Here is a 72,089-nt window from a genome sequence, read left to right on the forward strand (position 1 = left end):
TTGTGCTGGTGAAAAGCTTCAAATCACACATGGGCAAACCTCGTTACACAATCAGCATTTGGCAATGTTTGACTGAGAGCTTTTAAACATTTTTCTTTTTCAAACATTATAAAACAGGTCCCATGTAACGTGTAAATAAGAGTAAAAAATTAACCTTAGCTTCCTAATACATAAAGAACATGAAAAACACTTAAAACAAAGCAAACTTTTAAGTATCTAAAGAAAAATAGAAGTAAAAGTACGAAAAAGTCTAAGTATGAAAAAAGCCAACTTTTAAGTATCTAAAGAAAAATAGAAGTAGAAGTAAGAAAAAGGCTAATTATGTATTTTCTAAGTCTACGACAAATTATTACTTGCAAAATCATAGAACTGTTTAAACCTTTAAGTTTGAGAAAGAAAAGATAAACATAAGAAAGAAAAAGAGTGTTTACGGAATAAATTAAAACGTTTAATTTATATAAAAAAGAAATTTAATTTGGTAGTAAATTAAAAGTGAAATCAAACAATGAAATAATCTTTGATTATTACGAAAACTTATTTGTTCTTAAGTAAAACAAAACATTCGCGTATAAAATAAATCGATTAAAAGATAGTAATGTGCCAGCTTAGTGTCGAAACAACAAACAGTCCAACTCCGGCAAGGTCGGGGTAGATAAGCGCCAACAATCCTCGGGCGCATTTGACGAATCCACAAACAAGGCGAAGGAAAATAGAACTTAACATTTATCGCCAACAAATGGAATCATCACAAACAACATGGGGCCGGTGTACACCCATTGTTCGACCTGAACTTCCCCAACCCCGCTAGGGTCCGAGCACGAGTAAACGAAATACGTGTAAGCTATTTGCTGACGAGAGAGATGAAAAACAGCAACAGAAAACTCCACTCCACGATCCTTTTACGAGAGATGGCAGGCATTTCAGGTGTCGCCAGCGGGAAATCACCTTTTTTTCGGGAATGGTTTCGCTGGAGGAAGGTTGTGTTGAAAGCAGCGGAGGGAAAAGAAAAAACACAAATCAAACACTAACCAACGCTATATGGCACACCGTCAGGTGCTAGCTTTCAGTGTCCGTCGGCGAGATGGAGAGAGAGAATGATAGGAAACAGAATGGACTGAACTGCCCGAAGGGAAAATCCCGCTGGATTGTTCGTAATTGATGATCTATCGATTAGTTTTCGACCGAATGGACACCCTCCCACCCCCTGGTCCGGTAAATAGACGCCAAAACGTTACGAAATCCGGCCCGGAGGAAATGGAACTGACGCTCGGGAAACGAGTGGCATGATTTATTTTTATCGTTCGTCCAAACTGGTCACACCGGAAGCAAACGAGCTTCTAGCGGGGCCGAGAACGATCACGTTCTCTTTCCCATACCCATAAGGAACTTTTTTTGTGGGGGTGGAGCGTAAAGCTAGAAGCTAGATAACGGCGTGGGAGGGCTTAAAAGTTACAAAAAACAGTCATCACACTTGTCTCACTTCTGTCACGATAGGAAACGCGAACGAAATAATCCAGATTACCGTTGCGTTTAATCTTGCACGAACGGTTTCGGTGAGTAATGGCTTTGTTTTACGATTTTCCCGAGCACTGTGCAGCTATAAAAATAGCAGTTCACACTTACATCTATTGAACAGGTGATTCGATTCAACGACTTTAGTATAAAGATTTATTTTACGTAGCGTTAAAAGTTCTCAAAATTCAAAGTAAAAAAAAATTTACTTCTGGTGAAATGCAGGTCTTCAGTGCTATTACAATTGCATACATGCAGGCGCATACAAAAAGAGTTCAGGAGACAAATAAAGCTCACTTTCTCTACGGTACATCAAAAGTTAATCTTATAAAAAAGGTATGAAATGTGGCAACAACTAAAAATAATCAGTAAAAGAATCCGGATTCTCTTAAAATTGGTTGACAGGAATGATTATGATTGATCTATACGAATTTTTATGCAAAGCTCCTCATCGCATATTCCAATGTGAATTGAATTCCTCGACTCAACACTGCATTATCGTCGTTTGGAAAGTGTCACAGAATGTGACACAAATCGTTTGCTTGTAGAAAAACGCACGCGCAAAACGGAAAAAACAAAGCGGTTCCACGAGTTTCTCTAACGGTTTCGAATCCTTTTGCAACGATCGAAGCCGAAAGACAAACAACCTTTCAACACGGTTCATCCACCGACCGGGTTGGCAAGTGTCGCGCAATAAAGGATCCTCATCGTACCATTTTCGTCCCTCAAACTGTCACTTTCCCTTCCGCCGCTTCCGCCGAAGTGCTTAATTTAATCCATAATATTACCATTTCATTTTGCGGTCCGCGAAGCGATGGTACTTCGGCAAAGTGCACGCGGGGGGGTGGGAGGCAGGGAAGAAAACCCTAAACCTCCCGGCAACAGTTGTGAACCTTTGTCCTCAACCGCAACTTCATTCGACGATTGCTGAGATTACTGTGATTTGATTCGGTGCAATTTTCACGCGAAGAATGGTTGGTTTCGAATTCGAAGAAACCCGAAGATGGAGGGTAGAGAGCGAACGAAAGGGAATCGACGCGCAATCAAGACATGCTTTGTGATGAAACAAATCTGAAGATGCAGTAAAAAACGAGAGAGAAAAAAAGATAACATCCTACCAACTTCCGCGCCATCAGCAATCAGAGAACGAAAACAATGGTGGAGATAAGGCAAAAAAGATGCTCATCGTTCAACAGCCAACATCTACACTCGGTCGATGATTGATGCATCCCATCAAGTGCGAACGATCGGGGCGTATTCTGGAAGGACTTCTGACAGCTAGCAATCTTCCATTCCCTCCAGCTGCGGGCCATATGGTGCCGCTCTTTAGTGAATTTTCCTACCCGACAACTTTACATCGTCGCTGCCATCGGTCGGTGAGTAATCGCTCGACGCTATCGCGATGAAGTCGATTGATGATCGATGCAACAGCCGGGTGCGAATGGGAAGGAAACGATTTTTCACAACGTCCCAAACGGGAAGCCACGTGGCGGAGGTGCCAATGTCAACTTCCGGTCGGCCATTTACGTCCGCTGACTTCCGTTCACGCTGAACGATAATTGAATGGAGCGCCAGCCTGACAAGGGCCACCATTAGCGTTGTCGGGGTTTTTTGCCGGTGTCATCGGTGCTTGTGTGAGGCCGACCGATCGCTTCCGGTTGGGGTTGTTCAATTTGGACACCGTAGAAAGCCACGGGAGAGTGAAATTTATTCAGGCTGACCTTCGTGCACAAGAGTGAGAATGGTTTTTTAGCATGAACATATAGCAGCAAATAAAGTTGACTTACATTTAGTTTAAGAACAAATTGCTTTAAATCACTGCGATGCTTGCGGAAGAAAGATTCGATATTATTAATATCACTAATGGTAAAAATAAATGATTCCAACTTTTATCGATTAGCAACTTTCAATTACTTTAATTGCATCGAACTAAAATTATCTTAACGCTGTTTATTCCCCTATGGCATGGATTTTTTTTGAAGTAGCTTACTTTCCTAATTTCGTTTCTATTCAACTCAAAAACAATATAATATAATCGGAATCGGAAACAATTGATGAATTGCTGAACTGCGAAACCAAAAGCAGAGCAAAGTATGATAAATGAGTCACAAAGAGATTTTTACCGTAACATTCAAAACTAATTCGTCTGATAAAATGTATTTCAGAATACGATTGCATATAATGCATTTCTTATGTAGTTTCCAACACTTACAATCAGTGTTGGGTCGTGTGTTACTGTGCTACCCAACACACACAGTACAGTAAAGTGTGGCACCACACACGACACAGAAAAAATTGTGGTACCACAGTAATGTTTCATACCATTAAACCAATAAATTGTATGAACCGTTCTTTGGTTCCTTGATATACCAATTCCATAGCCACCATAGCGTAGGAAAGAAGTGTATAAACCAGTCTTTGGAATTGTAACATCATTATCATATAAACTTTACTCTATTATTTGTATAAAAAAAACTGCCACCATACGAAAAAAAGCTACAATTGAAGCGAAATAGAAACCAAGAAAAGCAATTTCCCTACTCTATTCAAATATAACGCATATACTTGAAACAAAACCGCCACAAAGCTCACATTAAAAAAACAGAGTTTTGTATTGATTTTATTGATTTCTTACAAGGAACACAAATTTGAACACTGGCTCTAATTGCTTATGGATTATACATGAAAGTGTTGAATGCAAGTATAAATGGCTAAAGCCTTTATCGAGCAAGCATAATATCAAGCAAAATGCATGTACTGCAGATACTTTAGCATCCTTTTGTGATTTGTTTTGCGCGCAAAATTACAAAACTCAGCACATACTTGTTAAATTGAACATTATGCACGTACTGACCATTTTGAATCGAGAAGATGTTGCTGAATAAATAGACCAGTTGTATAACTGTATGGCACTTTACTGTGCTACCACAATTCACAGCACAACAAATTGTGTGTGGTACCACAGTACGGCACATCAAAAAGTGTTACTTGATCAAACACTACTTACAATGAGGCAATGATGGCCTAAAATTCATGATACAAATCTGTTAAAATGTGTTAAAATGTCAAAAATCTGAAATAAAACAGCTTTTACTACATCTTTTACTGCCTTATCGTTTGAAGCAGTCAATATTTTTACTAGTAAAGCGTTGTCGAGTAAACCCAGAATCTACTTTTCGATAAAAGATCTTTCTTGAGAGTTCTGATTTTACTTGAGTAAGTTTAGCTTCGAATTCAAATTTGAATATAGTTACTTTCTTTTTATAGTTCTTTTTGTGGGATGTAAACGCACAGTTATTGGTACGTATTGCTGAATCATACTTATCAAATTTCATAACACCAGATGTAGAAGGTTGTGGTTCGTTTCCAATGATTGAATAAAGCGTTTATAAATGACCTAATTAATTGTCGAGGTACAATGATTTAATTTCCAAGGTTCGATGTTTCACGCTGAGCTGAAATAAATGTTTGATCTGATAAACCATTTTGTCTATAAAATCAATGTTCAAATGACGTCGTTTCCATAATTTATAGCTTGTTGTGTTCTGTGGTCCCTCGGCAATACTACGGCTTCACTCTTGGTCAGTGTGTGTTCGAGTTCTGTTTTCAATTCGATTTGTTCAGATTTTATAAATGAATTATCTACTCCACGGTTGGTATTGGTTTGAACAGATTCATTATTTTATGTAAACTGACATCGATTGTCGGCTTCAAGCACCACAATTGAAGCTCATTTTCCATACAGAGGGGGAAAAACCACCAGTGCGACCAACTCAACGAACCGCAGGAACGACTGACCTCCTGAACGCACACCCTTCTGTCAATCCAACTGCGAGGACAATGGACAACTCAACTTCATTTCACTTTGGCATTCCCTTCCCCTCCTCCTCCCCATCCCCCGGCTATCGTTGCATGTCTGCGTCATTATCTTGTTATATCAATCACCATCATCATCATCATCCCACACACTGGGGATGGTCAGAATAAAAAAAGGCTGGTGGTGAGTGACAGACTGGCGAAAAAGGCCGCAACCATATTTGTCAGCAACAAATTTCCACACCAACCTCCCGCCAGGAGAGGGGGGTGGTTGCCCAGAGACCGAATGGGTTTTTGATTAATTGTCATATGGTTAGTCATGTGGAAAAAAAAGACACTGCGAAACTGGGATCACATGTCCAAGCGATGACTCTATTTAATGTGCTTAAAATGGATTACACTCAACAAAAAGAACCCTTCGGCTTCGGGGTTGTCGTGACAAATTGAAGCGGAGGGGGACGCGAACAGAATTTATTGTTAAACAATTTACCTACAATGGGTTTCGTTAGAGTTTTTGGGTTTCTACTGGTGCTTAATATTCGATTGTTTATACCGTTTTAAAAATTATGGTGACACAATTTGTTTATTCTGGCAATTAAACAGGCACCGGAGGAAACATCCTACAGTGTATCGCGTGGTAGAACATTTCCGTCGCCTCCATTCGACAAAGAACTCTATCCGGTCATATAATCCGATCGAAATCAGATCGATAATCTCCGACAAGGTTGTTTTCTCCTCGTGCGTACTTGTTCTCCGATCGGTTTGCAAAAAACTAGACCGACGTTCTGTACCTTTGTCGGTCCTCTCCACTCCATTAGAGCTGCCCTGTAAAAGGCACACAAAAAAAAAACAAGTACCGGACACAACACAACGATGACAATGACCTCGAAAAAGGAGAAGGGATAAACGCAGACGGCCCTCCGGCCACCGATAGGGAAAAGAAATCAATAATCCTTCCCCAAGGTCTTCGGGTTTTCCGGAGAAGGGGGGGGTGAGGTTTTCGGGTGGTACAAGTAACAGTCGGCCTCTCTTCTCTCATCATTTGTTCTCCATTTAATGGAACCACAGACGGCGTACCGGTTCGGTTGAGGTGGTCGCAACTTCATTTGCATGGGGTTGAAACGGGAAACGCAGAAGGAAAATGGAGCAGGCAAATGATGAAACCCCGTCCGAGTGAGACGATGTCCTGGCGAGACGGCCGTCGCTAATGTTTGCAGTTCGTTTCGCAAAAGAGGAATGTTTACATCAACCTCAATGGCAAAGGACGAAAGTCCTTGAAAGTGATGCAAGCCTTGTGACATTGGGTCTGGCCTGTCTTTCCTACGGAATTGAAGACTTTATTTGCCACTTGACAACAGAGAATCGAGGGCGGTTTTTACTTTCCCTAGTTCATATAAATTACCTAGCAGTAGAAGTAAGGACGAAGTTTAAGTAAGGAAGTAAGGAAGTTTAAATAAGTAATATAAAAATAAACATTGTCAAAATTCATTGTTCTGAACAATCGAATACAAATATGCCAAGAAGTAGGAAAACTAAGCTATTCTTTGACAAAGCTTCTCAGCGATGCAATCAAACAACATCCTTAATTCAATGTTTCCAAATTGTGTGCAGGAGTAAATATATTTACTAAACCTATTGCACAAAACCTGGCTAGGCACTGAATGCCCAAAAACTTCCAAAATGGATTATATCCCAGTAATAACATGTTACTTCCACCATTTAAAAGTATTAGCTGAACAGTAAATGAAGTATAAAGAAATATAAACAATATGAAGACTTAGCTTTCATAATAAGCAGTGGTAGGGATTGTGATACTGTTAAAACTAACTGCTATATTGAGCCATTAAATTATTATCTTTTTTATAATCATGCATGATAGATGTAACATTCAATGTTATCGTACGGCAAACATATACAATACCCACTATGCTGTGTGAATATCTCGTTTTATGATCGCACACACCCACAGTTGCTATCCAGAGCGTCCGTAAAATTTAATGGCGTAATGGGAAGGGGAAACCGTTACGGAGCGCGACAATGATATCGTAGCATTAGCAAAACGGAATAATCCAAAACCGAAATGCATGCAGTACCGTGTCCTGTCACCACTAATTGGACGACAAACATTAGCAGCAGAACAAGCACAACTCCCCCCTCCCGCGCCCGGTGGAATGGAAAAGGGGTAAAATAAAGGCCGGAAAAGCACACCGGGATACACTTCCATCCGCGGTAAAAGGCTCATAAATTATGTGCGCGTTTTATCTGGTGAGATAATTTCCTTCGCAAAGCCACATTTTCCGGTGCCGAGGTGCATTAACTTTGAGGGCAGCGGGGTGTGCCACGCTTAAACAATGTGCCAAAAATTGTGCCTGATCAGTCGCCCGCCGAGAGAGAGTCGCTTTTCCGAACGCTGGGTGTTTGCAATCAAATTTAACAAACTCAGCGTGAAACTCACCACATCGCTCGGATAAGAGAAGGTGTGCGTTAGACGTGCTCGGTTCTAGAGCCGGCTATAACAGCGTAACCGGTGAAAGGTGGAACGGTTCCCTAGAAACGAGCACGTAAAGGCAAATGTTCGGCGTTGATGTAATTGGAAAACTAGAGCATAAATCCGGGTGGAAATGTGATACCGAAAGCACAAATCGGACTCGTACGAGCCGGTGCATCAAGTGCACGCAGAGCACGAGTGTTTGCTCGCTGGAGTGCCGATTTTCCATCTCCGGTACAGGGATTGATTTAACAGATGGAGGCGCCTGGTCGTTGGTGAAATATGAAGCACACATCGCCACCTGGCCAACCAACCTGGGAGCTCACTTCCCAGCACTGACTTTCCGAGCAGTACGTGCAGGATGCTTGTCATTAATTGAAATAATCTTCCGTGCCAAATGGATGTGTGCCAACAGTTTAGCTTAATACCTTGTGGCTCGGATGTGTGACATGAGTTATATCGACCTTCTCTTTCTTACCTACGTTGGCACACATTCGACCAAGGTAAAAGGGTACCCTGATTCAATCTATTTGCAAAAACCCTCCCCTGCCCAAGTTTCCTACAGAAATTCAAATGATTTGACCTTCCACTTTAATGCTATGCCATGAAAGCTAAGTGTATGCTAACATAATAAAACCTGCACAGCAACGCTCGGAATGTTTATTTCGCATGCCGAGAAACACGGTATGTATTGGGAAAACATCCCAAAGGGGATTATTACCGAGCTAACATTAGGCGTCCTTCGTTACAAGCGGCACGCGGTTAATTAGTTGGGAACGAGCGTTTCAACCCTACGGTTGTTGCGAAAAATAGTTCCGAAAATTATACATTGCGTTCGGTCGAAGGTGGAATAAAAGACGCTGGAAATAATTAATGTGATGTTTAGCATTCGAATCGTTCGCCATAAAAACATCGCCCCGAAAGCTGAGAAAATATATATTCTCACACTCTCGAACGGAGTTCGGGTGGCGCCGAAATTCGTTGGCGATGCAAATTTATTGCCAATCGGCGGATCGGAGCAGCATTGGTAATAAAAAAAGAAAAGGAAGGAAAAACCCACTCCCGAAGACACCGTCCACCTGGAACCTGGTGGTGTTTGCTTTTCCGCCAATTGAGCTCCGCTTCGGCACACACTTTTTGGGGTTTTTTTGGACGTTCCCTTTGGACGAAATCCTAATCCAAAAAGCAAAAACGAAGATTAAACTAACAAAAAATCACCAAAAGCTACTTCAAAATAAAATCAAGTAAATAAACACCGGACCCGGCCAGATTCTATCCAACGCAATGCGTTCCCTGTTCTTTTAGTCGAGCTGGCCACGATAATGAAATTCAGTTCAGATTCACTTCATGGCTCGTTGCGCCCGTCTTCTTCATCAACATTCGACTTCCAGTGGATTCTCTGGATGTGTTGTTTTGTTGGAGTTTTTCAACTCAAAAACAAACACCCACACACATGGACAAGTTTCGCGGAATCCTTGCACTGATTGGTCCTTCCTTACGCGAAGGACGTTGAGTTGCCTGAATGGTTTCGAGTGTGAGAACGCTGGTTCACTTTGTCGTTGAACCCAAGCCTCATGATTGAAGTAGGTTTATGATGGATAAAAGCTTCTTTATTTTATAAAATTCGGTTTATAAGCTTCAGAAGAGGTGGATAGTTTTGAACCAATGTCTGTTTTAGGAAAATTAATTTTATATTCCAAAATCAGATCATGTTGTTTTATCACTTGATATTGCTTAAGCGTGTTAAATACAAAACTTTTATAAAAATGTTTTGTACTTACTTCGATCTTTCAATCTTTTTCTAAAATTTCAATGTTTTTGCTGACTTCTAAACTGCTTATTTTACTTTACAGCTATCTGTTTATTGAAAAACTTTTTTCTGTAATTCTAAAATTCTAAACAATCAATGCTTGATCCTATTTCAATGGTCGTATTTGTGATTTTAGCAAATTTTAGTAATAAAAAAAGTTATATTCAAAATTTACCTCTTTCCCTCGTACGGCTTTTGCTTTCTAGGCAACTCTTTCCTTTCTTTGAATTGTTTATAAAATTATGAATTGAATGAATATCTTGATAGATTTTGACAATTATCTTACAATTATTTCGTTTTGTTGATAACTTTGGAATATAAATCTGAAGGATAAAATCAGACGAATTTTACTCATTTACAAAAAACAGGGAAAGTTTTCGGCGTTGCAGATTTTAACCATTTTTAAGACCCTAAAGTACAAAGAAAATCTAATAAAGTGCTATGACTAGTGTTTACTACTTTCTTCAAAGCAATAAATAATGAAATAATACACATTTCGACTAGAACAGAAACAAAAACATCTTTCGACTTTAAAATTTATTTCACATGACTTTCCATCGGGCCCACCTTTCCGGACTGGCGCCGCAATGGAGTGTGAACGGAGCCTCCGCTCGTCACACACCTCATTTAGTTTATTTTTCCGTCAACTCTGCCCCATTCCCCCATCCGCCCAAAGTGCGTGCGTTGATTTGTGAACGTGTGTATCGATGACGCACAGGGCGATACACGAGAAATGTATACGCAAGGGTAGTAATTTGCACTTTCTCCTGGCCAACGTTGTCGTGGTCGCCTTGGGTATAGAACGTTGGCACCAGTACACACACACACACACACACACCCACCGACACAGCCACGTACGGTGGGAGGCTCTAAAAAAAACCTTGACGACACGCAACAGAGTACGAGCCCCGAAATGAGCGAGGGATACAAAATCGATATCTCAATAATTTGTGGGGCGCAACCGTTGGAAGCGAGGCAAATAAACCGTACCAACGTATTTTCCAGCCCACACCGGCCCACTCGGGTGCTCGGAAAGGACACAACGCCAACGCACGACGGATGGTGGCGCGCGTTCCATTTTCTCCAGTGTATTCGTCTGCCTCCGACACCGTTTGCCGGTGGAAATGTTTTGCATCGGGAAGAATAAAAGGATGATCGGGAAGGCTCGCCGCAGCGACGGAACATCATCAGTGTGTAGGTACACCTGGGATGTGTTTTTGTTTCCCCCACCTGGAGGACAGAAGGTCCTTCAACGGGAGAAGGACTTCCGGGAAAAGTCTCCCGGGCGATGGAAGAAAAACCCGACCGACTGTGATGCGAACAGGGGGAACTTTTCCATCCCCCCCATTGTTATGGGAACCGGTTTGTCAGTGTATGTAGACGTATGGGGAGCGATTTTTTTCCCGACGTTGGGAAAATGCCGAGACTGTCCGTGTGGTTCTGTGCTGATGGTCTATGGAGTGAAAATGGGGCGATAGATGGGTTCCCTTCCATCATCCGAAGGACCTGAAATGGACGATCGTTGCCTACCGAAGGTGAAGGTGTTAAATATACTCACGAGAGCGTGAAAAAATAGACCCAAGCCGCACGTTCCGAAAAAGAAAAGATTTGTTTTCCAGCTGTAATTGCTCTGTCTAAAAATAAAACCACAAAAACATGTGTATTCAAAGGAAAGAATACATTTAAAATTCCATCGGAATAAATGTTGAAGGTGGTTGGAACCTTTTTATTCATGATTTCCCCCAAGAATCAGAAGTAATTTATTCAAACTAAGATTGGCTACAAAATCGAAAAAGCAAAAAAAAAAAATTGCAAGCCCGGTGATTTTTTCTCATCGAGCGAGAAAGGAAAAACGAGGAAAGAAAAGCCACATCGAATCCAAATTTGCACACGAATCATAAAAATTTCCATGGCCAGCAACATGAATCAAGCTCGGAGCCGCGTTGAAAGATGGCGATTTCGGTGCCAGTTGATTTCATTACCTTTTCTGCGGCCAAGTGTTTGATCATTTCGGTGTGTTTCCCTCCCGTGTTGCCTCCCTTCGTACGTGCCGCGACCTCAAATGAATAGAAGAAACCGAATCCGAGACGTTCCCTTTCTCTCCATCAGTGGACGCAAAAAAAAACGGCAACACATGTTTCCACGTGAAAGTCACGGTGAAGGTCGGTGTGGGTGCTTTTGGGGATGAAATGTTTAATAATGCTAGCCGAAGTCTCGGAGAGAAAAAGGGGCAGAAGAAATGAAACAAAAATGTTCGCCACACCAACGCCCGGGCTCGCACGTGGTTTCCCGGTGGAAATCGATACCGGAGCGGAGCAAAATGGCTCTTTTCTCGCCCTCGGCCAGGTTCCGTCACTCCGGCCGGGGACGTAAACATTAAACTTCGGCGCGCCACCCCGGTACACATGTTTTGCGGTCGACCGATGTACAGGAAGAATAAATAATCAAACGAGTTTCGGAAGAAAAACGGCTGGAAACTGAATCGTTCTGTGTCGATGCTAGTTGGTCGGGGATGTTCTAGTTATGTGGCCGAATGTTAGTTTTAGGAAGAAGCACCAATTCAACATGCATGCCGTATCGAACGCTCAAATGTCGCTTTGTGTTTCCCTTGAACTACCGAAGCTTCACATTGTGTAAAGATAAATGGGTGCCAAATTTGCCTTCAGAAAACCAACAAAAAAATAAAATGGTCGATCTTTCGAAAACATATTATCAAAATATTTGCGTTTTGGTTAGAAACGGTCATTTAGTAAATCTTGGAAACCTAAAAATAAAGATTAGGTAATGGAAAAAGCTGAAAATAAAAAGGTATTTATATTCCACGAAAACATTATGAACACGAATGTGAAACAATATTTAAAGAAATCCTATTTTTTACTTTTATTCCTCCACTTGATAATAAAATTTATTGGAGAAGTTTCAAGCCAATATTACTTCGATTTTTTAATTCTGTTTAATTAACCATCCAACATATTTAAAACTGGATAAAGATGATTTGATAGATAAAGATAAATTGAAATAAATACATTTTATGATTTAAAACTAGACCAATCTATGAAATCTATCAACAAATAATGGGGATGAAAATAAAAAAGTTCACATGTTGACAATTTGGCAAACACATGCTACCAGTTTTTAAAACCTCGACTAGCATGAAAGCGTGAACTTGTATCATAATTTTATTGTTTTATCTACAAACTTGAATCGTTGTTTCTCATACTTCCGGCTGCTTTTGTTGTGTTTTCCTTGGATACTAACTACTTCTGTTTCATTCGGTTTAAACCGTTCCATGATGGTCAGCGGCGTGCAGATGTAATGGAATATGTATCGTTGTCACATAAACAACGGAGCAGCCGAGCGGAAAAGATTGTTTACGCGAGCCAAGCGGACCATGGTTCCTAAAAGAAAAAAGGAAATGTCCAGAGGTGGGGGTGCATTTTTCGCTCGTTACCGGTTTGGAAAATTCGCACAGATCGTTTCGAAAAAAAAAACAATCCACACGAGCGATACATTGCATTAGCCGCCCACGGATCTGGTCGCGCGCTCGTTGTTGGAACATCTGGAGATTATCGTAAAATAATGCACGAGACGTGCGAGTTCAAAGAAAAGCTAAAATAACACGGTAAAGGAAAAGAGACATGGAAATAAAACGGGACACGATTGCGATGATCGAAATTTTGACATCAGGAAAATGTTATTCCGAATCGGGGGCGGATGATTAACCAGCCCACCACCCCCCAAGGCAAACTCCAGCCAGCGTGCGATGGAAAATATGTTTAAATTGGAAAATTATGGTTCAATCGACCACGGGAAGTTCGTTTACTTTCGACCGTGAAAATGTCTACGACGAAAATAATTATTTTCATTCCATCACCCCCTCCCCCCGGGCCGGAAACGATGCGGATCAGATGAAAAATTAATGTTCGTTAACCGTAAGGAAAACATTTCACGCAATTTGAAGTCATCAGCTTCATTTGTCAAAAGGTGTTTATTTCTGGTTCGTAATGTCTTTCGCTCGCATTCCAACGGAAGTGGTGATGTTTTATGTGTACCAAGAATACTAAAAGATTTCCATGTTTTTGTTTGTAGAAGCCATCATTTCTCATTATACATTTGCGAAACTATTCAAGACTTTATTATTTGTTTTTATTTTAGCTCTCGTATTTTATCGTATCGATTCTTTTAATTTTCTTTATTTATTAAACGATAAACCTACGAAAGATTGTGTATTTTTCTTCAAAATTACGATAAACACTTCTTGAATATGAAAAATTCTTCATTTAACACATTACAATGTTATTGAAAATACGAAATTGTGTTACTCTCAAATTGACTTAACGGTTCTGTTGAAAGACATGGTAATAGAATCGGAAAATCTCAGCTTTCCCTCGAATATGGCCCGGTAATTCTTCGCTTTCCTCGCGGATAGAACCTTCAGCTCATGCCACATGATTAATGACGATTTAAATAATTATCCATGAGACAGTAACCATCTTCCCCCAAGGTTCCCACACACTCTCAGCAAATATGACGGTGAATATTCCAGCAGTTTGCTTTTGTACGGGTTCAAGACCCTCATCCACCGTGTGTGCATGGATTCCCGAATCCGGCAAAAGCACGAGCAGCCCCGGAAGCGAGACTCCCATGCTGGCATAATAAATGGAGCTAATGAAAGCGGCGATCCATTTCCAGCGGCAAATGTGACGAGCCCCGGGGAAGCATTCAGGCTTGGACCGTGGCGGGGGAGGAAGCTTGGGGCTCCTGTATTTACCTCATGAGGAAATGAATTCTACCAACCCGAAGGACCGTTTTGGGCTGGGTGGGGAAACTTTATCCTGCGCGTGTTCCGACCTTGCCGCCGATCTATCGTGAAACTAATCTTCTCACCAGGCCGTAACCGAGTATGTGTTCGCCGTCCTTCGCACCTCGTACGTTCGTACCACCCAGTTCCCGTATCAGATTCTACTGTTTGGCTTTGCATACCCCATATGGTTTTGCCCCGTCTCTCTCTCACCCCTTCCACTTTCGTTCGACCCCGTGGAAACTACATCTAGGTTTGCGATTCACTATCAATTTTCCTCGTGTGCCAGTTTTGCGCTCGCCTTTAATCGTACAGCTCGCACTCGCACGCCAATCTTCGGACAAATGACAATTAGAGTGCCGTCGTAGGTCTTCAAATTACAATCCCTTTCCATGGTTCCCTCTTCCGCCACCGCCGTTCGATTGCGATTCTAATCAACCAAACACCAGGCAGCCAATCTGCACCACCATTTTCTTTTTCATTCCTCCCTTTTCCACCAGTAACAAAAACCCGGCCGGTCGTTCGGCGTAATGAAAATCAATTTGCCTGCTGGTAGCTCGAGGAAAAGATTGAAACAGTGTCTTTTAATATGTTTAGCGGGGATTTTCCTTCAACGACGGATTGTTAGTAGTTTCGTCAGGAAATTTTCGTTTCGTCATAAAAATATGTTATGCCCTTTCTGTCTTGTGTAGTTGCATCAAATATGAAGAGTTTAGATATTGAGTGAAATAAACAAAACAGTACAATTGTTACATAAAACAACATAAATTTACATTTTAAAATATTGTTTGACATATAGTTTATAACGTTCGTTGTGCTAACACGTGTGAAAGTAGATCTAAAATGTTATTATAATTTCGTAAAAATCATCTAACGATCCCTAGAGGCATTTTGTGTTAAAAAAGATATGTAACCTTATTTCAGCGACCCCATTGCATTTAGAAACATCAGCCTTTTTCCGCGAATGCCGTTAGAAACATCAACACATTTATTAAACCATTTAAATTCATAATTTCACTTCGACAATATTTAAAACGATTTCTGTTATGTTTTTTTTTGCCGTAAATGCTTGCATAACTTGCATAACTTTGTTGGCATTTTTCTCACGAGTATTCGAAAATCTTCCTTTTTCTATTTCGAAAGGAAATCTTCTAACAATATGGAGCGGAATTGCAATAAAATTAGTACAATCGATTTTACCGACAGAACATACTCAAATTTATTCTTTGTTTCACACAAAATTTAAATATTTTACCATGTCAAAGGCAAGAAATTAATTTCAATGAAAATATGAAACGACTATTGGTAAAAAGTACCCAAGGATTTCCACCAAAGTTTTTCACAAGTTTTGAAGAATGGTGGAAAATACCAAACACCACAAATTAGAGTTCAACCGACGGTGGCAAAGGTCGACCACACCGACGGTGCCGAACCAGCACGTTCTGTGAAGGAAACGCCAGCCAGCCAGCCGATGCGGAAAAGCTTCGCCAATCGTTCGTTTCGTCAATCGTCTAACGGCCTGACGGTGCCTCGTCTTGGTATTGGTACTAACGGGCACTCAAAACAGCAGCAGCAGCAAAACAACCTGTAGAGACGACGACACTGGTTTCCGTAAGCATGGGCGCACCGGAACCGGTTTTCTGTTCATCGCAGGAAAAGCGAAACGGAACCGAGTCTCGTGACTCGTCGGAAAGGGACGTTGGCACGTCGATTGCGATGATAATCACGATAACGATTATGACGGTGATAAGCACAGGAAAAAAAAGGACATGGTGCGTGGGCGATGTCTCTCTGTGTGTGAGTTGGGAAGGCGGTCGATCGGACCGTCGTCGTTACAGCCATGGACAGCCGGACCCTTTTCCTGTACGCTAGCGACATAATGATTGACACTTTTACGGACCTAAGTGACACTTACTGGTAGTATTGTGGGCTGGTTTTCGGGGTGGTGACTCCGGAACGGCCTTCTCTCTCCTCACGGTGTCGGCTGGAACCACACAATCACTGTGTACCACCTTCGCGTCTTCTGGACACCCTCAAGAAGCACTGAACAAACGAACACACTCGCAACGGGATCTAACCCCGAACCCCCTGATGTTGACGAGGATGGGGTACAAAACACTCGACACGGATTTTCCTCACGTCCTGTCCCGGTTTTCCCTGGCAACCTACTTACCGTCGCCGGGCGTTACACCTCCACTTCGGGGGAAAGAAATCACGCTCACGACAAACAAGATGGCGCAGAACAACAAGCCAGTGGTCCCGTCCGAAGCGTTCGGTGTCTGAACTCGTTGTGAAGCAAACCGGTGGCGAAGGCAACGTATAAATACGGACCGAGCGCGTTCGGAGCTTCACATCTGCACCATCGCGCCATCGTGCGCGGTTCGTGCGTGAACAACGAAAGCTACCGAAAGCTCACCGAAAGGACCGGAGCGTTAGTACATAGGCCAGATATGGACACACTGGAAACCGTGTTGTGCTAGTTAGCCGGAGTCTGCGATGCACATCCCTCACATGAACGCCGTGTCGTGCGGTCCGGGCTGCCATCTGTTCGCATCGTACGCTTGTGGTAGTCCTTTTTCCACTCCCCCGTTTTAAATGAACCATCCTTACGAATGGTTACCCCTCTGGGGAAGAACTCGATGTTTTCACGGTCGACGCAATGGCACACGCCAGTCCTCGAGCACACACACTCATCCATCTTCGTGGAGGTTTGGTTTTTTCGTGAACGCGAACATTCGCCCTAGAATAACTTCGGGCGTTCGGGAACCATGCTGGCAACCTCGAATTTCATTCATGATCTGCGAAACCGCAGGCGTGCAAATTGAGCGCATAGGGGGAACGCATAGCAGTTCAGCTAACCGAGGGAAACCTTGAAATGAAAAAATGAATTCAAATTAAAAAATCACAGAAGCACATAATTGAAGAGGCAGGGCGTAATCCAAACGACATTTTTAATAGAGACATTTTATGGGGTCAAAAGTTGATATTTTAATAGCCCTAAGAACGTATTTTAATGTGCTTCCATTTACATTCAATTCAATTCTCTGCGATTGTTTATTGTTCGTTGTTCCGTACAGTTATTTTTGTCTGCAGGCTTAAAACTCCTAAGATAAACTTTTGGGCATAATTTGTCGCCATCGATTTGTCGCCATCGTTTTTGAAATAAACAAATCCCCATTTCAAGTGGCAAAGATACGATTGAAATCCTCCAAAATTCTGCCAAACCGGGTTGAAGGGCTGAATCGCTATCATTTGCATCGGAAAACTCCACCGTAAAACCAACAAGCCATCGTCATCCCTACCGCGGGAATGTTTAGCGTACATCCGGGTGCACAAACTAAGCGCGATTCATGCATAAGGCATGCTCCGTGGGGTGCATGAGAATGGCAACCATCTTCCCGCGTGCCCTTGCCGCCCCCGATTATGATAAATAGCTCCACTGTAAACGACTTGAGCAAACGGCTTATCAAGGCTCGTTGCAAGCATTACCGCATGGGACTACTTCCGCATCCCGTATGCGATGGCGGGGGGGAATGTGTCGAACTCACGCAGCGGAAACCCAGCTCTGTCCACACGAAGGACCGTTTCGACGATTGCATTTCTTATTCATGACCACTTCCGGCCGGGCAGCCGGAGGTGGATGCGAGAGCGCTGCCAAGTGTAAAAGGATTTGTCCTTTGCCAAGCCGCCCGAGAGAGCTGGCAATGAATAGTTGTGGGATCCCCCAGCCACCGTTGTTGGCAACAGCAGCAGCATCCTGGTCCGTTCACGCCAAAGCAGGGAGAAAACTTTTGCTTCTTGGCCAGCCCGAGTGTCCGGGAATGGAACGAACTCGTTCTACCATATTTGGTGGTTTCTAGTTCTAGCTTGTCGGAGAGCGTTATCCCTTTTCTATGGAAAGCATCGCAGAAGGAGAACTTTTCGCATGATTTGTAGGAAAGTGGTTGGCAAAACTGAAATCATTCCTGGCCTCCACAGTGAAGCGACCCAATCTGTACGAGTAAAGCGATGCCAATGTTAAGACGAATATGAGTACGAGCCCCCAACAATGATAGTTTTTCACCCACCATGTAGAACAACAACAATAAAAGTCTAGTATCTATGCGTTCCGTCTATTGAGGTCAAAAGCTGCATAATTGGGTCATGCTAAAATTTAATTTATTCGTAACCGGGCGAGCTAATAATATTCCTTCATCAAGGGCAAGTCGATTTTTTATTTTTAACGCATTACGCAAAATGTCATGTAGCATGTATGCTAGAGTATGAAAAAAATGTAAAAAATTATGTTTCAAGTAAGAACATTTACCTTTTGGGACGTTGAGGAGGGAATGAATTTTCGGATGTAGTGAAATTTGATTTACCGGTGTGAATTTATGCAAAACATATTATCTAGAAGTATTACGTGCTGAAACTAGCATAGTTTATAGCCAGAAGAAAAAATAGTTTCTTTACATATTGTAGAAATTTATCTATTTTAAATAACCGTGTGTTTCAGTTTTATAGTATCACCGAACCTTATCAATTCCACAAATTATGGTCCCCAATATAACGAGAGCCATTCCGCAGTAGATTTCTATGAACGAAAAGAAACATTTTGCTCATTACAATTTAAGAGATAGCTAATGTGCGAAATAATTCAAATAATTAAGCATGTGGTTCAGCATTTTGTTTGATGAATTTAGATACGAAGACTGATATATCTTTGAATACTTACTCCAACCAGATTGCTGTTCCCCCAGCAGCTTTGCCGTGATAGCGGTGAAAACAAACGTGAGCGAATTTGCCATCGGCACGGTAAGTGAAAGTTCAGTCCTCTGCAGTGTTATCACGTACACCACACTGCCCAGTTGATTAAGTATAAGCGGAAGAACGTACTGCAACGAACGGTACATTTACAAACAGTTTACTTTCATTGGACCACATTGGATGTTCTACTCACTTGCCACCGGGAGATGAGAAATTTTATCTCCAACCAAATTTGCCCCAACCTGCTGTTTGCTTTCAGCTCGTTGTATCCAACGCTTCCACGTTTAATGAACGGGTTGGTGGCTCCCCACATTAACGCCACTAATAAAATACTCAACACTGAATAGATATCGATAGCGACCGGGGTGGAATTCATATTGGAAACTGTTTTCTCCGGCGAATCCATTAGCACGGTTGATTCACTTTTCGCGATTCGATGCCGTTCGTCAAATGTAAACAAAAACAAACTGCCTTTTGCTCAAGGTTCTTACGGACACCACAGCCAAGGTTACTGGTACAAAGTGTTATTTCACTTCGAAGTGCATGGTAAGAACAACCTTGGTTTTGAATTGACCGTTACTTTTACGTACAATTAATTTTGTAAATTGTCTTAACCAATCAACTGATAATAAACAAATTTATTGTTTATTTAATAAAAGATATTTCTTTCGATACACAACATTTATCTGTAGCAATTTAGATTCTTAGAATTCTTTATTAGAATATTAGAAGCCGCATCGACAAAATTATAACATTAAAAAGATTACAAATTTCGGTACGATTTCCATGCCGTGTCAGTCGGGAGTGCGCGAAAAACACCGGTAGTTAGACTTGTTTCAGTTTTGTTAAAAATCGGGGCAAAAATGAAATCCAATCAATGCACGTGCAAAGGTCAGTTGGTCCACGTGTTGTTCCAACTATTGGCAACGGTGAAATTGCGCACGAACGTGATCCACTCTGTGCGCGTGGAGTAGATTAATCTAATGTCAATTTAATTGATCGAATTTATTACCTAGTGGAAAACCGACGTGGAGGTCCGTCGATCCCTAATCAGCACCCTCCGTCCATTCCGTTAGTGGTCAAAAAGGCGTTACTACACAGTCTAAGTTGGTTAGAAACGTTCGTCATGTTCGCCCTCTAACGGCGATACTTTAACGTCGAGCCACTTCCGCCAGTGCGCGACGGATAGTGAGCGATCGAGTCCTTCATCCGCCGTGAGCTGGGCAGGGTAGTGGACGCGTACGGCGTGGCAGATCCGCCCGACTCCCGTGCCATGCTCGAGCGTCGCTGCTGGTCCGCGCTCGAACGGCGCGACTGCTCGAACGATGAACTTTTATCCGAATCCGGATCGTCCCGACCGGCGGACGAACGATGCTTGGGTCGGCTCAGTGTCGATTGGCTTCCTCCGGTCGATTGACGGCTTGCCGCACCGGAGCGTGGCAAGGTTGAGATCGGTTTCGCCTGATGCTGATCCTTATGGTAATCGATTTCGTAGCCCTCGCGTATGTTTTTCGGCTTCCAGGGTGCCAGCACCGATATCGACCGGGAAACGGTACGCGTCATCGGCTGCGGTTTCTTCGAGGAGGCGACCGAGTTGTTCAGTGACTCCCGGGAGTATGCCCGGCGTCTGGCGTTCGCTATTTGCGGGTGCGGAATGTCACCAACTGTGATGTAGAAGATATAATAGACAAGTTAGTAATTATTTCATGGAGTACTCCACCATCTCAAAAGTCACCTGTAGTGGCATGCAGAAAAACAACACTGCGTTGACTTTGTTGACTAGATTCACCTTCCGTTCCAGAGCTGTCCAGAATACGATCAATGTCCCTAGCAAAATGGAGAACCACATTAGAACATTTTCTTCATCTTCCATTGCGGACAAACTACCAACTCCTGAACTTGCCATACCTGTTCAAACTGTCCCGCCTTTCGAAGGCTCGCGCTGGCTTCGGCGGTCCCGTCGGTGGCTTCTTGTGCTCGCTCGTGCGGATACGGCTTCCTGGACGTTGCATCGGTGTCTGCGACCGTTCACCGTCTATCAGATCGATGCTGGCTTCCCGCGAGCGTTGCTGGTACGACTTTCTGGCCACACGTTCCGGAGTGTAGTCCCGTGCGGCGGACCGGTAACCCGATGGTGATCCCACTCGGTAGCTGGTGCTGCTTTGCTCTACCGAACGATAGTCTTTGCCCTGGGATTAGATGGAAGATATACAGATTAGGCCACAGATTTGTGTCATTTCCCTCCGGACAACTTACTCGTAGACTCAACTCATCCTCCTCGTCGAGATTGTGCAAAGACGACGAACGGTTTCGAGCAGTTTCGCGCATCTTCGGGGTAGCGTCCAGATCGTATGCACTGCGATATTTCTTTTCCGTTTTCGAGAGATTACTCCTGAGAAATAGGACAACGTTATTAGACTTTAAGAACAACAAGTTCCCATCAACAGTGCCTACTTACCGTGCCGATCTGTATGACGCCGCATTCTGATCACCATACTCCGTATCGGTGTCGCCAAAGAATCGCAAACTCTTCGCCTGCTTCGGTGGCGGCAACGTTTTCGTGTCCGTGGTCAGGTTAGGCTTCGAGCTGGATTTCTTGCGCGACAGACGATCAAACGACTTGAACCACTCGGCACGGGAGGAGGATGAGGCCACCTTCTGGCCTTCCTGTGGTGATGCCCGGGTAGTACCGTTATCAGCCGACAGCTTCGAGCTCTTGAACGAAAGGGATCGCTTAGCTGACGATGGACTCGATTTCGGGGTCGATAGGCGTCGCCTGGTAGCAATGTCCGGGACGCGTCCCGCATCAACACTGTCCGAGCGGAGACTTCCGACACGCGAGTGCTCCCGTTTTTCCTGCGAATCCGTTCCCATGCGGACCAGCTTCTTTCTGGTTGAACTGACAAACTGTTTCACCTGTTTGGAAAAGAAGCATTATAAGAGGTGTTTGTCTTGCATGAATCGAAATGGAAACAAACCTTCGCAAGACCTCCAGATTTTTTTTCTGCCTTCAGTGATGGCTTCAACGTGTCGCGAGTGTAGCTGCGGCTAATTGAAACGTCATCCAACCGTGGATCGTACCGGGATCCATCATCTATGCTTCGTTCACGATAGGCGTGTGCCTTTCTTGGCTTGCGCATGCAGCTATTCGTATGTGTCCGTTCCATCCGCAAGAAGTCTTCACAGGCACGGATATTCTTGGTCAACGTAAACTTGTTGCTGCGGAAGAAGAAGAAGGTATTACTTTTCCTTAACAAGACACCGTTGATGACTTTCCACTTACCCTGATATAAAGTCCTGATTAAACGAGTCCTTGCGAAAATCATTTTCTATCCCCGAGTCACCCTTATCGGTGGTGTAGCGTGTGAATGAGCTCTTCAGCGTTCCCTGTTCCTGTGGGACGTATCGATTGAATCGTTGGACTTCTGTCCGCCCGGTTGAACCCTCCCGATCGTACACCGTCCGGGAGCTCGTAACTGCTTCCACGTTTTCGCCCGGGTACTTGTACCGCTCGACATACTCCTCGGACACCGGTTTACCATCCCGGTTGACCACCGTCTTGGTGACGAACGTTTCGACGTAGCCACGTGAGTTCCTACGTCCTAGCGAGGGCTCCTGCGATGGTTCGCGGAAAGTTGGTGTCGGTGAAAGGGTACTCGGACGCACCGGAGACTCGCGGGAGTGATGATCCAACACGCGATCAACCGAACGTCGCTCGTTCGTAGTCGTACGATACTGACTGGTACGACTACTGGTCTTTGTGTGCCCACCGGATGTGAGCTGGATTGGCACTGGTACACTGCGCTCCGGAGACATGCGATCGAGTAGATCCCGCGAACCTATACGCGATCGGATGCGAGACTCCAGGATCTCGCGCCTTTGGCTCAACTCGTGGAACTCCGGCAGGTGCTCCTTGCCATCGGCCTGGCCACGGTAATGAACGCTGTAGCTCCCGGTGAAGCCCTTTTCGACCGGAGTCGAACGAATGTTCGGTGCAATGACGGGATCGTCGTCGGAATTGGTAAGAAACGACTTTGGAGAAGTGCGTTCGATTCTGGACGACGAGTTCTGGGTCTTCGAATGACTGGAGGACGATTGGACGTACGCGGACGACTTGTAACGCTGGTGCCGCGTGTAATCAATCCCAAGTCCTTCATCTTCATCGCTGTTGGTGAGGTGTCCTCGAAACACCTTTGTCGAGTGCGACGGATGGTCGGCTTCATCCAGACGGTACTTAGGCAACGGTGGACTAGGTCTCTGAGTGGTATCCATAAAACCGGTGGACGTCCGCACCTTACTCTCCGTGCTCGTGTTCCACATGCTGGTTCCTCCGATCTCTTCCTCCTCGGTCGATGGATAGTGATGGTTCCTCACGGTGTGCTTCGAGGTACTTCCCTCGTTCGATACAACCTGCGCGTACACGATCGGATCTCCGGGCCCACGGGTGTACGAAAATCCGCCACTAACAATCTGTGCCGGCGGTGGGGACGTATGCCGTTCGCTGGACAACCGCTTCACAATGTTCTCCACCGTGACGCCCTTCGTGAGGTGTGGCTTCTCGGGCGGGAGCTGCGAGCTGTGCAGCGCTTCCTGGGACTTTGAGGCTGTGTTGTTCGTTCGCAGCAGGGTGATCGTTTCCATAACGCTTGGTTTGGCCGCCGGAGGCTTTGTCGATGATCGCGGTTCCTCCGAAACTGCCCTCCCGCGACGTACGAACGCCGTCAACGGGTCGACCTGCGGTGGGTACTCCAACGGTGTTGCTGCCTCGATGATCGGCGTCAGTGGGTCATACTTCTTCGCCGAGCCGGATCGAAGCTCTCCCAGCTCCTGTGTGGCACGCCTAGGCACTCGTCGTTGCTTCACAAGAGGTCCACTGCCGTTGGTACCTTTGGTCGCGCTACCGACATCACTTTTACTCCGTCCAAGGGTACTCCGTGCTCCCGTGGGTACCTTATCACCTGCCACTGGTGACCCCTTTATGCCTGCATTCTCATCCACCTGTTGTGGCTTCCGGCCGAAGAGGTTCAGCAGACTTTTGGAAGGTTTCTTCGTCGCTGCGTCACTCGACGATCGAGCTACCTTTTTGGAGCGGGACTTCCTCGACGGTAGGGAATTGAACTTGGCCGAACCGAGATCGATTGGCTGCTGTTGTACTGGCGTGCTACTACTTCCACCTCCTCCCGTCCGGGCACGATCGATCTTGTCCGCCTGGGCAAGCACAAACTCGGCCTCACGCCGTAGCGCCTCCTGGGAAAGGTTTTCCGGTAGCTCCTTCCGGACCGTCCCGTTCGCCGGCGAACTGCGCGCCTCCGTTCGGGGTCCTGCAACGGAGGGGTAAAGAGCAAAAACCGGACCGGTACGATATAGCTAGGGTAGTGTTAGAACTAAGGCAGGGGCGTTGTTTGTGTCACCCTAAATGAGAAAGCGTTTCTACGAGAGGGAACTCAAAACACCGGAAGCGAAATGAAGTACATCTAGAACCATGGGGAAGAAAACACCTTAATGTACGAATCCATCAACCAAAACTAGTAAATAGACCCAAGCTTATTATATCAAATTATGTTTTGAAAATCTGTTTCATATTACAAACAATGGAACAATTCTTTTCGAGCTTTTTTACTGTTTTAAACATCACAAACTACAAACATTTGGTATTTCTGCTTCTTACTATAATTCTTCTCGTTTTTATAATGATGTTGATATTGTTTAATGTACTCTAATCATATTCCCGTACTTAAAAAGCACATTGACATAAAAGGAGTGTATAAGTGTGTAGCAAAACGATTATTTGTGTTCAAATCAGCTAAGTCAGAAGGCGAATTTTAATTCCTTCTCAATAATTTGGTAATGTATTCTGTCAACACCTTTTATAACACCTCCTTTTTATAGCTCGCATTTATGAGAAGCCACTGTGGGTTTTATTAATTTAGGAAATTTATGGGATTGTATTTTTCGCTCATTTGTAATGTCCACGAAAAAAGAAGCCAACAGGGGCGCGCATAAATTGGCATATAAGACAGTTAATCAATGTCAATAAATGCCACCGCCACAAAGCAACCCGTCCGACCGGATTAGGTTCAACAAAACCGTGCAGTGGCAGAGGTGTGTGCAACACAGCAACAGAAAAAAGGACAGTAATAATGCGGAAACCCGGTGATGCCGCCGATGAGCCGATGGTCTTTTTGTTACTTTTCTATTTATAGTTCGATCGATCGATTCTACTAATTACGAGGCAAAATTCGCGGCCAGTTCGCGTTGAGTGACACCGCTTCGGTACTTCCTGGAGCGCCCTACAAGACGACCTTGCTACCTTGAGTGTGCCTTTCACCGTCGGTGCGGCACTTGCACTTGCAAACACCACCACATCGCGAGAATGCAACAGCGTGCGGTCGAGATGAAGCGATCGAAAGGGAGAGCGAAGGACCGGGGAGGCACTTCAGTTTTCTTGAGACGCTGGAACTGGGGGAAGAAAAACACTACCCCCTTTCGGAGGAGCCCTTCTTTCGCGGGGTAGTTCACTCACGGCGTTGCATAAATTATACGAGCATGGCATGGCAGCCGTCACCCGAGTCGAGTCCGGCTCGAGAGGTCCATCAATGGAGGTTTTTGCGTACTCTCCACGGGTGCGAGAGTTGTTCTATCTATGCTATTATGCAAATGTTTCTTGCTGTCTTGCTGTACCTCTTTTTCACATGCAGGAAGGCTCATGATTTGCGTGAGCCATCGATTCGCTTTTGCACCACGATCGGTACTGGCAGAAGGTTTCAGCAACGCTGGGGCGCTTCTGATGCGCCAGCCTAAGGGTCTCTTAAGCTCTCGCGATAGAAAAACTCCAACCGCATCCTTTGCCGTGCACCAACTCACACTCCATACCCACCGAAACGCATGTTGCTCCGTCATAATCACACGGCCCATTTCGAACCGACGGACACTTCAGCTCCCCGGCACTTGACTCTAATTTACGACCGATGGTGTTGGTCAAATTTGTAAACATCATGTTGCCCCGGGAGTAAAAGAAAGAAAAGCATCACACACGATAAAAAATAAAGTAAACCAATCAACGTCCCAAGTGGAGGCTTCTCACTGGAGGACAGTTGGAGCTACCCCTCTGGTGTGCGTTTTACTTTTGTCTAGAAGAAAATGATTGTTTATTTATTTTTCACGCACAAAACCGACGTGTTTGTGTGTGTGGTCGAAATTGTTTCGTGACATGCAAGTTAAAAGTACGGAGGGTCACTTAAAACGTAACAAACTTGTCTTGGGCAGCTAGTGTATGCAAATTTGAACACTGTTCAACCACTGAAGGTCGAATCGATCAAGACGATATTTTAGAAGACTTATTTAAAAAGTAAAAATAAACAAAGGTAATTTGTAATTAATTTCTAAGGCATAAAACAATGTTGGCCCAATTATTTCCGATAAAACAATGCTAGGAACTGAAAACATAATTAAAAAGGAACAAAAAGAGACAAATGTTTAAAATAAAATCCTAAAATTGCAAAAAAATTGTGAAAAATCATTTTAAGACGTAACAAAAACACATTTTTATCAAACAAATAAAAAATGAGAGATGCTTAAAAAAATCAACACAATGGTCTGACACAGTTGAAAATTATGTGGTGGAATGAAATGCTTAACTTGATAGATTAGATAATAATAAATAGAACAGACAAGAGACTTAGAAGAACATCAATCTAAAACTAAAACTAAAAAATGGTAACTCAAATAATGAGGCAATAAAAATTGCATTGAAAAGTTTACAGTATTAAAATCTGCATCTAACACGTTATGAAAAATGTAAAAGCTAATACAAGTAAATTTAAATGTGTAAAGTGTACTCACTCGCAAACCGCGATACAAAGAAAGCGAGAGAAAAGAGAATCATTTTATTTGCCTATAAACGTTTATTTATCGTTTTAGGTAATCTATGCAACTACCGTCGACGTCGGCTAACCCCCGGATCGAGTAGTAAAGACACCATCGCCGCCACCAAAAGTCACCCAGGGGCGACACATGGCGAGTGCAAGACATCGTGAATGAGATGATTTGCAGCGTCTTCGATAGCCCTAACCACCGTCAGCGAAAACGGCCATAGAAAGCTCCATTCAGTTGGAGCCGCGTGCTCATTCCCGTTCAATTTGGCAGAAGCGCACCGGACCAAGGAGCGGGATTCCACGCGCCACGGCCTTAGGACGGCCTGCGTATAGCGTGTAATTTGCCACTGACAGGTACAAATGGAATCGGTGCGGGACTGATTGCAACTTTGTTGCAGGACGACACCCCGGGGTTGCTGGGCACGCACCTGGGTTTGCATCCACTTACTGCATCGGAAGGTTGAGAAGCCGATTACGCGCCGCTGGTTGACAAACTGAGCACGCTTAGGGCGGGTCAACTTGAAGTCATCCCTAATGGACTTTGGATGCGAGTCGAGCTGAAGGCGGCGCGCTACGGGAGAAGCCTGTCGGTTGTGTTCATATGTTTTATCGTGTGGGATGAAAGGCGAGCGAGCGCAAATTGCTTATTACAATATTTTAGATGAGCAAGTACGGCGGGTGCCCTTTTTCTGTTGTTTGGCTGCCACCTAGCGGATGTTTGGAATGTGTTCGGTGAGGAACAGGGGGTCCCAGGGTCGGCTTGGGAGCAACGCATTGGAAGTTGATTTTTCTCAGAAGAAGCTACTCCAACCTGTATGGAGTCTACAGCTTCACGGCAGCTCGGAATAATGAATGACTTCTTTAACGTCCAGCGACATCAGCCAACGCGAAATCGTGTCCAAACAACAACACATTCGTTGTTTCAACCAAAACATCAACGCCTGGTCAAGATCGGTATGTAGGTTTTGCAGCTTTAGCTCGCTCCTACGTCATTTCGCTTCAGAGTTTTGCACCACGACCTGACGTGAATGAAGCTGTTTGTTTAACGGTGCAAAATCGCGGAAGCCTGCGCACAACCTCAAAAGGTCACCCAAGAGGCGTCACGCCGGCACAAGCTGTCACAGAGCTCAGGCTCAGATAAACGCGTACAAAATGGCCACTTCTCGGGCGACAAAACTCTTTCAGTGTGGTGTCGCGTGAGCCTCCAAACACTCAACGCCAAAGCGAGCGATAATTAACTCGTTGCCCCAGGCCAGGGTCCGACAGGCGTGTGCAAATCTTCCCAAGGAAGTCGTCGCCATCAGCAACCACTCGTGCGTACCACAAAACCGTTCGCTCCGGAAGGCGAGCGAAGTTTTCGCGTAGGCCCCCGAATGACGGAGTTTCTTTCGGAAACACTTACGCCCACACCTGCTTCCGATGTTTTGCCTGTTGATCTCCATGCGCGCAAATGATCTTTTTGCTTGTTAGACGAAACTCCGGGTTTTTATTGAAACCCTACTGGCCATAAAAAAACGCGAAGTCCAAGGCCAAATATGCGCAGGTTCTGATCATGATGATCCAATTTTTTTCCTCTTTTTAGTTCCATTTCGCAAAGCTTTGAATAACAAGGGAAAAAAGTTGATTTGATGTGGCGCAACATGTAAAAGTATCGTAAAAAATCTATTCTTTGTCGCCCTCTTGTCTGGGCGCCTAAAAGGAGCCGATGGTGATTTAATTATCCATTAATTACGCCCGCACTGAACGCACTGCTTTGCATCTAGCGTTCATTGCCACATGCATACAAGAAAGCCATCGTAAGCACCTTCGAATTTATTATTCGTTGCCCTTATTTGTTTGCGTGTCTGATGAGATATTTGCATGTGGCATTCGTGTCAAAAATTGCTTTTAAAATTACATTTTTTTTAAGGTTTGCGCTTCATAGTCACTTATATGTATGAAGGACATTCGATAATTAGGGGTCTACAATATAAGGCATCTACTTTTTCTAACATATCGAATGCTCCGAATAGCTAATGGATAGCTCTTAAATTAGCTTACTTAGGCAGAACTTATAGAAAAGCCAAATACTTTAACAAGAACATCGGAAATCTGCGTGTTGAATTGATGCCAAACGGTTTTGTCATCAATCCAGCGCAGGCACCGGACGGCCCAGATGGTAACTTGTTCCCGCGAATCGGCTCGAAGACACCCACGCGTATTGTAATGGCATCGATGGTCAGATGGTTAGACATTTTGCTTCCAAGAAACACGTTTTAACGTAGGTGCCAAAGCCGCCATCAGTGACGCCACACAAAATTGAGTCGATTCGAAACTCCAACTTCCAAGTCGTCCAGATTTATGGTAGGAAATGTAATGCCACAGATACCATTTGCAAACCCAGCTGGTGGTAGGCTGGTGCTGCTGATAGCTTCAACAAACCAGGAAGCGACTCATCTCGTCGTGGGCATCGCAGCGATCTTCGGTTTGGTCTAGTTTCTGTACGCCCGCGTTCGAGAAATGGCGCTGGTCACGCAACGTAACGCGCAGCTAACACCTATCTGTCAACGTGCGGTCCGCGCACTGGATGACAGATCGGGTGTGTGTGGGCTCTGAAATGTAGTGTACTTCCGCAGCGTTGAGGGGAGTTCTGGGCGCGAGGTTGTGTAAGTTGATAAGTGTGTTATCATGTTGGTTACTGTTGACAGCCATCTGGAGGGATGGCGAGAGCGTTAGGCGTACGTGCAACGGTGCAATGCGCAACACAGATGATCGTGGATTGCGTTACGGTGCAATTAGTAGTGGGCTGATCTAGTCGATCTAGTTGCCATAGTGTCGCGACGGGTTCAGGGTTGAGTCATTGGGTGGGTTTTTTCCTTGGCACGACCATCGGAACTCCATAGCACACGTTTGGAGTTCGAGCCGCTGAGTCTTGGTTATTCGATGGAGACAGATAATGGAGAACCAACTCCTCGCAACAATAATTAACACGGTGAGGATAAAGCACATGTTTAGTGAAAGTTTGTGTGTGCAGGCGAATGGAAATCCAAGAGGAATGTATGAATCACAAAATCACCAGAAAATGCACAGATGAGAAACGAAACGAAAACAACACAGCGCAGAGAGAAAAATTCACAGGATTACCACTAACCGATCCGTTTGACATGCACGTCCCTATTGAAGGAAACCCGAGGCCCCGGCGATGCACCAGCCGCTACTGTTGTGGCCTCCACTTCTGTCATCTTCCCCCTTGGCCGGTGTTCGGGGCTACCGGGACTCTCCACACTCCACTCCGCAAGCTACCGTTCGGGAATCGCACGACGCATGTTCCAAACCAGAGATAGGCAAAGCTACCTCATCGAATGTATGCCATCACAAATTCTGGAAGTCTAAATAAGGGAACGGCCTAAAGGAACTACACGCAACGCGAGAGTGGTTCTATCAAACTGTATGAAGATGTAGACACTTTTGACTAGCCTAATTTTTTGGAGAGAGAAAGAGAGATGAAAGGAAACGATGGAAAGAAAACCGTGAAGTGAACAATGGTCGTGAAGAGTTGGTATAAGTGATCTCATTTTTCCCAAGCACATGCACTGAGTGAACACTAATGAAAATATTTAAAAAGTCTTGTGAATTGAGATGAAGAATGAAGAAGAACTAAATTTTGAGATCAAGATATTGGAGTGCGTTGCAATGGAATGTTAGAAAAGATACAAATCTTTGCAATTATGTATAATAAAATTTGATTAAAGTTAATCAGCAAGCTTTTATTACATTTTTGCATTACTTTAATTGTATCGTTACGTTTGGCTTATTTCAATAACAACCAAATGATCTTCATCAAACACGTCCAAAGGGTTCTACTTGTCTACATTGTTAGTTCTGAAATTCGAATGACATGTTTCATGCCGTGGTATCAATAAACCAGACCAGTTCGCATCCGATGCTGCCTATTTACAATGGAATGCAACAGTGTTTACGGTAGCGATCGTCGAGATTAACTTTAAACACGAGTAATAATGATTAATGATGTACTCGAAGCTCCGTTTCCGCGGTAATTCCCTCGTTCGGAAGAAGGAAGGAAGGCACTTTGCAGAATGCAGGAAAGGCACGATGGTCCGTTGCGTTGCGCTCAACTTAATTATCAGTGCACCCTCCGTTGCGATATATGCGAACAGCACGGAAGGCTAACTTACCGGGAGATAATTTGTACCGACGAAGATGGGTGCAGACGATCTTCAGGTGCGTTTCAGTCCGTCTGGTACGTCGATATCGGTCGCAAGTTCAAAGTCTGGAAAAAGAAGAAAGAAGATGGTCAGAATGGAGCGGTAGTTGCACATTCCAAGGAGCATTTCCGGGCGCTGGGTGTGACCTTCATCTTACGCGCGTGTAATCAACTCCTCGCGAAGGCATCTGCCACCCTGAAGGTCACACTGGACCGCAAGACCGGGCTCGTGTCGTAGATCATCTGCGGCAACGCACCAGGAAGAAACCGCTTCCGAAAGGGACCCTCTGATTAGCCTCGGCCTCAGAAATAGCCTTTCGGCGTACCATTGCCCTGCACAATGGCCCGATGGGGGTTTTGCTAGTTCTTACTTCTACGACACCGTGCGGAGGTCCCCCAGGCCGTGATTGAGGTGCAGGCCCGGAGTACTAACGACCCCCAAGGAGTCGTACGGCACGACGATCTACTCGCGCAATCTGTGCACCAAGTAGGAGCACCGAGTCCGTGTGACGCGTCCGCTAAAAGGAGGTTGCCTTCGGTTGCCTTTTAAGGATTTGCGCTCAATGAGCTCAACTCCGATCAACTGCTTGGACCCTCCGGCTAAGGGGAAGGCAGCCGATCGGGAGATACGGGCGGACCGGACTACGGGCCGAGACGTTCCTCGATGACCTGATGATGGCGGAATCTCATGGCGGTGCGAGACATTGCGAAAATGGACCGAGTCGATGGGCAAACGCGATGGATGGTAGCGCTTTTTGGTCAGTGTTGTGCCGTTCGCAAGTTGGTCAGTGGACGCGTGAGTTTATTTTAAGACCACTCGAACACTGGCGAGGAGTTACACTGCCACCGATGTTTGTATTTTTTTCCTCAGGTGAGTCAGAGAGTTCTTCCTCGGTAGTGTCATCATCGATTTCTGTTGTTTTGTTTTAAAAACATTTGCAAGAGAAGGAAATATTATGGAAGTTGTCTGTACATTTCTTAATTCCTTTATCGACTAATTTATGTCAACTTTAAGTTGATTTAATGAACTTTTAAAATTTGTTGATCCATTTCAAATTCGGCATAATTTTTCGGTTGACACTGATGAGGTTGACCTGCTGAGAAGCCGTCGACGTATGTGGTCACAAACTTTCCTCAGCAAGATTTCTCGCATTTGAATTTCCTTTCGCGAAAGTGGGTTTTGCAAATTCCGTTACCCTACCTCCTACCCCGCCACCATCATGGGAATGATTTTCGGAATGAATTAAACAACCCCGCACGGTATTTATGGGTTGGGCGGAAGTGATCATGAATTTCAAGCGCCCGATTCAATCATACGTCATTTGCATTTTGTGCGCTCCGTTGGGGACATCGCGTCATCATTAGGGTGGTTTGTCCCCCCCAGACCCTGCCACCCGGGCTCGGTGGCTCGATAATGGACAATTCGATAGGTTGGAGCTGAAGCTACAGCTACGGCTCAAAAGCTTGTTTTGTCAACAACCGCCTCTCTTTGGGTGGCGAACCTCCGTCGATTCCCCGACTCCTTCGACGGTTCTTTGGATGTTCATGGTCAACGTCTCCCTCCAAAACGGGGAGTTTATACCATCCGTTGGACGGATTTACAAACCCCGGAACAGGGGGAGAGAAAACTTAGTGCAAACAAAATGGATACCAAGCCGAGCTTCTAGTTCGGAACTAGGCCAGTAGGGGGCTACCATACCCCGGCACGTGTAGACTGGACACACGCGTGGGAAAAGGTCACCGTCGGCATAAAACTGGGAAGTAAAACCCGAACTAGAACAAGACGTCTGTCAAGAGGGCGAAAAGGAAAAGACTCCGAACGCCCAGGTACGGAAGTATGAAGTCATCGGATATTAGCCGCACAGAATGCGTAAGAACCAGCGGGAGGACGGTGGTGTGGTACGGCTGCAAACAAAAATGCAAACACGTATCCGGAGCAGATCGTGTGGGTCTGCCTGTTCAAGAGGGGGAAAGAAATAGGGCAGAATAGCGCAGCAACAACCTCGAGCACCGGGCGAGCTAGTCTGTGGCTCGAAATGGACCGTTTAGTGCGTAGGTCGCCATTCTCGTGTCCGGGGAAATGGGCATCCGGGGAACGAAACCACAGAAAACCACCGCTAAATGTCCCTCCTTGGGATACTTGAGTAGAATCTTCGAGAGTTCCTTCGGTGGGAGGAGGTGTTCCGGTGGGGACGAACTCGATAAATAAATTATTCCATTTCTGTAACGCATTGCGCCTGCCAGGGCGGGTAACTTTGGGGGTTTGGAAATGGTATAATTTAGCCAAGCAAACGACGAATAGCTATAGGACTCCAACTCCGCAACGTGACGATTAACATGGCGTGACTTGGATCGTCTGTTTGTTGGCCAACGCAAAAATATGTAGACTATTTACCTGAGCCTCCACTTCCAAGAAATTCCGACTTTAAGACGCCCAAGGAGACCCGACTTCCCTGCCGTGATTGATCCCCCACGAAGCCATATGGAGAGATCAACGAACGTCTGACAGGGAAGCATCCTCACTATCGTTACCGTAATGTTTTAAGACTCGTTGCCGCATTGCCGACAAACACCCCCGAACACCCGCACGGTGTTAATGGACATGATGGTGATGATTGCATGTTTTGCAGCCCAACTTGGCCCAGTCAATGTCAATGGCAGCGCGTGCCATAAGAAGGGGTCTTTCAACTGAAACGGCCGTGCGTACCGAAAACGCGACCTCTAGACGACGCGGCGCACCGACTTCCTGGGCCGGCCTTATATGGGCAGAATGGCGCAGCTAGGAAGAGCTTGATCTACCGAGTGACCATCTGGATGGCCGCCCTCGGATCGAGGGGTTCCAATGTCATGGCCACTTGAAGAGATGAACCCTCATCGTCTGGATCTCTGGCGCCTCGATATCCAAGCATATTTTAATGAGTCTTTATGGTCAGGGAAACATTTATGATCACCAATACTTGCAGGTTATTGATCCTATTCGAGAATTCAGTTGATAATATGTTGCAGGGAATTAAGAATTTGTCTACTACCTAACATTGCTTAATAGGTCGTTACAGTAAGACAGTTATCACCTGATTTAATGGGCAACTTTATAGTTGCAGATTATTGATCCTCAGAGAAAAATCGTTTCATAAGATGTTCTAACAACAGGAGAATTAAAAATCTGCCTACTGCGTTCGGTAGAACACCAGATCAATAAACGTCGGCGCAATGCCTGCTACGATCGGAAGTGCAGGCTCTCTGCCGGCATTTGCTAAACCGTCAGGCCGTGCCTTTCCACTGGCCGGGTCCCGGAACCCGAACGACCTTCGCTCGCGAGATTCTTGCCGCGCCACCACCGGTTCGGGCTTTAATTATTCCGGTTTGTTGTTCGACGACGTTTCTGCAGCAAAAGGCTGTAGTTTTTCGTGAACGAACTCAGTCCGGCGGTGGGAGAATTCCTCTGGCTGTCGAAATGCCTTTCCCTTCCAACGGTGGAGCCGTGCTTGGAGCGTGTAGACACTGGAGCCACCGAGAACCCACACACAACAAAACACGTTACGACCCTCGACGTCGACTTGGTTTAGTGCAGTGCGTTGACTCGATTCAGGATGCTTGTGTTTTGCATGTGCGAAAGTTTACTTCTCCCATTTTTTGTGTCTTTTTGTGATCCTCTGGTCCTACTCCCTTTCGGATGATTTGATTGTTTTGAACGCTTTCGAAACGAAACGGTCTGCACAAACCGCGCGGAAGTTCATCCCCAAAAATCTTCGTATAGACGAAAACCATAACATTCATATTCATCCTTTTTTTTTTCGATTTCATCCAATTTCGTATGTTTATTTTTTTGCCACTCGAAGAATTTCCTACCTTGTTAAAGATTAGCCCCAAAGTGGCTTCTTCTTTGCCGACACACACACACTCACACACGACCGCGCGCACGGGAAAGTATGGTAAATTGCGAAAATATGCTAATTGTGTGCTGATTAGGATCGATTTCGTTTGGGCCTCTGGCAATTAATGGGCTTCGTTCGATCTCGCGCCCCAAGCGATTATCGGGCACGCGGACATTCATAAGCTGCCGAAAATCGAACCGGTTGGGATTTTTGTTGTTGTATGTTGCGAATTTTCTACACAGAAGAGGAATGCCATAAAGAGCCTGACGTCCATCGTGTGTATGGGGGATGATATTTTGATAAAACATGAGACCATTTTAACAGATTTGTTCCCCTAAAGCTCGGGAGTAGCCCGGTCTCCCTTTCTTTTTAATCGTTAGAACATTTCCTTAAGCCATTTTTGTTTCGCCTATGTTTTGCCGGGTGTCGACAGGTCGGGCGCATTAGCGAATGATAAAGCGGGCGCCTAATTTGCGTCGATTTTTTTCTCCTCCTTCGGAGAAGGCGTGTGTGAGTGTTTTGAAAGCCTTTCATTTGGTCTGCCACCTCTTAGGGTTTATCTGGCCTCTCTGGCTTTCTTTCAGTACTTTGTAGAATTTTAACGAGCGATTAACAAATGACCAAATTCGCTTGATGTTGGGCGCATTTATTTGGCTGGAGTTTTTATATCTTTTATTTCCCAAATTTACGACTTTCTTCGAAGGAATATTGCTTCGAGGTGGATGAGTTACATTTTTAACCGATCGTCGGATTTATGATGATGAAAAATTTCACTCAAACCATAAAATTACCTTAATCCGATTAGCCGGGTCCTGAGGGTTGTTGATGCGATCTTAATGAAACTATTAAAAACATCGTTCCATCATGAACCGTAGCAGGACATGTTTGGATTGGGTCGTTATCGATATGCAAATGATAACAAATTACTTTGCGAACGCTGATTTCCACACTGACGTTCTTTCAAAACTGGATTCATTTATCGTTGTCAATTTTTGCAAAATATCTTTCTTCTTGACTGACTTCTTTACATGACTGACATCGCAGAATTCCGATTATCGTTGGTTCAATTTCTTTTCAGCTGCTTTCGAAGCACATGTGAGATGTGCTTCCAAAATTCTAACCTTTCAGTCTTCTCCGGCCTCAAATGGACCCCAACACAAACCGAATAACATTTATTGCCTGCCCAGGTGTTCAACATTGGCTCTCAGCAGTAGGGGTTTGGGTTTTCCTGCGTTACAACCACCCCGTCCTAAATGCTACCAGAACCAGACACCATACGATCGTCCACACGATCGTCCGGCCGTCCGAGACGTCGAGCCGGTTTTTCCTTTCGAACGATGTTTAAACCTGAATTCACGAATAAAATGTCGCGCCTGCAGCCTGCGCCTTGCGCCCAGATCGAAACGTCCCAACGTTCCAGGAGTCCCAAACACCGTGCCGTTGCCGATCCGAAAGATATCGGAAAGGCCCCCTCAAGGACGACCGTGTTCGAGCGCCGATAACAAAACAACCGACCGCGAGAGGTACGGTGTTTTGCAACGCGTTTTTAGCGCGTGATCGCCCGAGATTGCAGAAAGGCTTCCACAACCTGTTTGCTCGACAAAGGCCGCCTTCATTTTCTCCCCCGTTTTTTTTTCTCACCCTTAAAAACCGTTTATTTCTTTCGGCCGCAAAAGGCGGAGGTTCGTAATCCTTCGGTTAGTAATCGATTGAACCGGTTCTTTCGGTGAACTTTTCTGTTACTGTGGGAGTGTGTGTGTTTCAGTGCTACTGTGATCTGCATCTGTCACTAAATGCCCCCGAATGTGGTTTTTGCTATGAAGAGACACACAAAGTCGAGATCGATTTCGATGTCGAGGGAAGTCCTCCAAAAATATAATCCTAGTTTATGTGGCAATCACTACTTTTAACACCTTCGTCCACGTTGGAAGACGGGGTATTAGGTCCATCTGATAGATGAAAATGCCACACAGAGCGCCCAAAGAAGCCAAAATACGGCTACGTCAAATAAAAAGCGACTTTTGACATTCAGCCAAAAAGGGAGAATTCTGAACGATAATGTTGTGATTTTTACGATTTTCGATAACATTCCTTTCGGTTCCGAGTTATTTGACCCCAGATCATTAAAAATTGGCATGTACAAGCTCCATCTGACGGACAAACTCTCACCGCGGCTCGTTTGCCGGAGCGCGGATAAGAAAATTCCTCCTTCAAAGCGAGCCTTTCGAAACGGTTGCTTCAATGTTGCTGGCTCAATTATGCTGCAACGCCGCCGTTGACACTTCGAAGGCGGGCGGGCGGGCGGTTAACGGGAGTTGGCTGCTCATGAATTATGCAAATTTTTCGCACCTCCGACCGACCGAAAAATCGAGCCGACACCGACAGCCACTCATGCCAATGCCGCCAATTGTCCATTTCGGCTCATTTAAATCTAAATAGGTCTCGTGTGTATATTGCAGTTTCTTTCTTTTCCCCGCATTTTCGCCGTGTTTCGTTGGGTGTTTCTTTTGAAGAGAAGCTTCCTCCCTACCGAGGAACCTCATATCTTGCCGGTACCGACTAAAAACCACCGTCCATTCAACTGCCAATTCGGTGACCTCATTGGGTTCGCGCAATGTGTACGAGACCCAGACCCGGCAGAACTCCCCCTTGGCAGGGAGTTTTGGAGGTGAAAAATTTAGCACCACACTGTCACAAAGGTGTTGTCACGACCGTAATGTTCCGCAACAAAGGCCAACCCTGCCGAACGTCGATAAGGGACGCCATGGCGAATTTCAACCGTAAAGTAAGCGACACTCACGAGAAGCACTCAGTTCCATTTTGCGCCATAAAAATACACCATATCCCGTCCGGAGGTTTTGCTTATCGTGACAGAACGGCACAGAATTAAGTCATTGAAAGTCTGCGACACACAAGTCTTCTTCTTCTTCTTGGCGTAACGACCTCTTGGTCATGCCTGCCCGTTAAGGGCTTACGAGACTTGTTTCCCTGTTGTACGTGGATAGTCAGTCCTCTCGTACAGGGGAGGGTCCGGTCTCGGTTGGGATTCGAACCCTTGCCGTCGAGGTGCTGAGCCTCGGCGCTCATGGGCCGATTTTCTAACCGGCGCTACCGCTCGGCTGTCGCGGACCGACACACAAGTCTGTGGAGTGAATTCGGCCACGTAACGAGAACACCGAACTTGGTATGCATCGAGTCCGCATGCGGAGCGATTAATGGCCGCTTCCTAATGGCTTTTGTAGACAAATATTGTTTCACCCCAGTTTCAGGTCGATCCCGACGACGCAAAAGCCGGTGCAGTTTGGCGACGGGAAAACGATAAAATTTTAACGATGTTTAACGGCGATCGATCGACTGAGCGCAGGGTGTGAACTCAACCCTGACGTCGCCAAAGCGCACCCAGCGCACGTCTTCGTCTGGACAGCTGAGCAAGTGGCGCAAAAAGGCGATGTTGTAAATCTGCGCCATCCCCGGGGCTAAGGTGAGCCGGTGTTTATGGTTGTTTTTGAGGACAAAGTTTCGAAACCTCTACCGTCTGCTTCGGGTCATCTTTGAACCGGTGGAAGCTCCACCTTGAGCTCGCAAAAATGAAGTGCTTCTTACAGTGCCTGCTCTCCCGACAGTAATTTTTCAACCAACCAAGCGACCCTTCTGCAGGTTTCTGCAGGTCGCTCGAGCAGCGTTTCGCCGCAAGGGCCGCAATGCGGGCACGAAAGCACAAAGGAATGGCAATTGCATAACCGGCTCGCGGCATTCCTGGTCCTCGGCATAACTGGTGCGAAGGCCTATTTATAAACAGGGTCGATTCGGCCGAACGAAATCGAAACCCCTGGCGGTGTGTGTGTGTGTGCGCTTGCCGGGCACCCTTCGGAGGAATGATACCTCGCCGAGGGAAGGCCACCACCGATGCCAAAGCCGCGGCACAAGAATAACCGTAAAAGGAAAGCTGCCCTCGTCACGGTAAATCAGCGCGAAGATCGATCGCCATTAAGCTGACCGTGGCCGGAGCCGAATGGGAACCTAACGCTCGAGCATGAGCGCTGTCACTTGCTCAAGACGGGAGGTTCCCTTGCGAGATGTGAGCGTTGTCTCGGATTCGGTGTCAAAACCGACCTCCCAGGCAAGCAGCTTACCGGCGCGCAACTCCGGTTAATTGATCTTCATATCCCCAAACGAACAGGTAAGTGGAGCAGGTTAAGCTTTCATAGTAAACCGTGTACAAAGCGCGTGAAGCAGACTGTGTTGGCGTACCTCATGGTCGGGCTGTACGTCCGTTCTTAATTAATTGTTCTTCTCGATGCTTGGATCTGACCAAAATGGACACGGCTAAGATGGTCGTGTGAATCAGACAAATATTGGAAAGGAACATCTCCCCCAGACGTTCTCCTTAGTCAACACCGTGAAGAGATTTATGACCCGATCGGGACCTGTTTACAACTTTCTTCTGACTCTTTTTCTTGCAATTCCCAACAGATCAGATTAGCAGCAGGATCGTCCCGACTAATGATTACCTTCTTGGTTTAGACCAAGTCTAGGAAAAAGTAGTTTTTGCCTCCATCGGCAGTCCTACTTCACCTACAATTCACCTACTTTTCCTTTCGTGGATCCTCCCACGAAGAAATACTCCGACAATCTCATCCCAGACCGGACCAGGTTTCCAAGTATCCAAGGGAGCCGAATGGCATGAATCACGCCGGTCCATCAGCGTTAACTGCCTGGCGAAGCGCGAGTCTTGTCGGCTTCCTACAAACGATCGGAGATCAAGATGATTTCATCACTGTTTATGATTTCCCGTCCGCTTCCCGTCGGGCGGTCAAGACCAGTTGCTGGAGCGAGGTCCTCGCTTGATTCATTAACTTCCAGCGAAGTCCTCCGGCGGGCTCTTCTCGATCGGGTGCTAGATTTGTTTGCGCTACCTCCATGAGCGCGTGACGCCATCATCTGGGAAGACCTTCGCCGCTTGATTGCGGACGCGTTGAACCGCGATCTTCTGGAGTTGTTATGGGTACTGGGGTATACTCCGCGAGTCGCATTCGATGTTTAACTAATGAACATTTTAAACAACACAGTACAAGATACCGGGGAGCATGTGTTGGAGTTAAAATATTTACCTCGCATACTTTCACTAGTATCGACGCCCCTTCGATGGCCAACGGCTTTGAGGTCCCGTGTGGTATGTTTGAGGCGGTAATTTAGCGAGCCGGTAAAACACGATCCCTCTTACACGAGGGATTGTCGATGATATGGCGGTGTGGCAAATGGAATCGATGTCGATAATTGTTTATCTAATGTGCACCATCATCTGGTGGAGGCAGGTGGACGACTCGTAATGAAAACCCTTATACGATACCGGCCGGCCACGATCGGATGGTGAAAGTTTGTCGATCTTTTTCGACTATGTGAGTTGCATAGATCGACCGAATGTGATTAAATTTCTGCATGTTGCAGCTAATGTAAGTCACGTCTTGCGAGTGAATAATTGTGGCGGATCGATGGATTAGTCCCCCCCATCCAGAAGAGTTATTGGGATTGCTGAAGAGAAAATTAGTACACCGAATAGCCAATCTATTCCAAACCTCATCGAAGTCCCCCTTCACAGGGATAAGAAGCAGTTAACAACCTGATTTTGTTTCAACACCTTTTCAACAGTCTAATCTCCTGCATGCCTTTGAGTTGGAGCTTGCCACGCGAACCCGAACCTAGCATGTTTCCGCCAACGTTCCGGCGGCCCGTCCCGGCGTGGGATTGTTAAATATTCCAATTCATAATAAACATATCCGTCTTAATGGCGCAGCTAAACAGCCACACTTTAGATGACACCATAGACCCGGGCGGATCCGCGGGCCAACGCACCCCGATGGGGTGCATGGTACAGCATCTTTCCAACGCCAAACTCTGCACGCTATCCTAATTGATTTCTTTTGTACGCCTCGGACATTCCCGGGGGGTTTTCTCCCTTTCGGAGTCTCCGTCTTGTGTCTGAAATGGTACTGCAAACTTCAAACTACTTTGCAACGCGGAGCAGCGGAGAAAATGCGCCCGGGAAAAATGCGTGGATGGGTGTATATATTTGCAGTCCGTGAAACAATAAGTACGTGCTATCGGTTTGCTGTTCCCTTTTCCACCCCTCCCTTTTTCCTATCCGCAATCGCAAATAAACGAGCTCATTAGGCAAAAGGGCAATATTCGCGCCTTTGCAAAATCCGCAAATCCGCGCATCGGGCGAATGAGATCCTGGGCGAACGTTTGCGATGGTTAAACATTAAGCGGGCAGGCTCTAGGAAAATGGGATCGCCCAACCGTTCAGTTCCCCACCTGAGCGGCAACGCCCTCGGGCGAGATAATTGATGGGCCGTTCAGTGCGGGGACGCTAATGGTCAATTAATACACCTTGTTTCGTCCTTTCAGCGCCTTCGTCAGTGTTCCACTCGGGGCGCCCGAAGGAGTTCTAGGTTCGTCTTCACACACACACACACACACACACACACACACACACACACGTACGTGTCGCGTGGAAATCGATGGCGTAAACATCGATCCGTCACTTATGGGCTCTCGCTCTCATTCCAGAGAACACCCAACACTTACCTCCGGGCGGATCGGAAGTGTCTGCCCATCGCCAGCCAAGTCGCGTGTGACAGCAGGTTCTTGTCAACTTGCTCGGGTTTTCGCGAACACACTCGCCTGTCCGGCCGCCTGGGAGTTGAGATCTCCGCCCGCGCTGATGTCATCGTCGCAAATAGCGGGCTTAATCATATGCGCCCAGGGTTAAAAATTCGTCCCGGGTACGGGAACGAGTTTTTATTTTTACCTCAAACGACAGCCACAAACACACGCGCACACACACACCAAGTGTCAATCGAATCCGAGCCAGACGCCGTCGGGGAGCGGCAAGTAAAGTGCGGTATTGATTTAAGAAACGCTGAAAAACAACCTGCGCACGGTGGAGCTAAACCTTACATCGACGGTTTTACGCCACCCTTTTTGGCTCTAAGTGGATCCGAGGGAAGGGAAGATTGTGTGTTGATAAGTTTTACTACTCCGGCTAATGAAGTAGAAAATTGAATAAATTGTTTGTTAGCCTTCGCATTTGAAATCAAGAGAGGAAACGTGGCTCATGTCGTTAGTTTGTCGCTTGTTTCCGGCAAAGTTTTGTAAAAGATAAACAACAAGCAGAGAAAGACTAAAGTGTTCGGTAAATCAAATGTAACATTTAGTACTGCGCATAAAACTAATGAACTGATAAAAGGGAAGGACTAAAATGTTATATAAATCAAATGTAACATTTAGAAATGCTCATAAAATGAATTTATAGAGAAAATAAAAGAAATACAATAAATAATCAAGGCAAGATTGACTAAACTTGAACCATAAACAATCCCAAACGGGCGGAAACGTAAAAAAGAGAAAGTGTGTAATAAAAATGTTTCTCCAGTAGTTCACCACCCCCAAGAAACATGTTTTAAAAGTGTTAAATTTATTTTTTCAATTGATGAAAAAACCTTTTCTCTTGTTTGCAAAGTGTTGTACGCACCATTTCTCCCATACAAGTGCAACACATGCAGCCCCACTCGTATCACAACTGGGTCATCTAATCAGTTAACATGTTTCACAGCCGCTGCTGCAGCACAATTCACCCTCGAAGTGGCGCACTCAGGTGACAAACCGTGCAGTCGGTTCGGATGACATCATGCCCAGCGCCTGCGGAAGAAAGTGCCCGGTTCCAAAAATATCCATATTCCGTCATGGCTTCCCGAATCTCGGGTGGCGATTGCTTCCCGCGCCTGATTTGCAAACACCGTGGCGTGGCGTGGCGTAAACTGCGATGGCGGCTTTTCGGGAGGGGTGATTTATTTCCCCCATCATAATCACTACAACGCCAACTTCCAATTACTCCGGAAACGAATGGAGGAAGGAAAAGTTTCATTCGTAACGATGTATAGATGAAAAAAAAAGAGACAAAATGGAGCCCCCCGATTCTTGTAGCCGAAAAATAATCCCAGGCCAATGAAGCACGCGTGACACTCTCAATCACGAACGTCTCAAACGGTGCGGGGTGGGGGGTGCGGAAACGAACTGTCCCCGTGGTTCGGTGCCATGTCCGCCCTTGTTGTGTAAAGTTCTTCTTGTTTTCCCCACCGTTCTTTTCTGCTTGCTGCGTGCGATAAATGTGAACATACGAACAGCACTGACTTATGTTGTGCACTTTTGTTTCCCGTTGCTTTGCGAACGCCGTTTGCTGAAGAAGGTCAACCGGCCGACCGATGCTGCCGGCCAGATAAGACAGTTAAATGTGAGTAACACTTACCGCACGATCATCGGTTAGTCGGTGAAGCAGAAGCGCATTCGGTAATTATGAAGGTTGCTCGGTGGTATTTTGCACAAACTGCCCACAAGTTTTGCAACGAAACGGTTCACCGGGAGACACTGAAAAAAAGAAAAAAACACAAACAAAGTCTATATAGCTAAGAAATTGAATATGCGAAGGAGTTTTTAAACTAGTTCTATGCAGACTGGTATAAAAAAGGAAGTAAAAGTAAAATAACAATTCGATTAAAAACAACGCTACAATAAAACAAGGACTCTTGGATTTATCATGGCAATTTGTTTGTACATTTCGTTTTGGATATTTATTGCATTGTTCAGTATCTTCTGTTTTTGAGAATTCTACAAAGCAATCCTTGCGATCTAAACGCAATAGTTTTGCTGATGTATTGTAAATTTGATTTGGTTATATTCGAGTATGTTTGAATTAAAAAAGCTAAGTAACGGAAGTATTTGCTATTGATAATAAAGTTCTGTGTATGAAAAAACGATACAACAACAGAAGAAACTTGAAGTCAACTGGGTAGGTTCAAAGTTATGCGCTATAAATTATTGTTATTTTGCAATTGTTTTCTCACATTTTATCAATGGTCTTTGATAGAAAAGAAACCTAACTTTTCAAATTCGTCCTATTTTTATCGTTTCTTTTCTTGGCATGACGGCAAAATGAGACCGTTAATTAGAAATGTCCTAACCGCAGAAACAAAACCATTCGGTTTGCTTAATCGACGCAATCCATACGTCCTAAAATACCGATCAGTGTTTCAACTTTTTTTCTTACCTCCACCAAAGCGTCCAAGCAGTGGCCAAAACGTGTCTAAACATTTCACCACCCAGTGAGCCAAATATCCAGTTGCCAAATTCAACCAGTTCACCGCTCACTTTTCACCGGCGGCAGCTCGTGGTGGAGTTCTTCTCGTTTGCCAATTGACACGCACGGGGGAAAGAGCATGTAAATAGCTGTTACTGGCTTGTGGTTTCCTTTTTTTTTTCTATTTCTGCTCCTCTCAAGCGCCAGCGCTTTTTTTGTCAAAGATCACCAAATCGATTCGTTTCGTCTTCGTCGAATGAAAACGGTGCGAAATGAGCCTGCGTTGCCCACCACAACACAATCGGATTCGATCCACCCACAGCCACTGCCATAGAAGCTTTGAAAAGTGGAAAAAGTAAACCACCAAGGAGGTAAAAGGCACCTAGTTAAGCACCGCAGGAAGAGAAGAAGTAGAAAAAAGGCTTGCTCCCCGGCCGAGATACATTTCTCGTTGAAAATATCGCCCAACGAACACACACGGTTAAGATTCAGCAAAACGCATATTTGACGGCGCAAAGTCGTTACATTTTTGTCTATCGTCCCATCGTTACGTAAGTTGCGTCCAAATCCGTGGACTCCTCGTAGAGTTCACCCGGAGCAAGTTCATCGCGGAACGTTTTACACCAACGGTGTTCAAATCCGAAAGCGAATCCTACCCATACCACTTCGGGTCAGATGCTGGACGACTGGACCATGTGTGCTGCACGAGATACGTCTCTTGCCAAAACTTGCCTGCCAACCACATTTGCCTATTGGTGGTGGAGTGTTATGCACTGACTCTGCCTTTGCCCCCATCTAACAACCATTTACTCCCACATTAACGCCTTTCGAAGTGGGTTCACGTTTGCCCGCCTTTGCAAACCCCGACCGACTCGAACCTCCGACGACTTGATCTTCTCCAAAACAAGCACAACCAAAACTCCGATCGACTCAGAGGCATCAGAAAGATCAGCGGCAATCGGTCACGAATTGTTTGAATAAATATTCCAAATTGGATTCCCACCCCGCGGTGGCACAGTCTCGTTGTATTTACCACTCCAACTCGGTACAAGTGAGCGACTCGATTCACAACACAATTAGGTTACATTTATTACCTCCGCTTATAAGAAAGTCACCGCACAATTTGACAAGAGACTCACTGAATCTGCGTGAATTCGTGAACAGTAGTCTGGTGGCCGCCATTCAACGTCGATTGGAGGACCGACTTTGAGGACCGCAATCTAAGTTCGAAGGGAAAAAATACAAGTTCCGCATCTCGTGAAGTCGACGACGCACGCACTGGTGAGGGCGGTACTGTTAAATTATAACTTCCGATTCCAATCGTAAGCGGACGGCCGGATTGGATTTGGAAGTCATTTAGCCGTTGGTGTACAGATTTGGTAAGGTGTTATTACCAGAGCTGCTTCCTATACAATCAGCCAAAGCGATTGAAGGACGTATGCAAAGTGTTCCTCAAGGAGAGACACGACCGTTCGTTTAATTTAAAAATTGTCATTTGCGGAGCCATTAATATTGGTATGTGACTTCTTGAAGCGTGTTTTGAAGGAATCGTGAAGAGATTTAATTAATATGGAATATGTACGACAAAAACCGAAGAATGTGCTTTGTTCTTGTTTGGGAGATATTGGTTTTGCTGTTTTCATTTCGTACTTTATTAGTTTTATGTAAAAAAATTGCGATAGAAGTAATTTATACATACTTTTGTGTATACATCAAAAGCTTTGACCATTTGTACAAGTTGGACTCACGGGTCACAGAAATTTAAACAAAATTTTTAAGATGATAAACTATTTAAAACAGTTGAATTTGTCAAAAACGTTGAAGTAATTCGCTTCGCATTAATTTGAAAACTTTCAAGCAACCCAAGGCTTATTCTATAGTATTTGAAACGAAGCAAATAAATGGGTATTGATTTGTACCAATTGATGTAATCGGTTTCTTCCTTTTAAGCTATGAAATATCGTTTTTGGCAATATTTTGTCTCCTTTGTGATTTCAGCCATCACGGTTCTGAAATTTACTTCCAAAACGAGGGTTCTCCCTGAAATATCCTGGCACCAGCTTGAGTTCATTGTATACGGGAAACATTATCCACTTCAGTCTGACACTCTTCATGCTTCCCGGAAAAAGGCATAAATAAATTAAACCCGCCGAATGCTGCAAATTGGAAGATTCATCGCGTCGATCCATTCAAAATCCGTAATCCCCGTTCCGCCACTCCGTCTCTCCTGTCACGGACGCGATTGTTTACCGTCCGAACCTGCCAAGCTGTGCGCGCGGTTGTAATTGAATGAAGTTATTCACATTTATCCCGCAAATTCAACATGACAAATTAAACCCACCCCGTCTTTCGCTTCGCCCGAATGCAAATAGGACGAGTGTGTGTATGATCGATGTGCCCTTGTGAGTTGGTATGTGCGTGGTTTAATCCTTCTTTTCGGATGAAATTTCCAACCATTTTACACTTCAGATCAGCACGCTCCAACAATCGAAACCTCCACTCCTACCCTCCGATGCTCGGTGTCCTGCCACCTCTCGAGGGTCACTTCAGACCAGGAAGACCGCACAACGATCGCAGGAACCCACGCAGCGTTCGCGTAATCCAAAGAAATCCCTTTCGAGCAGGCCGTATGCCAAAAAGTGCCAAATTAAAATTGCTGTCGTACAAAAAACGCCAATCCACCCGAACGGCATTACGTGGAGTCACCGATCCTCGGGTTTATCCCCCGAACGCAAAACGCCACCTGGCGGGCGGTAACGAATTAGCAATTATTCCAAGCTCGAATAAAATTGCGTTATCATTCGGTGAAATCAATTTCGGGACCGGCATGCTTCCCCACCAAAGCAGCTTGTGCCTCGCCGGACGAAGATCCTGCGTTGATCGCCATCCATCCATTCTTCCCGGGGGAACTTGCGAAATGAGCCTAGCAAGTCGCGGGATTGAAAAGTTCTTGGAATGGTCATAAGGTTATTTTTATTCTTCTTTACTCTCAATGACTATAAGATTCTTAAATTGCTGATTTTCCTAAGCTCTAAAGCGAGTAATAGATATATTCTTCAGAGCATGTAATACATAGTCGTAAACTGTTGTTGTCAATAGTATAGATGAGTCACATTAGGAATCATGCTTATCCAAGCCACCACTGCTTTGTACGCTGTATAAACAACCGGTAAAACAACAATCCGGTTAGCAAACCACCACGTTTTGACAATTTCCAGTAAAATTCCCCAATTTAGTTTTTACTTCTACTGTTCCATTTTGTTTTACAAATTTTGAAAGATTTGTAATAATAATGTTAAAAATAAACAACAAAAAATTGTACGTATCGCTTTCTTGAGGTAGTTTATCCAATGCGTTTTCCATTCGCAGACCAAAAACTATGTTTACATTTGAAGCGTTTTATTGAAGTGTTTCCTGACTATTTAGTTTTCGCATTTGCTTTTTTTCTGGTTCATATAAACCATGTTTTAGGTAAAATTTAGCTAAGCCAACTACAAGTTCTTTCCGGAGAAGTTTCTAAGTCATCACTAGAATTAGTTTACTTCCATAGAAACTGTTCTTTTCTGTTATCTACTTCTACTTTGGGATGATTTTATTTCATTGCTACATTAGTACAGGAGTTTGTATTTAATTCCACGCACTTTTCAATCCCATCCCGGGCTCCCCGCCCCTGTCAGCTAGGTGACAGAACGGAGGTGCGCGCTGTTGGGCTTCGCGCCTCGTGCGGCATCGCCAGACGGTGATAAATTGACACCGTGGCGCAGCCGTGAACGCGTCGCGATCGCGATAGGTGGTACCGTTTTGCGGACGTACCGTGCCGTCCCCGCGAGGATCCCATTGTTAATTGGTGCTGGCCTTTCGCAGGGAGGGGTGTTGGAGGCCAACCCGATCTCTCGCCACCATCTCGGAACCACGACCTCGGCTTGCTTCCCGCTGGTTCTCATCAGTCCGAGTCCTTTCATTCCCGAAAAAAAACCGAACGGTTATGGGCTGTTGTTGTTTTGCCATCCATTTCGGTAACGAAAAAGAGAGATAGGAATATTGGAACTTCACAGTGGTCAGCTGAGAGGGGGAGGGGGGGGACCAAACAAAACAAAAAAATACCAACTGTCAGCTTCCACTCAACGGGTTAACGGATGGCCGCAGGAAGTCGTGTTTCGCACTGGCAGGACGCGGCACGTTTGTCCGCACGGAGAAAGCGGATGGCGAAGGATCCGCTCGGCCTCGGTGTTATGTTGTTATGCTTTGTTCAACGCATAACTCACGCCGATCGGCCAGACTAATAAGTTCCCGATCAGCAAGGGCCCCGACGACCCCAGGTGGGAGGGAAGCTCACGTATGCAAGCCGATTCTATTTTACAGCATTTTATGGACGTGAACACCACATCCCGACATCCTCGGAATATTTGGCCCTTGTTTTCGGGGAACCACGCCCGTAACTCGCCCGTAAAATATGCAAATTTGTCTAGCATCTGTTGGCAGGAAGCTTTGTCACAACATGTTCCGCAAATTAATTTAAAGTGTTTCGTTTCGCTGCCTAGACGGAGGTGCTTATTATGTGCTCCTAACTCACGAGAACCTAAAAGCCATGCTTGGGATTTCTAATCAGAATTCTCTTTTCCACCGTTCTTTAGCAACGGATGAACGGGACGTGTCTTGTAGCTTAAATATTATGCAATCGACACCATCCATTAAATCTAGTTAGTGTTTGTAGGTTTCGCCGATTTAAATATGAAGTTTATGCCTTTAAAGGAACAGAAAATGTGATCTATAATTAAAGAATTATAACCCAGATAGCAAAAGAAAATTCATTTGCGGATACCTAGTTCTAAAATACATAAATAGTTCTATGATGTAAACAATCTCTTTTTCCAGAGCAAGTAATGATACCACCTCACAATAGTGTTTGGGTTTGGACAACATTTACATTGACCAAACAGATGATCATTTCCTTATCTTCCTGGGTGTGTTTTCTATACACGAGCTGCTCCGATGAACCCTGACTCTCCTCTCCTCTACAAACAGCCATGACAGGTTATGCACAATCGTCCATTCCGGGGCCTAATGGGACACAGATGCTCCGATAGCTGACGTGACCACTCCTTTTCCTGTTTAGACCGTATCACCGTACCGTCTGAACTTCCATAATGCACACGCACGGTGATCGCGTCGTCACACGCAAGCGGACAAAGTCACACACAAACGCACGGTCGTCACAGTCGATCTGCTCAAGGTCAGTATCTTCCAGTTCCGCACCGCCACGGCCACCGCAACCACACCCCACGCAGCAGATGATCGAGAAAATTCAACCTTGACGGCGTTCGGTCGTACCTCCTCCTCCTCCTCCTGCTGCAGTTCCAGCTAGCTGTCAACTCGTATCACGTCAAACAAAAGCCGACGCCGGCCGTAGGCCGCAACGGAAGCTCCAATCCTCGAAGATGTCGGCCCCAAAACGAAGCTCTATACCGGGCGCAGAGTGTCGCATGCGCGGTTTGAGTTCCGACACTCACGCAGCCTCACCTCCCACGGTTTGCCGTTTGAATGCCATCATCATCGTCAGCATCCCTCCGCCCGCTTCCTGCAAGACAAGGGGCGAGGTTGGACCTCGAAGGCCCAGCACGAACGAACGAACGAAATGCGGAGGTGGTGACCGTCACCAGCGAGAGATGGACAATGTACGCGTTCCCTTGAACTCACCTTCAAGCCCGCGACTAAAGGCGTGTGAGCTACAGAATAAAACGGGGAAGCAGAACACCGAAAAAAAAACAGGCCACTAACGACAGTTTGCGGAGTGGGTTGTGTTCTGGCTTCACGACGCTTTGGAGAAGTAATCAAGGGACCTTCAAAGTGCATGGTGTTACGACACCTTCCGAAAACATTTGGCCCGTTCCTCTTATCTAAAAGTCAACCGAGAACCTTTTGAAATATGACCTTTGCTTGAAAAAGCACCAAATTCCTGATGCAGTTTTGCTCAAAAACCTGCTCAACCCGTCGATTGTAAAATAAATACGTAGCTGAAGTCAACCGGTTCTCTTCTTCCGGTTGTGCTAACATCGTTCCCAAGAATTTGTATTCCATTCAACAAAATCCAGTATGTGTGAGGAATAAATTCGCACCTTCCTGAAGGTGCTGGCCATGGGTCACACATGGAACTTCTCAAGCGAGCTGAACTTTTTTGCGCCAACTAAGCCAACCATCTATTGATGGTAAATATGGTAATTAAACTTCCAACACCGTCGGACTTCGGTCTTCGGGCTTGGCTTTAGTAATCGTGTCCATTTGAGCGGTAAACTTCCTGGCCCAGCTGTGAGAAGCTTCCAGGAACGCAGACCACCAACAAACAGCGTGAAGACCTGGGAAGTCCCAGGAGCAGACTATCGTAATAACCTCCCGTTCAACCCCCTACCTTCTCTCCTCCCGTACCCAAAAAGGGCCCATCAACGCAGGGATGGGAAAACGGCGAGAAAACTAATTGAAGAATAATCTCACCCCGCGCCGGCTTCTAGCGCGTTGTGCGAGATGTGATTATAATTGGGATGAGCTTTTGCGGCTTTGGCTACGGAACGACGGAACGACCGGGTTGGGTTGTTTGTTTGTTTGGTTCTAGCGCTAGAGATAAACGCTCATTGCTTGCATCATAAAACCAATCCAAAGGAAGCTGACAGCGGCAAGCAAACATCGGAGATGAAAGAACATAAAAATCTTCCTCCGGGACAATAATCTTGGACAATGGATCGGATGAGGCGAAAATAGTTAGACGTCGTCCCATGGGAGAGATGCTACGGCGGGATTCTGGGGACGCTGTAATAAGATACCGGGATTCCGGTGCTCTCTCTAAGTGTTGTTTAATGTCCCCCTCGCAACTGGATCCGTTTGAGGAAATGAATATAATAGTAATTGAGCATTTGGACAGCATAAAGGCAACTCAGACATGTCTTCGGCTAAGGAGCAAAAACTAACTTCCCCGGCAAAGGTTTATTTTAAGAGAAACCAGTTTGACATCTTGAATCTAGGAAATTCGTAATGGATTCATATGACAAACCAGAACCTCAAAGATCAAGAGATGAGCAATCTGACTTGAAATAAAAAATCTAAACTTTTATGAACCCCCTATTTGTCGCTTGTGGTATAATCCTTTAGAAGCCGTTGATATTCACAATAAATTTCCATATTGGCTACTATTTTTTGGTTTCTCCTATATTTCTAAAGAATCTATTAACATTTAAACGATTCTACTGGGCAACCCATTCACAAATAACTCGTTTTTAAATATATTCCACCGGTTTCTTTTCATCCATCTTGCCGCGAATCTAAACGTTCCAAGACGGTTGTTTTGCGTTCAGAATTAATAAACTCATCTTCATCCATTTCTGCTCGGAGCTTCGGCACGATTAGCTCCGGTTATGAACCCTCTAATATCCCTCCCAAGGCTCCCAAGTTCGCAGAACATTCCCATTCGCACATTTCCCGACGCGACGGAAGGCGGTCCCGACACTCCTCGCGGTAGTTTAGAATGTCCGCGAAGGGGAAGCACGAACAAACAATCCTCATTTTTCACCCGGGGCAGACGAAATTTCAAATTATGCCCACGCAAAGGGGCAGTGCGGTCTTGGCCACGCGGGCTGCATACCGAATCGATTATCGTGAATTAATTTGGTGGACCATTGTTTGCGCTCGCCTCCGACACCGTGCGACTCAAGGAACGTCTTGTACGTCCTGGGACATTTCGATTCCGAGCATCTGAACCTCAAGAAGGGGACAAAACAAACGGACCTTACTCAGATATCGTTACACAAACCACAATGTCAAACGTAAGCGAACGTCCATCGATTTGCGGTCCGGAATAATTTGCTGCCGAACGAAACGGATTTCAGTTTCATATTTTCACGTCCCATTAAACCGCCAACAGAACGGTGTTGATTTGCGAGAATGTCTTGTTTTATAAATTTATCATTCCATTTCGGGGGCATTCGGGGGCGTTTGAAACAAAACAATTTCGTATTGACAACAGAAGGGCACTTCTTATAGGTTAATGAATATTTACCTTCAAAGGTTTTCGCTGAAACTGGCGCTGAATATCTCACACAACCGTTAAAACCGAGCACAAGCTGTGCGTGCTGCGTATTTCGTTTATTCTTTTCCAGTTACTTATTCGTTTTTACATCGCCTTTCCCCGTAACAATCAGTCAACCTGCTATTGATTGATTGAGCCGCGCGGGAAGCAATGTAATGAGTTAGAGAAATGTTAATCCATTAGAACGCGGACCGGTGGTCGTATTTTGTTTGACCATTTAATTGAACCGTTAGCGTGGAGGAATATTAGATTTCCCGTCGTGACGCACTTTTTTACTTGGCGTTTTTCTTTTCCTTCTTCGTGTTTGTCGTTTGTCACACTTACAACCGCCTTTCTTGTAACTGTATTCACCCGGGGAATCGCTCACACAGCGTGCTTGCAGGAATTCGATATTGATTCGCTTTGCTACACTCGACTCGCACTCTAACGCTAGTAATTTCTAACTGGAATTTGTTTTGCTGTCACATCCACTTTGCACGTTGGAGTGAGGGAAGGATAACTTGTAACTTACACCGAGGGAACAGCTATTCTTTTACTTCATTCCCGCCCTCTATCCGTTACGGTCACGAAGGTGGTGGATTTTAAAGCACACGATCCTTTTTTTTTCTCGTTGAACACCTCTTGTTAGCTTGGTTGATAAATAAATTAGTAGGTTCGTCGCTGATTTTTCGTTGAAATCTTTCCTCCCTCGGTAACGCCTTACTGCGAACACACCTTAACTGATTAGCACACTTAGTAGTAAACTACACCACGTCGATCACGACGATCAAACGGCTCGCTCGGAGAGTCGCTCACTTGCTACTAATATTAGATATTAATTTTCGATCGATCAATCGATCCACCGAAACGGTTTATTAACGAGACACCAACAATAACAACACCAGTGTGCGGACAAGTGTTCGTGGTTCGGTTTCGATTTTCGAGCGAGACGACGTTGCGCGATCGGCGTACGGAGGCGATCTGTGCGCACGATGGTCGTGGATTTCGTTGCCATAAAGTGCCAAGCGCGTGCTGGGCGCAAAACAAAAACGCGTCACCAATTGGACGACGCCGCGTTCGGATGGAGACTGCGAAAAAATTTACAAATCAAATCCCAAAGAGCCCGCGCGCGCGCACGCGAGTTGGACACTCACGATCGCGCTTTCACTCACACCTCTTGCAAAGGGCAGCTTAAAATGGGCTCCAAATGGAAGGTGGAATGAGACGGATAGCCGCGGATCGCGTGAGAGCACGTTTCGCTGGCCGGTGAGCGGTTAAAAGACGAGTGACTTGAACGGCAAGGTAAGCGACGAACCCCCGGGCGCGGACTGGGGTATCCATCGAAATCGAAGCGATCTGTCCGTACGATCGCCCTTTTGCGAAGGGTCATATGATTCGATAAGGTGTGCGAGTAAATTAGTGCATTGGGGAGACAATAAAAATGTATAATTGAAGGTCAGCTTGCAGAAACTTTTAGCCCAGCTTGCAGAAACTAACAGCCTAAGACAGTTAAACAAAAATCAAAATTTCACACAATTTTTCTTACATAGCGTCATAAATCGTTCTATAAACCTTTAATTTTGAATCGCAATTTTCCCCACAACAAAAGCCATAGTTAGGATCGGCGCTCGAACGGCAATGAATGAATCGATGGCGGGCGTGATCCCTCTGCGCCAAGAATGAAATCACTCGCGCTCGGCGACACACACCAGTACGGCGAATACCGCGCGTGTAGGTGGCACCGAAGGCAAGACAGGTGTGATCGCGATCGCGAAGGTGTCTGGCCCCGATCGGGTTGCGCTCGCGGGTGAGGGGTTTTATAATCCGCGGGAAAATACATCTGGCAGCGGGGTGGAAGGGTACTTCTACGTCACACCACGGGGCACAGTAACACACACACAGTCGGAGTACTCTCGGTACTCGCGATCGCGATCGTTCGGTGCTGGAAGTTATTCGCTAAATTCCTCCATTTATTGCCGCCAACAGCGCAGACCCCTTTTACATGTGTATTTTACGAGTTTGTGATCATAAAGAACACGACCGTGTGGGGGAACGTGAAGTGCGACGAGTGGGGGGGAGGGGGGGTGCCGAGAAGAAATAAATAAATGTACACACAATTAACTTATCGATAGATTTGTTACCGAACACACACACACAAGTGCTGGTGGAGACGCCTCGGGGGAAGGAAGGTTTATATTACTTTGTTAAAGACGGCTTTCAGAGCTACTCCCCTTCCCCACCCCCCAACCGAAGCCAAAACTCGAATCCCAGGCGCTTTTCAGCCTATTTTTCCTCCGCCCCATTCGAGTGGAAAACTTTTCCAGCTCGCAGCACGACAGCTGCACGCAATTAGTGCCGCAAATAATGCCAACACAGTTTTGGTCCGTCGATCCGTCGGTGGTTTATTGGTTTCCGATTGTTTGGCCGACGACGCACCGCGGCCGGAGAACGAATAAAAAATCCAATACGTCAACCGAGAGTGTCATCATGCTTCAGCGAGTGACATCGTTTGTTCTTATATATCGGTTTGCAAGAGCCCGACCAAACTTCCCCGGCCGACCCGCGGTCCCAATTAATACAAATGGTCGCCGATGTGATTCTTATCTTCCTACGAATTGCCCGCCGACCGAACCCGGCGGTGCAGCGTCTCCGAAATCAATTAGAACTGCCCATTTGAGCGTGTAGCGTAAATGATCGTTTGTTTTCCTAAACTGTTCGCCTGTACATGGCTGGTGCGATCGAACGTCAGCGAAACGCGGAGTGGAGGAAGTAGCACAAAAACCGATGTAAATATGTACGCGACCGATCCCTTATCGAGCCCATTTCCATCGCGAAGCCATTAGATTGTAAAGCCGACGTTTTGTGTGAAGCGATTCCATTCGGAAGCCGCTCGAAATTCGGACGTCAATCAGCGTTTTGTCGATGCGAAACATCCGTATCGACGGCCGGGAGTTTGTTTGTGAAGGCATTTTTGTTTACTTTGGGTTTTACTATGCAGAAGATTGAAATCTTAACTCGTCTTGTTCCAGTTAGTTAATCTCTTTTCTGGATATAATAAACGAGTCAGTGAGTTTTTCATTTTTTACATATAAAATTTTATAAAAGAGCATTAGCCATTCTCCTGTTTATGCGACATTTTATGTTTGAACACAGATTTTTGCATTTATTGGCTAAAGTCATGGTCAATAGATTCAACTCCTTTGTTATATTGCTCTGAATCAGATAAGGTATGTTTTTCAATTTATTCTAATCGTTTCTTCTACTTAAAAATTATTAGATTCAGTCCCATACTTGTACAAATTATAAAACTGTTATTCATTATTCACTCTCTGTTTCTCTATTCTGTTTTATTTGTATGTTGTTTAAAGACCATTGTGTTTCAGTTGTTGAAGTGCGGGTAATGAGAATGTTAAGAGTGGAAAGAGGTTCATTTTTTAGGTATACTGTATTATAATAGAGCATTAGCCATTCTCCTGTTTATGCGACATTTTGTGTTTAAAAACAGATTTTTGCATTCATTGGCAAAAGTCATGGTCAATAGATTCAACTCCTTTGTTATATTGCTCTGAATCAGATAAGTTATGTTTTTCAATTTATTCTTATCGATTCTCCTATTTCAAAATTATTACATTCATTCCTATACTTGTACAAAATATAAAAATTCATTATATATTGTTTATTTCACTGTTCTGTTTTATTTGTAAAGTGTTAAATTAAATTTTGTGAAAAAACTGTGTTTTAGTTGGTAGAAATCTGGTAATGGTATCCCCATTTTAGAGTAGAAAAAAAAAGAAACCAAATTGGACCAATTTATTCACTGTTTGTTGCTGGCATCGCATTATCAACTCCGATTGTTATGTAATAATCTAATTTTGGTTTAACACGTTGACTGCCATGCCAAAAGAAAGTGACAGTAGTAATTAGTTTTAAAAATGTTTTTGACTCATAAATAAATAAAAATGTAGCATTAAAAATTAAAGTAATATCAAAAACAAGTTCTTTGGGAAGCTAAGTCTTTGCTTTGCCTTCAAAAACCGTCGGTTTAACAAATGTTATAAACAAATTTTATTAAAAAAGCATGTAGTAAAGAAGTGTTCTAAAAACGCTTGGCAGTCAACGTGTTAAATATGAGAAAACGATCAAGTCAAGTCTAGCATAATTTATGATTATTATACACACTTTTCTAATTCCATCAGTATACGATTGCTGAGACTCTCTTTAAAAATCCACTAACATAATTCATTATAAACATCTATAACCAACTAACTTTAAAACAAACTATAATTTATATTTTTGTTGCAATCGTTATACGATGATTTCAGTAAATTCGTTTCCTTACGAAATAAAGTCCTGTCTTTCAAAAGGAACATCTGTTCAAACATGTGCTTGTGAAATAAATCCGTCGTTCTCCTCCCTTTACCTTTTACCACAAAACAAGCCAGCTCGACGTTTGCCCGCCAGCCGGTGACCGACTCTAATGAACGTTTTTACTGCATGCTTTTTTCGGTAGGACAGGAGGTCAAGCGGACATTGATATCGCGAGGCCACTAACAACATGCCGATCAAACCCGACACAATGTCGACGGTCCGCTAGCGCCACCCTCCACCCTCCCCCCTCCGCCCTCGGTACTTCGTGCCGTGAAAACACGGCGGCATCGGCGTGACACTGAACCTTCCCTAAATGGCATGCAACCCCGTGAGCCAGGAACGACCTGTGTGCCACCCCTTTGTCGCGGAACTTCCCTTCGTGGGCCTATCACACACACACACACACACAACACGGAGCTCAACGGCAGCAATACCCGACGTAACAAGGTGACAAGACGTCGGAGCTGTTCGCTCGGTTCGAATGCAGATCGGCGCAGATGGTTGCAATTTTCCCCATTCGCTTGCAATTGCATCTTCCAAATGGGCCGAAACTGCACCCCCGGATGGGCGAAGGGGTAAACCGGGCCAGGCCGTGCTCGAAAATTACCCAAAATTGTCGGCCGAAAGTGAAATCTCGTAATGCAACCCCCCCGAGGCGAGGGAGATCGCTTCAAAGATCACGAGGCAGATGACGAAGATGATGATGATCTTCAGCGGCAAACGGTCGTAGAATGGATGTGAAAACATCATATGCACGTGTGTTACGAGGCGTCCCGTAACGGGCATCCAGGTATTTTCACGTCGAGGCCATCGCGCACGCCGCGGGAGATCGTTGGCCAATGGCCGTGTAATTAAAGATTATCGATTCCAGCGCGACTTCACGACAAGCTCACCCAACCCCAACCGTCTCGAAGAAGGTCTCCCAACCCAACGCCATCGTCAAACCTTCGGTGTTCAACTACCCGCTAAACGGCAGAATCTTTTCCCCCGCTCGCCGCAATTGACCACCGCTTGTTGCTGACGTGCGCTCATAATTGATGTTTTTGTCCATGCCTGTCTGCCAGTTGGTGACCGATTTGGGGTCCCATTCCGTCCGACTTGGGTCGTTTTGTTTGCTTTTTAATGATAGCTTTGCCACCGAACTACTCCGCGCCGAATAAGGAATGTTTTTGCTGTGATTAATTACTGGCCCACATCGCCATCGAGTTGATGCACTTTTTGGCCGTGATCTGCAATTGGGAGCAAAGTCGTCGGTGGTGGCGCCAAGCGCGACACCTTCTTGCACGATTATGTACAATTTTTCTAACGTTTTTGTTGAACAGTTTTCTTAATTTATATGAGGATCAGGTAGATTTTTTTATATCTTTATTCAAACACTTTTTTCCTTTTTCTTTTTATGTTTCACTTTATCAGAGTTATAAATCTTGGAAACATCTTTTCGTAGAATGTTTAAACACTTTTATTAATTCAATCAAATATCATATTTGTTACTACTTTATTACTGTTCATTTTGGATTGTAAATTTTATAACGAGACGTTTAGCGTACATGTTATAAACATTTTTTAACAATTCATAATTTTATTTGCTTGACTTATTCAATACAAAACCCGTTTGTTCTACTAAGACTTTTTAAATGTGGAACTTTTTTGAATTTTTCCCTCAAGTCATAACTTGTTTTATGTTTTTAGTGGTGTTTAAGTATGTTTTCATATCTCCCGTTTATCTTTGCTGGTATGCTGATAAATGTTATGCCGTTGGATTGTTAAAATCATTAATCATTTCAAGGTAGAATTTTATTGTTACGTTTTCAAATTGTTTACTCAATCTCTGCAGGTTTTTTTATTTTATACTTCTGAATTTTTCAATCATTTTATAACTTATTTTACGTTTTTAGTGGTATTTAAATATGTTTTCATATCTCCCGTTTATCTTTGCTGCTGTGTTGCTAAGTGTTATGCCGTGGGATTGTTAAAATCATTTATCATTTCAAGATAGAATTGCGTTGTTTAGTTTTAAAATTTTTACTCAATCTCTGCACTCTGCAACATTGTTTATGAAATTTTTGGCATAACCTTTACCAAAAATTGAATCACAAAAATATTCCTTCTCAGACATCGTTCCATTTAATACTCAATTAGGAAATATTTCCAAAGTTCCACAACCGAAAACCGACGCACCTGTGTAAACCTGCTCGTCTCCATCATCATCTTCGCCGCATAAACCGCAAGCAACAGCAAGTTCACTGAACCTCCGCCGGCCGACACAGGTTGCATAACGGGACGGAATTAAAATAATAAAAGAAAATAAAACATTCCCCATAGTGTCGTAAAGCTTCGCAGTTTGCTGCCGCACTTGTACAGTCAAGAATGTCCTTTTTTGCTTCGTTCGAAATTTGTGGTGCATTCTTTCATTCAATACTGGTGAATGTTTTACGATTATGGCGGCGCAATAAATTTGAAACTGTGTTTAACCTTAAACAACAAACAGTGCACAATAACCAAAGAGTACAAAACGGGGGTTTGGTGAGAAATTATCAATTTGATTCCCCCACCTCTCGGGGTTGATGCATAATAAGGTCGCTTTTTAACGCAAAAGGGTCCTGCGAACGGGAAGTGTGAAATTATTAACGGCTCACAGGGTTCGGAATGGGTGATCATTTTTCACAGCCTACCGAAACCGCACTCCGAACCAGTGCGATGGGTTTAATTAAAAGCAAAAAGAAGGAGAACCCTCACAACTTACTCCGGTCCCTGTGTAATGGGTGCCCATTTATCTGATCACAAATTACGAAATACTCTCCGAAAGAAAGAAAGAAAAAAAATGCAAGAAGGCACGCTGCATAATCGCGCGAATTCGTGTTACATTAATGATGCACATTGCAGGTGGAGACGCCCGAAACGATCAGCCTACGCAGGCGCATGCTTTGATGCCGAAAACATCGAAGAAGTAAAATGCACACACCCAACGAGGACACATTTTCAAAAGCCACAAAAAGTCATGTAGAAGGTGTTAGCTTCTTTGTTGTCGTCATGGCACTGTTGCACGTTTCCCACACGGCTTCAAAATCGATGCAACATTCTCTTCGGGCGATTCATTAGACGATGCACTCTCTCACTCGATGCGTTCAATATAACCGCAAAACAAAACAAAAATGTGGGAAATAAAAAAAACAAACCCCTCAAAAACCTGTCTTTCGGCGGCGAACAACACGCTCGCGTCGGCGATAAACTTTTCAAAGCAAAATCATAATAACATTTTTCATACAAAATCAGCCCGGGCCGGAGGGAGTTGGCGGGCGGGAGGTATGCAAACAGCATGCGTCGCTCTTGTGCGTAACGAGCCTTCGGGAGACCCGGGGACGCGGGGACAGAATATAAAATATTAAAATAAAAATACCTACCAGCGGTCATGGGAAGCACGAATGGGAAAAAAAATGCAAAATAAACCATATGAGGTTAAAAGAATGGAAAACACTACGTGAGAAGAAGAGGCCGAACCTGGTGTCGCCTGCGGCCGTGCGTTCCCAGTTTGGTGTAACATCTCTATAAATTTTGTGCCCGCGGGAAAGACGGACACGGACGAAAATAATAATAATAAAACATTAAAACATAAGAATTTTTTGGACGAAAAAGCGTCTTCCAACCCTTAGACTGCCATCGTCTCCCATCGTGTGTTGTCGTTAAGGTGTCTTCTTTCGCCCTTGCCAGTACGCTTCCCTGCCTACACTCCCTTTCCCCCTCTGGCATGCCTGAGAATGTGAGGATTCGGTGTAAAATTTAATTAGGATTAAGCGAACGCTCAGAAGAATTATCGTTTGGCATAATTTAGGCGACGTCCTAAAGGGATGGGGTTTTTTTTTTTTTGCTCATTTCATATTGTAGAAAAGAAATCACGCAGGACTCGATTATTTTATGCTTTACGTTTTATTTTATTTTTTTATGTTGAAGTGCAGCGTTTTATGCATTGTCCGCGATTTATTGTTATTATTCTGTGTATTTAAACTTCTTCCTTTGAGCTTGTATTATTTTCCTCTTCATTGCATCACATAAAGCTTAAAGTTTTCGTGCACGGGCAACAATCTTCGTGCTTTAATGATCTTTTCACGCATTGTTGCGGGTGACGCAGGATGGCGTGTGAATGAAACTAATGAAATACGTCTCAATTTATTGCACAACAAACCATAAATGTGGGTAACAAGAAGGAAATACGAATTTACTAAGAAAAAAAAACTGAATTGAAAAATAAAAACAAAACCTTGCAAAGGAAGAACAATTTTGATTTACAGAATGTAGCGATCTCTACCAAAGGTATGTTAATCTTATTTCGTTTCCACAACTGAACTTTTTCACCAAATCCAATGGAATGGAAGAGATGAACTCGTAAAATAAAGTATCTGGACATGTAACAATTGGGACTCTAGAACTTTCATTGCATTTTTCTCTTAAAAATATTTTTAAGCATTCGAAGTTACAATGATATGTTTAGATGAACTTATAAAAATCAAAGTTGGCAGTTGTAGTTTCATGAATAATTAAGACTAAATTTTGTTCTTTTCAAAAATAAACAGAAAACTTACAGCGATACAACATTCTAGTATTAAATATTAAAAAAAAATAAAAATCTCTTTTTTCAGTGTTTTGATCCAATGGAAAAAGACGATTCGAACAGCAATGATTGGAGCTTTAATGTTTTATTCATCATCGTACAGAATAACCATAGCGTTCAAGTGCTATTCGTACAGGTTGCCACTTGAACCTTACCTCTACATGGCCTTACATACATTCAACAACTAAAACCGCGATCATGCTGGACAATCAAACACCGTGCCCGCTGCTCCGATCCAGATGCCCTTGGCGTTCTCTAAAGGAGCATCCATTGAACAAGATTAAGTGGTGATAAACATCGTCTCCATCGGCCGACGTCTTGCCCCACGAACAGCTTGATGCGCCCGCGGCGTACGCATCACAAACGCGCACACGACGTTAGAGATGGTGCGAGCATAATTTCTCCCCTCCCTCTCCTCCGCCTCCACGCTCGCCTTCGTATAAAGTAAACCATAACAACCCCCGAAACCCGAAAGCCACTCCAGACTCCACGTTTCCAATGCCACAATGAGAAAAAAATGGGGTTCGTCGCCTGGTGCTCGTGTGAAGCACCCTCGATCCGAAAATGGCAGACCGCCGAGGAGCACCTCGAGGAGGACGACCCATTCGCCACCTTCGCCATCGCCACCACTTGCTGTCCCTGCTGGTGCACTGGCGCATAATTTACCCTTCACGGTTATCTTATCCACTTTGCGCTAATGAGGACGAAATTATGTTCTACACTTTTCTCGGCCCCGCGCCACGAAGCCACTAGTGAAACTGCATCCTTCCGTGTTTTTTTTTTTTTTTCTTTTTTCGGTGCAGAGGGAATGGAAACGGCACAATAAATTACCACCACACAGTCGGTGAAAATTAATTCACATAAATTACAGCGGATTAATTTTGGTTTCATAGCGGCGCTGTCGTTTAGGTTGATGGTTTAATTTGCTTTCAGTTTAGACGAAAGTGCCATCAAACCTCCTACTTTTTTCAGTTCTTTGATTTAGTAAAATGGTTCATTTGTTTTTTTTTAAAAGAGAGTTTTAAACAGAAGCGAATTTAATCACAAATATGTTTAACTTGTTGCACTACATCGAAGTATTAGATAGCATGTTATGTAAGAAAAAAAACATGTGTAGATCATCTAAAAGCATGTAATTTAAATATTACAACCACAACCTTTAACGAGGGTGTCGTGCACCTTCCTTTTTGTAGCAGAATAACATATCGTCCGGTTCGTAACTTCATGACTTTGCATCGGTTTTATCATGACGACGATCTTGACGATGATGAAGTGCCTCCAAAATTCATCTTGACAGTACACCCGTTGTCCACTCTGTCTCTCTTTCTCTCTATTTCTCATTTTCCTTTCCCTAAACTCCTTTTCCACTTCTTTTAGTCGCTAGCCGAAACGTGCCTAAAATGTACAAAGAACAACCGACGCGATAAGAACTCGGTGCGTTATTGTATTACCCTTTTTCCCTGCGAGTGGAAAGTCCTTCCCGAAGAGACACGAGTCGTGTGCGGAGATTGCATTAAAAAAAAAAGAAACAATCGGGAAACGAATTCGCCAGAGGGTGAACATGGTGATCGTACCTCATTTGTAAGCTGGTCGTGCAAATAAACCTTCCTATCAATCAACCTGTCACTCACGTGCGGACAAATACGGTTCGGAGCTTTTCGGGTACTTGCTGCTTTAGATTATTTAATCTTCCTCGTTCCCGGGAAGCGAAAAATTTCCCTTTCCGAAGCACTCGGCATAACCGTGAGGTACGATCCTCGCCCGACGAGTATGATGCATAGGTGCACATTTTTATGAGCCCATTATCGCGTTGCATGTACGCCTTGCCTCTTGTTCGATGCTGCATTTTCGGGAGGGAAATTATTGATGCGTTTCGCTGCATAAAGCGCGCTTATTTTGCAGAAATTTTTGCACATTATTTTTAAGCGTCATTCCTTTTCCCCCTGGTTTTCCTGTCCGAGCGCCCCAAAACCAGGATTGTGCAATGCATGTAGCATAATGTTGCACCTTATGAGCAACAAGACGTAGAAAAATGCTAAAAATACGTCCACGGCGAAACTCGCACAAGGCATTAACGATCATTATGCGCGCTCGCGCCGTAAGTGTTGGACCGTACCGGGCTGGTCGGGCAGTAAAAGTGGCCCCAAGTCAGTAATAACCCTTCCAAATATGTAATCACATCCGCGCTAATTGTTCTTAAAGATGCGCACACACTTAAGGAAGGATCAGATCGCGCGCTCGCTCGAGAAAGCGAGAAAATTGAAACGTGATCGGTTGTAATAAGAAACGAAGCGATGGAAAAGTCTTTCCCGAGGAGCCGATAGAAAAGTGAAGTAGAAAAAAAAACGCCCAAAAGCGCACGTCACTTTTCCGCTTTTACTTTTGCGCGAGTGCTTGGAGGGCAATTTTCACGCACGCCAAGGGCAAATTGGTGGCGGCCTTTTGATTTAAATGGTGTTTTGCATACCGTTTGCTCGGGTTTGGGCAGCTGAACCGACGCACATACCGTTCAGCGGCACTGAAAATTGCAATTCGAAGTACTTTGTTAAATGCCGGTTAAGGGTCTTGTTCGCCAATTGTTCCGCTGGGTCGCTTGTTAGCCAGCGTGAAACTACGATTTGAAGGTTGAATGGAGTTTTCTAAAATTTTCAATGCCTTAAAAACCCGAAGTTTTGCATGCAAATTTCTGGGCTTTTCAAATACAGTAGTTAAAAATAAAAACCTGTCAATACCTTTAATTCGGTTCTCTTACCATTTAAACATGGCTACATAAGAGAGTTATTTTTATGGACAATTTTGATTAAATGTGTGTCAAAATTTAAAAAAATAAAAACAAATTTTAACATCGTTAAATATCGTCACTGTTGCAAATGCTAATTATATTTACGAATCTGGAGATCCAAGTATTAATTTTCAAGTAAACGAAATCAGTTCAAAATAGAAGTGGCAATTAAAAACCGTTGTTGTTTCAAAACTAACAAATGCATTTTTTTTTTCTAGGTCTAACGAATTTCAAATGACCCGCATAAACCATGCGAAAGGGATTTTTGTCCGCCGAGGTTACGAGCATTTTAACACTTTGGCCGCGATTGTTTTCCGATTCAGCGTTCTTTATTCGGATTTTCGGAGCATTTTTATTGTGCTTATAATTTATAATTTTTATGTTTGATCGTTTTGTAATCAGTTTTCCCTTTTACGATCGGTATTACTAACTGCCGACGATTTCCGAGTGCCCTTGAAAACCGTCGATAACGTTTTTATTTTATTGTTTTTCAGCACCTCGCTCGGCCGGTGTGGTTTGTTGTTTTGTGGCGTGTTTTTAAGCGTGCCGAATCGCTGTACCGTGACACGTTCACGGAGTCTCAATTAAACACGTGTCCGTTTCCGCGCGCATTTCACGCCCGTGATGATTGTGTTGTGTGTCCGTCCATTTAAAATGCATCCAGCACACACAGAGCGGGATGTCGGGCGGGATCCATTGGAAAGCTACCAACCGGTGGCCAAGGTCACGGTGCTTTTTCCTCAATGGACCATGGTCGGGTTCATTCATAAAAACAACCGACAACAACCTGTAACTCGATGAAAAACCTTCCCCCCTCGCGATGATGGAAAGCGTGAGAGCGCGAGAAAAGCATCTCACACCAAGTTCGATTTGATTTGTTCGCTGCCTGAACTCCGGTGTCCTCTGTTGCTTTCGAAATAAAATAAAAACAGCGAGAGTGCTGCGAGAACGCGCATGACCAAGGGTTGGAAAATTCGGTCCGCTCGGTCCTCAAAACAAACTACTCGGTAGCCAGCTTTTCCAGTTAGCGTCGGTCCGGTGCGACGTGCGAAGCGTCTTCGAGCGATAAGAAACATATACCCGCTACGAAACAGGACGAAAGTGAGAGCACCTTTCCCACTCGGAGCTGGTAAAGGAGTTACCAGTTTGACCTTGTTTTGCTCAAAGGCCATCAACGATTAGTGTTGTTTCTTGTCGTGCAAAAATTTCGCCATGATTGCTTTTTAGCAATCTACATTAGGGTAACTGTACCAATAGTGGTGCACTTAGTAATGTAAATACCAATTAGGTGTAATTTATGAGTGTTAAGAACACAATATTCTACATATTTGAAACAATTATGATCGAAACATGACTTTTCTTCTGAAAAACATCTATTTTCACCGTAAACCATACAAAATACTCGAAAAAAAGCGTATTTTTCTTTGTAGTCGGTTGCTCCTATTATGGTGGTATGGTTCCTATAGTTGTGGTATCGTGTTCCTATAGTGGTGGTAGTACGAAAAACTTGAATATATTTTGACTTTACTTATTTTTGAAGCATATTTCAAACAGAACGGTAAAATACTCCTTGACCAATGCGTTGTCATTGAAAAGACTGTATTGATTTACCGAAATATGTCCAATTTTAATTCATTAAAAAATGCTCTGAATATTACAGCTTAAACTGTAGTATATGCTTTATAGCGTATCCTTCGCCCGCTTTCTTTTTTCTTTTCTCTGCTTCTTCTGCTGAGCCTTCTCTCCAGTTTCGCTTTGTTTATTTTGTAGAAACAGAATAAAATCACTAAATTTACCTGATTATTTTGGCCAAAACCGGAATAAAAGTAAAATATACTTGTGAAAAAATCTATGGCTACTATAGGAACAACTTGGGTTTTTGTGCCTATAGTGGCACTATAGTAAAAACTATGAAAATATAATAAAATTATGGTAAAATGCACTAAGTTCGTATAAATCAATTATATTGGGGTATGTCAGTAGCGAAATCAGATAGTTTTAATGATTTTGTAGTGATTTATAGCCTTAAGGAAATCATGATATTCGTTATAGATTCTTAAGGAATGCAGCATGTTGGGACCACCTGTTTAGAAAATATGAATTTTGGAGCTTCTATATTACGGAATGAGATGATTCATCTTTTGAACACTAAGCAGAAGATCAAAGAACATTTCATAGAAGAACAAATAACTCCATTGTATATATATCGGCGTAGTGCTAGGATTTTATTCCACTACAACCACTATTGGTACTAGCTCCACTATGGGTGCACTTACCCTAGTTTACTTCAAGTTAATCGATACTGGTAAAGGTTCTTCTCAGCACACAGTGTTATGTAAAATCAATCGAAACCGCGACGTTTATTGAATTGTCAGTGAGTTCTAAGTGATTCACCAAGTGTATCGCGAATTGAAGCTAATTAAATTATCACCCGCTAAAGTGCAAAGTGCAACGTCCGCCAACAAGTAATGTAAACCCACCGGTGACCATCAGATGAAAGATCCTTTAAAACGGATCCGGTAGTGAATCAATCTTCCCCCGAAAACCGCTCATCACAATTTCGTTCCGAGCAGAATCGATAATCGGTCCACCATGTCGATGATTAAATGTTGCTTCGAGCCGCTGGAAATGCCCGAGTTTCTGGATTCCTTCGTCAAAAAGTGCACCGAAGGATGTAAGTGACCATGGGGGAAATTTGCCAAATCGCTTGTAGCACGTTACATAACGCACGGAGGGGCTCGGAGTAAAAACACACAGCAACGCGAGGGAAACCGATGGGTGAAATTTCGGGGTAAAGAACATAGCGCAAGGATTCTGTTTGGTAAATACAGTCGCGTGACTACCAGGAACATTCGTGACAATTTCCGGAAGTACGGAAGTTAATAAACGTTCGTTGGCATAGAAAAAATAGCGCTGTTTGCAGTAATTCTAGTAACGCAAGCCACGACAGAGGATAGAAAAAATGAGTATTGCTTCAATTAATGAGCAGGGAAAAGACACACACAACGATTAAAACATTTTATTGATGCAATTTGCCTTCCTATAATTAAAGGTGATGTTGCTACTGAAACGCACGTGTTGGTGGAATAAAAAAGCTTCAATAGCTTGGTTGGTAAAGCAGTAAAACACGACTCTGAGTCATATTGGGACATTTTGTAATGCGAACCAGAGGTACCAAAAATAGCACCAATAGCAAAAAGAAAAAAAATTAATTAGTTTGTAAATTCTAGAACAAACGAACCAGCTCCCTGCCACTCAAGAATGGCGGTTTGATTACAATAACAGGTATTCCACGTGGCCTAGACAAAATGTCTATTTAGCAAATTATAAAATTTAAACTTTGATTGATGATGCATTGCACTAGATTCTTAAATTATTTGTCAATTTTTTGTTATTTCTGTTATAGAAATGTTCACACATTTACCTCTGAACAACATACAGTGAGCCAAACTTTCCTGGCCAGAAAAAATACCTTAAAACATCGGTAACGTGTCAAGAATGGTTCATTCGATTAATAATTCCATCTTATCGGCTTTTAATCTATTGCCTTTTTGATAAAATTAAACCACCAAGAAATGTTGGTAAATCTCGAACAACATTTTTAAATTTATTTGAGAAGAACTGGTGTACACTTTTCCTGTACAAACCTTGTGAAATCAAACATAAACACCACGATGACGTCATGTGCTATACCAAGATTTCTACAGTGTCAGGTTGCCCCAGGTGCAGGTTGTTTTGACAGTTTTCATGTTGACTAGTGATGGGGAAACTGAATCCCTTTTGGGATTCGAGTCTTTCAATTCAAATCCATTCTAAGATTAACTAGAAAATATGGAAAGATCTTTTGTTTCGCAAAGTTGTGTGTCTTGAGCAGACCTTTTGAGGCCAGATTGGCGCGCAGTTTCTTTCGGGTGGTGTAAGTTAACCAAATCTCCAAATCCGAATCCCAATCCAAGAAACAGTCGTGACATCGTCTCGATGTAAACCAACCAATGTTGAACTGGAAATTGTTTATCCTAATCTTAGTACCCATCAAAAACGTGCCACACACTCCCAATGTGAGATTCACCGCTGTAAGTACATAGTTCTGTTGATCATGAAAGTCTATTCACGTAAGGAAACGGGCAAATCGATCGATAGAGCAAAACGTATCCGATAGCTCCCATTGTCTCTAGATCGACTCGATCGTGGCTAATTCGACTCAAATCATTGTGAGTCGATTCAAATAGTTTAGGATCAAGTCAGAATCGAATCAAATCAAGTCCCAAACAAATCAAATCTGATTCGAATCCCAAAGCAATCAAATCTGATTCGAATCCTAATCGATTCAAATCTTTAGAATCCGTCTAGGGATCGAATCTTGGGATCTTCCGAATCCCGATTCTGCCAACACTAATGTTGACAGTTCACGGTGAATAGAAAATTGTCGTGCACAATCGTTTTCGTCGTCGTTGTTTCATTACGTTCGTCTTGTTTAATTACCTGATAAAAATGGTCCAATTAATACACCTGCAATGGCCATGACAACGGTGGCTGGCAGTAGTGCGTAGGGCGTCACAAACTGTGTGTTTTTGTGCTGTTTTTTTTACGGAAAGTGGTCCAACTCTCTCCTATCGAAAATGCTAGGTAAAGTTTAGTGGTACTACAACATCGCCACCCCCCGTCGTTTTGTGATGACCTCAATGGCAAACAATTTCCGATATTCTGCTGCAAATCGTTGGTGAAAATGGTAACATTTCATGCCGTTCCAGGTTGTTGCGGTTGCTGTTCGGCCTTGAGGCCCCGCTACAAGCGGCTGGTGGATAACATCTTTCCTGCCAATCCGGAGGACGGATTGGTGAAATCAAACATGGAAAAGCTCACCTTCTACTCGCTCCGATCGCCGGAGAAGCTGGACCGCATCGGGGAGTACCTCTACCAGCGCGCCTCGAAGGACATCTACCGGAAGCGGTACAAGTTCGTCGAGATTGCCATGGAAGCGATGGATCTGCTGCTAAAGGCTTGCCACGCGCAGATCCTGAATCTCTTCGTCGAGTCATTCCTGCGGATGGTGCAGAAGCTGCTCGAAGACACCAACCCGACGCTGCAGATCATGGCCACCAATTCGTTCGTGCGCTTCGCCAACATCGAGGAGGACACACCGTCCTACCACCGCCGGTATGACTTTTTCATCTCGAAGTTTTCCTCCATGTGTTACGGCAACAACGACGATGTGGAGCTGCGCGATAGCATCCGCATGGCGGGCATCAACGGGCTGCAGGGCGTCATCCGGAAGACCGTGTCGGACGATCTGGTGGCGAACATTTGGGAAAAGCAGCACATGGAGAAGATCGTACCGTCGCTGCTGTTTAACATGCAGTCGGGCCCATCGAAGACGACCGATACGGAGGCGACACCATCGACACCGCCACTGCTCGCTGAGGCCGTTATCCGCGAGCTGGTCAGTCGCGCTTCGTTCGGACATATCAAATCGGTTCTTAAACCTCTGCTCTCCCACATGGACCACCACAAGCTGTGGGTACCGAATCGGTTCGCGATCGACACGTTCCGCATTGTGATGATCTCCATTCAGCCGCAGTACTCGTACACGGTCGTGGAAACGCTGATGTCCCACCTGGACCAAAACTTGACATCTTCCCCGAAGACACGCACCTCGCTCGCGGTGGTCCTGTCAAAGATTATCGCGATCGCTGCGGGTGAGAGCGTGGGCCCATCGGCGCTGGACATTATCAACAATCTGCTGATGCACCTGAAGACGAGTGTCAGCACCCAGCACGAATCGACGCCGGAGGAAACGCAATACCAGGAGGCACTCATCAATGCGCTCGGCGAGTTCGCCAACCATCATCCGGACTATCAGAAGATCGAAATCATGCTGTTCATCATGAACACCGTACCGGACCCGTCGAACAAGAGCCGCGGCGATCAGCTGCTGCAAAACATTCTGCTGAAGAGTTTGCTCAAGGTCGGCACCCAGTACCGAACGGTGTCGTTCGAGAAAGCGTTCCCGGTGTCGTTCCTGCAGCCGCTGCTAAAGATGGCCCGGGCCGCCTCCATCCCGATTCGCATCATTGTGATGCAGATCTTCCAGCAGTTGCTCGATCGGCATCAAAACCAGCATCTGCTGAACGTGATCAGCGTGAGCAACTACTCCACGCTCACGATCGAAACGCCGTCGCGGTCGGACATTCTGTTCACGCACAAGTACGGCTCGAATATCCTGCAGGCCATCATCGAGAGCATGTCGCAGGAGAACCACCTGGAGGTGCTAAAGTCGTCCTACAACACCGTGGCACTCGTGATCGTCGAAATGGCCTGCGGCGAAACGGTGCAGGAGTTTTTGCTGTTTGTACTGGGGTGAGTCAGGAAACGGTTTGCTTTGATCCGGTTTCCTACACATTCAGTTAAAAAGAAACACAAATAATCTTCAAATGTGATTAATTTACAAAATCTATTGACGGCAAGAAGAATACACAAATTAATTTCAAATGATGGGAAGTCATAAAATTGTTACAACTAATTTAGAGTTATACTAATTCTATTTTATTTTAACACCAATGTTCTTTTCTAATGAACAACTGTGGATGAAAAAAATAGTGTTTTACACGTCTTTAACTAAAATTGATTACCCTTGTGTTCAATCATTATGTATTAATTATGTGTTTTCATCTACGTTGAGTCCCACACGAATTTATATATTGATTTTTATTCAAAACGGAAATAAGAATTTTACCCATTAGATGCCAATTATCGACATTCAACTGTTGATTTGCTAATCATATCTCACCTTCCAAAATCAAATTTATTTGAATCGAAACCACATGGGCGTTTGTTTCAAAAAAATAGTCACAAAATGAACTGATGGGGTCACGGTGAAACCTAGCGCTTTATTTAATCGTTTATCGAACGAATATGTAATGCTATAAATAAGCGTGATTGCAATCGATACACTTTGCAAGGATATGCCAATTTCCGCTGGAACACACCGGAGCAGCGAACGTAAATCAATTAGCCTCCTTTTCTCGATGTGCTCTCATTTTGAACCCACCGTGTATTTCTCTTCGTTTCCTCCTCGTTGTCCACCAAACAGAGTACAGCAAGTGGCGGTGACGGAGGTCGAGCTATCGCCAAAGCATCGTTGCAATCTGCACAGCATTGCTATTTCGTTGCTGATCCTGCTGGGACGCTGTACCGCCATCGGGACGCTGGTTGAGTACGCCGAGAAGTTGATCCAGGCCCGAAAAGAGGAAGCGACCTACCTGCTGCCGCCGCTGATGGACAACGACAAGAGTGCACCGAGCACGCTGAACACCAACCTGCCGCATCTGCTGATCGACAAGCTGGCGGTGGCGGAGTGTCTGCAGCAGGCGGGCCTGGAGGTGAACCGAATCCAGACGGGCACACCGTACGCCCTGAACCAGACGGACATTTCCGCCCATCGGCACTCGTGGGTCGATACTCACAGTAAGTTGTATTTCGCGTTTCTTTTTCGTGCGATTTTACCCCTTACCCTTTTCCATCCCCGCCCAAAGGTGCCGTCCGTAACAGTGTGGTCGATTCGAGCTACAACGACATCGAAAGCATCAGCAGCTCCCCCGGCGTCCAGAAGCGTTCGCTCGCGTCCGAGTACAACTTCGAGTCGATGAAACGTGTCCTGGCGGAACCGACGGAAGCTTCCAAGCGGGAAGCACGGGAGAAGCAGATGCAGATCGGACGCACCTTCCGCGAGACTGCGTTCGAGGATCTGGTGCGCCGTACCGAACCGAAGCACGACGTTATTCAGAACAAGCTGAATGAAATCTTCAACGCGCTCTCGGCGGAACGCCAGATTTCGGCCACGTGTGGTGTGCAGGCGGGATCGCTGCTGGCCGCCAACGGACTAAACGGACCGCTCATCGATGGAACCAAGCATGCCGGTCAGCGTCCCATCTACGAGAACAACTTCCCGGAACTGTTCTTCTACTAGGACGAAGAAGTAATGTAGTATTATTACGCACTCGGAAGTGGGGACGGTAGTT

General features: G+C 44.6%; 3 protein-coding genes across 4 annotated transcripts in view; 1 reads left to right on the plus strand and 2 right to left on the minus strand.

Annotated features, from left to right (window-relative positions):
• Nucleotides 1–18,893: 18,893 nt before the first annotated feature.
• LOC131288079 (transmembrane protein 234 homolog) lies at nt 18,894–19,591 on the minus strand. Its single transcript, XM_058317178.1, has 3 exons — nt 19,367–19,591; nt 19,142–19,301; nt 18,894–19,000 (listed from the first exon to the last, which is right to left on the minus strand). Exons 1-3 carry the CDS (start codon nt 19,577–19,579, stop codon nt 18,933–18,935), a joined length of 441 nt encoding a protein of 146 aa, XP_058173161.1. The 5' UTR covers nt 19,580–19,591; the 3' UTR covers nt 18,894–18,932.
• A 719-nt stretch (nt 19,592–20,310) lies between these two features.
• Nucleotides 20,311–30,268, minus strand: LOC131287229 (uncharacterized). The gene is made up of 8 exons (XM_058316262.1): nt 30,178–30,268; nt 22,457–24,494; nt 22,152–22,392; nt 21,632–22,089; nt 21,430–21,565; nt 21,082–21,362; nt 20,909–21,000; nt 20,311–20,837 (listed from the first exon to the last, which is right to left on the minus strand). The coding sequence occupies exons 1-8, from the start codon at nt 30,266–30,268 to the stop codon at nt 20,311–20,313; spliced, it is 3,864 nt and encodes a 1,287-aa protein (XP_058172245.1).
• Nucleotides 30,269–66,663: 36,395 nt separating this feature from the next.
• LOC131289344 (protein EFR3 homolog cmp44E) overlaps nt 66,664–72,089 on the plus strand; it is a 5,644-nt gene continuing 218 nt past the window's right edge. The window contains exons 1-4 of one of the 2 annotated variants that reach the window (XM_058318577.1): nt 66,664–66,745; nt 68,823–70,428; nt 71,162–71,535; nt 71,604–72,089. The exon at nt 71,604–72,089 is cut by the window's right edge and continues 218 nt beyond it. In XM_058318577.1, the coding sequence (XP_058174560.1) occupies nt 66,664–66,745; nt 68,823–70,428; nt 71,162–71,535; nt 71,604–72,037 (2,496 nt within the window). In that variant the 3' untranslated portion in view covers nt 72,038–72,089. Of the gene's footprint in view, nt 66,746–68,494; nt 68,698–68,822; nt 70,429–71,161; nt 71,536–71,603 lie in introns of those variants that run through there. The other variant, XM_058318578.1, reaches the window with a different exon arrangement.

The sequence above is a fragment of the Anopheles ziemanni genome, chromosome 3 (assembly GCF_943734765.1).
Source record: "Anopheles ziemanni chromosome 3, idAnoZiCoDA_A2_x.2, whole genome shotgun sequence".
Lineage (NCBI taxonomy): Eukaryota > Metazoa > Arthropoda > Insecta > Diptera > Culicidae > Anopheles > Anopheles ziemanni.

Excerpts from the sequence above, each read along its gene's own strand:
- LOC131287229 (XM_058316262.1), bottom strand. The coding sequence starts at position 30,268 with ATGACAGAAGTGGAGGCCACAACAGTAGCGGCTGGTGCATCGCCGGGG. Across the intron at positions 24,495-30,177 it reads CGTGCATGTCAAACGGATCG|GACCCCGAACGGAGGCGCGC; the intron begins GTTAGTGGTAAT and ends CCTCCGTTGCAG. Across the intron at positions 21,566-21,631 it reads GCGTCATACAGATCGGCACG|GAGTAATCTCTCGAAAACGG; the intron begins GTAAGTAGGCAC and ends CCTATTTCTCAG.
- LOC131288079 (XM_058317178.1), bottom strand. The coding sequence starts at position 19,579 with ATGGATTCGCCGGAGAAAACAGTTTCCAATATGAATTCCACCCCGGTC. Across the intron at positions 19,302-19,366 it reads TTCTCATCTCCCGGTGGCAA|TACGTTCTTCCGCTTATACT; the intron begins GTGAGTAGAACA and ends CGTTCGTTGCAG. Across the intron at positions 19,001-19,141 it reads GGAACAGCAATCTGGTTGGA|AAATCTACTGCGGAATGGCT; the intron begins GTAAGTATTCAA and ends TTTCGTTCATAG.